Source organism: Dendrobates tinctorius, unplaced genomic scaffold (genome assembly GCF_039654945.1).
Source record: "Dendrobates tinctorius isolate UK_male_01 unplaced genomic scaffold, ASM3965494v1 ptg000035l, whole genome shotgun sequence".
In the NCBI taxonomy this organism is placed as follows: domain Eukaryota; kingdom Metazoa; phylum Chordata; class Amphibia; order Anura; family Dendrobatidae; genus Dendrobates; species Dendrobates tinctorius.
Genome location: NW_027361703.1, coordinates 59,905,739 through 59,977,827, shown reverse-complemented (window position 1 = coordinate 59,977,827; position 72,089 = coordinate 59,905,739).

Here is a 72,089-nt window from a genome sequence, read left to right as displayed (position 1 = left end):
CAAACATGGCGGACCTTTCCCTGATGTTTTGGGGTTGCTTTGCTGCCTCTGGCACTTGACTGCTTGACCGTGTGCATGGCATTATGAAGTCTGAAGACTACCAACAAATTTTGCAGCATAATGTAGGGCCCAGTGTGAGAAAGCTGGGTTTCCCTCAGAGGTCATGGGTCTTCCAGCAGGACAATGACCCAAAAGACACTTCAAAAAGCACTAGAAAATGGTTTGAGAGAAAGCACTGGAGACTTCTAAGGTGGCCAGCAATGAGTCCAGACCTGAATCCCATAGAACACCTGTGGAGAGATCTAAAAATGGCAGTTTGGAGAAGGCACCCTTCAAATATCAGGGACCTGGAGCAGTTTGCCAATGAAGAATGGTCTAAAATTCCAGCAGAGCATTGTAAGAAACTCATTGATGGTTACCGGAAGCAGTTGGTCGCAGTTATTTTGGCTAAAGGTTGTGCAACCAAATATTAGGCTGAGGGTGCCAATACTTTTGTCTGGCCCATTTTTGGAGTTTTGTGTGAAATGATCAATGTTTTGCTTTTTGCTTCATTCTCTTTTGTGTTTTTTCATTTAAGACAAATTAAATGAAGATAATAATACCAAAGAATTTGTGTTTGCAATCATTTTCAGGAAGAAACTGAGTATTATCTGACAAAATTGCAGGGGTGTCAATACTTTTGGCCACAACTGTATGTTGTATGTCTGTAGCATGTTTTACAGTGGTATGTAAAAGTCTGGGCACCCCTGGTCAAAATTACTGTTGTTGTGACCAGTTAAGCAAGTTGAAGATGGAATGATCTCTAAGGCTGGTTTCACATTCGCGCTTTTTAAGCGCACGCACGGCCGGGGGTAGCTCCGCCCCTGAGCCGGCTCTCTGCCCGGCGTGCCCGCCCCTTCCTTGTAGCGCCGCCTCCTAGCGCACAGCGGCGCCTGCGATCGGCGCACCCTATCTTTAGCATAGGGTGCGCAGATCGTGCGCAGGCTGTGCGCTAGTTGCGCTTTGACCTGCGCTGCGCACTTTTGACGGTGCGCCGTGCGTGCCAAAATCAAACTTTTCGGATTTTGGCGCGCACGGCGCACCGTCAAAAGTGCGCAGCGCAGGTCAAAGCGCAACTAGCGCACGGCCTGCGCACGATCTGCGCACCCTATGCTAAAGATAGGGTGCGCCGATCGCAGGCGCCGCTGTGCGCTAGGAGGCGGCGCTACAAGGAAGGGGCGGGCACGCCGGGCAGAGAGCCGGCTCGGGGGCGGAGCTACCCCCGGCCGTGCGTGCGCTTAAAAAGCGCGAATGTGAAACCAGCCTTAAAGGACTAAAGTTAAAGATGACACATTTTCTCTGTATTTTAGGCCAAAAAAATTATATATTGTCATTTTTTACATTTTAAAAATTACAATAAGGAAAATAGGCCAATGCAAAAGTTTGGGCACCTAGTAGCTACCTAGTAGCACTCCCTTTTAAAAATATCACAGCTTGTAAACGCTTTTAGTAGCCAGCCAAAAGTTTTTCAATTCTTGTTTGATGGATTTTCATCCATTCTTCCTTGGAAAATTCTTCCATTTCTGTGAGATTCCTGGGTCGTCTTGCATGCACTGCTATTTTGAGGACTAGCCACAGATTTTCAATGATGATTGAAAAACCTTTAGCTATCGCCTTTTGAGGTAGTCTATTGTGGATTTTGATGTGTGTGATCATTATCCATTTGTAGAATAGCCATCCTGTTTTCAAATTCAGCTTTTTTACACATGGTGTCATGTTTGCATCAAGAATTTGTTGAAATTTCATTGAATCCATTCTTCGCTCTACCCATAAAATGTTCCCTGTGCCATTGTCTGCAACACAACTCCAAAGCATGATTGATCCATCCCCATGCTTAATGGTTGGAGAGATGTTCTTTTCCTGAAATTCTATGCAATTTTTTCTCTGCAAATACCTTTGATCATTGCGACCAAAGAATTTTATTTTAGCTTCAACAATTCACAGGACTTGTTTCTAAAATGCATTGGGCTTGTTTAGATGTTCTTTTGCATACCTCTGATGCTGAATTTTATGGTGAGGGTGCAGGAGAGGTTTTCTTCTGATGACTCTTCCATGAAGGCCATATTTGATAAGGTGTCTCTGAACAGTAGAACAATTACCACAACTCCAGAATCTGCTAAATCTTTCTGAAGGTCTTTTGCAGTCAAGTGGGGTTCTAATATGCCTTTCTAGCAATCCTATGAGCAGCTCTCTCTGAAATTTTGCTTGGCCTTCCAGACCTTATCTTGACCTCCACTGTTTCTGTAAACTGCTATTTCTGAATTACATATTGAACTGAGGTAAGGACAACTTGAAAACGCTTTGACATCTTCTTATAGCCTTCTCCTGCTTTGTGGGCCTCCACCATTTTCATTTTCAGAGTGCTAGGCAGCTGCTTAAAAGAACCCATGGTGACTGTTTTTTCGCACAAAGTTAGAGGAGGCTATGTGTTTCTAAACCTGTGGAATCTGCATCAGCTGGCCTTTCCTAACATTGAGGGTGAACAAGCCATAACCCTTACAGGCTAATTAAGGTCTGAAACCCTGGTCAAAGTTATCTGAGCATGCAAATCTCCGAAGGTGCCCAAACTTTAGCATCAGACCATTTTTCTTTTTGTAATTTTTAAAATGTGAAAAAATGACTGTGTATTACTTTTTAGCCTAAAATACAAAACAAATGTGTCATCTTTAATTTTAGGCCTTTTAGAAATCATTTTATCCTCAACTTGCTTAATTGTTCACAATAACAGTAATTTTGACCAGGGGTGCCTAAACTTTTACATGCCACTGTATGTAGTATGTATGTACTATGTATGTATGTTGTATGAATGTAGTATGTATGTTGTATGAATGTATTATGTAGTATGCATGTTGTATGAATGTAGTATGTATTATGTAGTATATATGAAGTATGTATGTAGTATGTATTATGTAGTATGTATGTTGTATGAATGTAGTATATATGTAGTATGCATGTAGTATGTATGTTGTATGAATGTAGTATGTATGTAGTATGTATGTATGTTGTATGAATGTTGTATATATGTCATATGTAGTATGTATGTTTTTTTTTTTTTTTTACATTCAACACATTAGCCGGATGATGGGACTACTACTGTCCCATCATTGGCTAATGTGTCAATCACTGTCATTGTAGCAGGCATAGCCCGTTGGGACTTGTAGTCCCATCGGACGATGCCTGCACACACACACACACACACACAACCCCCGGCAGGACCGCACAGACCCCCGGCAGGACCGCACAGACCCCCGGCAGGACCGCACTGACCCCGCCCGCACACACAGACATGCACAGTCTCCGCCTGCGCACCGCCCACACTCTTCCCCCCTCCCGAACTGGATGTGCAAGGAAAGAAAGGGTTTATTTTTATTGCGATATTTGTGCCCCATTGACTTGCATGGGTTTCCGATATCGGAATCGGCGATACCCGATATTTTTGGGGTATCGATCCGATCCAATCTGATCCGATATTTCCCGATATCGGAAGGTATCGCTCAACACTAGTAGTGATCGTATCAAAACCAGGAAGCACCAAAAAAACAAAAAACCCTTTAAAATTTGGCTTTTAATAGAATCATTAAAACCACCCATAAATTGGACAAAACCCATATACAGAGGCGGTCAGAGGTCAGTCACTTATATCAGCAATTGATAGTAGAGACAAAAATCTATACATATGCAGGGGCAAAAAAATCTATAATGCCCTAATGGGCCATAACATGACCCTTCCTGACCGCGGAGGTTGGCACCCTAGTTGTAGACGATATGGCGCCCCCGCTCAATGTTGGCATCCCTAATTACACTCTAGACCACCCTACGTATACAAAAAAGGACACAAGAATAAAATACACACACACACCTACAATCCCAAACAAACAAAAGTGAAGAGACAATTAGTCTCAATTACAAGTGCTACAGTGCTGTAAACCTTATCTCGTAGTAAAAAATAGTTTTTTTTTCTCAAAGTTAGAAAAAATTGCAGCCTTAAAGGGGTTGTCCGGGCTTTTCACAATCTCAGTGCATATCTGGGCTGCAGAATGCTGACAGTAAGTAATTTACCTTCTGTGGCCAGTTTGCAGGGTTTGTTAGATATCATCTCTTGCTTGTAAGAAAAACATCCAGGGGGGTGTGTTCTGGCATTGAAATGAGAACTGGTCGTTTCCTCCTCAATAGTTTCACTTTCCATAGATCACTGTTCAGCATGTGTCTGGGGGAGGAGCAGCTGGGTGGTCCTGCTCTCTGCACTGAGGCTGCTAGAAGGGGAGGATTTGTTACTGTGTGAGGAGGGATAGGCTTCTTTATGTGGTCGGGGTGGGCCTGTTGCTATGGAGGGTGGGGTTGTTGCTATAGAGGGCATGTTTTTAGTAGAGTATGAGGAAACGACCAGTTCTCATTTCAATGCCAGAACACACACCCCTGGACATTTTTCTTACAAGCAAGAGATGATATCTAACAAACCCTGCAAACTGGCCACAGAAGGTAAATTACTTACTGTCATCATTCTGCAGCCCAGATATGCACTGAGATTGTGAAAAGCCCGGACAACCCCTTTAAGGCTGCAATTTTTTCTAACTTTGAGAAAAAAAAACTATTTTTTACTACGAGATAAGGTTTACAGCACTGTAGCACTTGTAATTGAGACTAATTGTCTCTTCACTTTTGTTTGTTTGGGATTGTAGGTGTGTGTGTGTATTTTATTCTTGTGTACTTTTTTGTATACGTAGGGTGGTCTAGAGTGTAATTAGGGACGCCGACATTGAGCGGGGGCGCCACAGAAGGTAAATTACTTATTGTCAGCATTCTGCAGCCCAGATATGCACTGAGATTATGTGAAAAGCCCGGACAACTCCTTTAAGGCTGTGGGCCCACGTAGCGTTTTAAAACGCTCACTAAAAACCGGACTCCTTCCCAGAAATTGCGCGATTTCACCGCGATTTTACCGCGATTATGATCGCGATTTTGCCGCGATTTTCGCGTGCGATATTCAACCACTTTCCAAGCGATTTGAAGCATCGCTTGGAAAGTGATTGACAGGTTGGTCACACTCGTCAAACATAGTGTTTGACAAGTGTGAGCAGGTTTTTACTATTGAGGCCGCCTATGCGGCCTCAATAGTAAAAGATAGAATGTTAAAATGCTAAAAAAAATAAAAAATCTGGGCATATTTACCGTCCGGCGTCCCGCGATGCCATCCCGGGCCTTAGCGTTCCCAGTAATGCCTTGCGAGACCTGTGATGACATAGTCTTGCGTTGCTATAGCGATCTCGCGAGACCGCTAGAGTCACGCGAGACTACATCATTACAGGGCCTTGCCGCAAGGCATTACTGGGAACGCTGAGGCCGGGATGGCATCGCGGGACGCCGGAAGGTAAATATACCCCTATTTTTTATTCTTTTTTTTACAGGGGTATGGTACCCAGGGCCTGGAGGACAGTCTCCTCTCCTCCACACCGTGGGTACCAACCGGACATGAGATGCTTAACTTCCTGCATGGTGGGCATAGCCACATGCGGGAAGTAAGCAATTCTCATGCATTCCTATGGGTGCGGAATCGCGGCAATTCTTTGCGATTCCGCACAAAAGAATGAGCATGCTGCGATTTTTTTCCGTGATGCGATTCCGCCGCGGAAAAAAGCGCAGCATTAGCACAGTATGTGCGGAATGCCATAGGAATGCATAGGGGGCGTTCTGTACACGATTTTTAAGCGTTTTCGTGCCGAAAATCGCGGCAAAAGCACTTAAAAATCGCTACGTGGGCACATAGCCTAATAGGACTTATCTCGTAGTCAAAAAGACAGCAGGCCGCAGTGGACAGAAATTTAGGCTTAATACCCTATTCAAAATTGGTAAAAAAAAGTCTACATAGGGGAAAAATATTAAATAATGCAGCTCCAATGGAACTTATCTCGTAGTAAATAACCTGCTGCAATAAATATTGCCATATCGTCTACAACTAGGGTGCCAACCTCCACGGTCAGGAAGGGTCATTTTTAGGGCCCATTAGGGCATTATAGATTTTTTTTGCCCCTGCATATGTATAGATTTTTGTCTCTACTATCAATTGCTGATATAAGTGACTGACCTCTCACCCCCTCTGTATATGGGTTTTGTCCAATTTATGGGTGGCTTTAATGATTCTATTAAAAGCCAAATTTTAAAGGTTTTTTTTGTTTGTGCTTTCTGGTTTTGATACTGATTTTTGAACCCTGAGAATTTTGATATTGAGGTTTTTTCAGGGTAGTGATCGTAGCCTCCAACCCGGGCATAGACACTTTGCCTGTTTCTCTCCACGCTGTAAATAGACATAATACAAAGGGAATCAAATTTTGTTGCAAACATCGGTAATAGACATTTGAGAATCCATCCGGACCAGGGGCCCCATATCATTTAGTATGGTTTATAGCAAATTGAACTTCTTCCTCAGTGAATGGGGCATTCAAAAGCGTTAATTTATCAGGGGAAATATGGGGCAGATTGATTGGAGATATTTGTCTATTTCTTGTTGATCAGGTTGCGGAGTAGATGTATCGTCTTTTAAATTATAAAGATGGGTACAGTATTTGGAAAATACTTCTACAATTTCAATCAGATTTCTAAAAAGCCGTCCCTCAGAATCCACTAAATATTCCACTCTAGATTTCACTTCCCTATGGCGAACTCTACGAGCTAGCAGGGCACCTGCCCTATCACCTGTGGCATATAATTTAGTTCTAAATTTCTTTAGATTATGGGCATATATAGACAGGAAAGTTTCACGTAGTTTAAATCTAATCTGGAAAATTTCTTTTGAAACAGCAAGAGAAGGATTAGACTTTTTTGTGGACTCTAAATAAATGGTGTAAGCGGGATATAAGGTCATTTCTGTTTTTTTTCCCTTTCATGTTTTAAAAAGGACGCCTGTTGTAGTAAAATTCCTCTAATCACTGCTTTGTGAGCGGCCCATAGAGTCTCATCAGTGATCTCTTTGGAGTTATTTGTCTGGACATAGTGCTTCAGTTCAGATTTAACCTTTGCAATTACCCATCATTCAGTAATAACGACTCATTCAATCGCCACCTGAAGGCTGAGCTAACCTGATGAGAGAGTGCTAGTTGTAGAGAAATAGGTGCGTGGTCAGACCATGTGATTAGGCCTATGTCCGCAGATATACACCTCCGGAGGACAGCACTGTCTATCAAGAAATGATCTATCCTACTGTATGTACAATGTCGGAAGGAATAGAATGTATAGTCCCTTTCACTCGCAAGGGAGTATCACCAGAAATCATGATAGTGATATTCATGTGCTAGCAATCTTAGCTCCCTCTGACTTCGCCTTTTTCCTTGTGAACAATCCAAATTTCTATCCATAGGGAGATTAAAATCCCCACATACTATTTTCCCCCTTGTTCCAATTCGGAAATTTATTTTGAAAACTTTCTTCAGAAAAGAATGTTGTCCCTCATTAGGAGCATAAACAGCCGTTATAGTGTGGGGTTCACCATTAAGGGTGCATACAAGAATCAGAAATCTACCTGCCGGGTCTGCATATCTCTGCATGCATTTAAAGGCCACTGTATGCTTCACCATAATACACCCCCCTGCCTTCTTATTAGAGTTATTGGTGAAAAATATATGTGGGAAATGAGGATGGTGAACCCTACAATTATCTTTCTCTAGCAAATGTGTCTCCTGCAGACAAACGATGTCAGCCCCAGAATTCCTTACTTCCCTCCACAACATGGATCGTTTACCAGGGGCGCTTAGCCCTTCAACATTTAACGATAAGAGCTGCACACTCATGATTGTAAACGTGGGTGAAATACTTTTGCATAAATGTATATATTAATTTTGCCTCAGATGGGGTATATACTGGCTGTCACATAATTATATCCTATAAGCATTCTGTATATTCCATCACACTTAAGCTACCAATGTAGACGTGCCTGAAAAAACAAAAAAACACATAAAAAGAGAAAAAAGGAAAAAATTGTAACAAATAACCATGAACCAGAGTCCTGGCGGACACCGGGTAATGACCGACATAGGTCCGATATGGCGCAGAATCAAAATCTGCAAAGGGCAAGGTGAAACAGTCACAGTCCAGGAGTCCAAACAGAGAAAGGACCCGTCAGCGAGCTCCATTCATCCCGACCACGACCCTTCCCTCATTTCAAGCCAGAGTTCAGTCAGGAACAATTCTTTTCTCCCCTGCAGACGGCTGTCTAGGTGGCAGTGCAATCTTCCAACTTGTCAGCTTATCTTCTGCTTGTTTAGGAGATGAACATGTCACCATGTGACCTCCATACATGATGATCAATTTGACAGGATTAAATCCCTATTTATACTTAATGTTGCCATCTCTGCGGGCCATGCATATATGAGCGTATTCCCGTCTTTTAGCCGAGGTTGCTGATGATAGATCTGGGAATACCTGCAGATTGTTTAGTTCAGTAGGTAATTCAGGAGGTTTCCTCATCTGCTGTATAAATGCATCCTTAGTAGAGAAGAAATGGATACGGCTAAGGTGTCTCTAGGCAGAGCATGATCTATGTGCCTGGGTTTTGGAATTCTATGAATCCTGTCAATCAGGAGATCCCTTGGAGACAGTGTGGGAAGTACAGCCTGTATAAACTTATGCATGAAGGGGGCTAGGTCTTTATCAGCTACCTCTTCTGGTATACCCCGTATACGAACGTTATTTCTCCTGGATCTGTCTTCCAGGTCATGCAATTTGTCAAGCACATGAACTAGTTCCCCCTTAAGTGCCTCATTTTCATCCACCAGGGCATTAATGGAAGTAGCATATTCCACCATTTTGTTTTCAACATGTGAAGTACGTTCTCCCAGGCAGCGTATGTCCCATCTTATTTCTTTTAACATGGAGTGCATGTCCTCTTTTAGGGAGGAACGGATGGAGACTAAGAATTCCCTCATATCCCCTTTAGTCATTGGGATAGAGCTGCTATGCTTGTCCCCCTCTGTGTTCATACCTCTTCCAGAGCCTTGTGAGGACATGGAGGACCCGGAGGGGGATGCAGCCGCCATGTTCACTGAAGCATGTGCAGTCTGTCCCTTAGGAAAGAAATCTGGCTGCCGCGGCGGGGAGCTTCTTTTCTGCATCCTACTGCATGTCATCATGGGCCCAGATATGTGAGGCAGCCGGCAGTTACCTTTTTGAAGGTCGGGTGCACCGTGGAGAGCTGATGTGTGCTGCTTTCGGTCGGTAGATGCTGGAGCTCTGGCTCTAAGCAGCCATCACAGTCTGCATGCAGGCCACGCCCCCAAAGACCGCATTTTCCATGCACTCAAACAATCAGTGAGTGGAAAGGTGCACCTCACAACAGATGCATGGTCCAGTAGGCATGTCCAGGGCCGTTACATGTCCATCACTGCGCACGAGGTTAATGTGGTGGATGCAGGCTCCACAGGGGACAGTGCGGTGTTGGAATAGTGCTGCCTAGCCCATGGTCTAGGAAACAGCTGGCTGTAGGCGTTCGATCCTCCTCCTCCAGAAACGAAAGCTCATCGACAGAGCGCAGTCGCACGAGCACTCCATCCGTGGCTGCCAGTATTGTACACCAGGTGCCCCACTATCGAATAGCTAGTGGTAAGCGGCAGCAGGCTGATTTAAAGGTGATATCTTTGGCCGACAACAGACACACCGCGGAGGTACTGGCCGACTACTTGCAGTGACAAACTGAGTCATGGCTGGGCAGTCTACATCTTGAGTCAGGCAAGGTAGCCAGTGATAACGGACGGAATTTTGTGGCAGCCATAGCACCTGCAAAACTCACACACATACCTTGCCTGGCTCACACTTTAAACCTGGTGGTGCAGTGCTTCCTTCATAATTATCCGGAGTTAATATCACTGCTCCATAAGGTGCGAAGACTGTGCTCGCACATCTATTGCTCAGCCATACACTCCAGTCGTATGCAGAAGCTGCAGTGATAGCTCCACCTCCCCAAGCACCGCCTAATCATAGACGTTGCAACAAGGTGGAACTCCACCCTGCACATGGTTGAGAGGCTGTGCGAACAGAGGCAGGCTGTAATGCATTTGTGGGAGGATACACGGGCAGTGAAATCCTTCACAGGGACGGCCACTACAAATTTGGTGAACTGACCGATGATGGTTAATACGTAGCTATGGCCTGTCCTGCCTCTACCTTCAGATGATCAATGGCTACCATTCGTAATGGACGTCGACTCACAATTGGATACAGTGGTGCTTTATGATCAGCTTTGACAGTTTTCCTAGTCACAGACGTGTGACATTCCTTCCACCATTTTACAATGTCTCCTCTGTAGGGATTCGCTCTGGTAGGTAATGGCAGGGCGGCAGTAACGAGGCAACACACAGGCATAAAGTCCAGTTTCAGTGGTTTATTTCACTTAGTAATCAGCAGGTTAACAGAACATAAGGAAAAAACCATACACATACTCCAGCTTGGAGAACCACTGGTCCCAGACTCACCCCTTGCACAGGATGGGCTTAACTAAGCGGCTGCCAGGTCCTGCGGCATCCGCCAGGTGCTATTCCCGGGTTCTTCCGAGTCTTGTTGCTATAGTCCTCCAGCATGGGGATCCTGTATACAAGTTTCAGGCTGAGTGCAGCCAAGTTCCTGTAGCTTCCAGAAACACACTCACCCTGTGGCAATTACCAACCTCCATTACATAGGGTCCAACCCCTCCCACCAGTGAGATAGACATCACATGGGCTGATCACGTGACCCTGACATCGCAGGTCCTGTCTTTAGGGAAAAACCCGGCCAAACAATAATCTGCTGGGAGAAACATATCTCCCATCCAGTAAAACACCCTTTACTGTACCACATACCTCACCCCTATGTTCAACCCTAAGGGGTGGACACATGACATACAGTGACCTCTGGACAGGGCATCTGCATTCTGATGTAGTCTGCCTGCACGATGTTCCACTGAAAACTTAAAATTTTGCAGGGACAGGAACAACTTGGTGACTCAAGCATTCCTCTCCTTAGCTTGACTCATCCATGTAAGAGGGGAATGATCTGTCACCAACCGAAATGTTCTCCCCAGCAAATAGTGTCAGGATCCTGTCAGCGCCGGCGAGCAGCCTCCGCTGAGCAGGGACTCACCCGCACTGTAAGGGGCCCAGGGTCAGGTACAGTCGGAAAGTACAGATACACAGGACCTGTGGACGCTGAAGTTTAGCAGTCACAGGACCTACGGGGGCGGGACTTAGCATCCTGCTTTCAGAGATGGCAGGACACTATACAAAAATACTCAAAGTCAGACAAAACAGAGGTCATACAGAGAGATATCAGTAAAGTACCAGGGATGAGACAGAACGGATAGTCAGGGCCAAGCAGAAGTCAAAACTAAACAGACATAGAAGGTACCAAGCAGAATCCAAAGCAGTATCCAGAGAACAGACCGAGTCGTACACAGAGAATCAAGCAACCAGAACACAGCACAAACACACTCAGGGGTCACCACACTATGCCAAGGGCGAAAGTATAACTGACGGGGGGATGGGAGCTTCCTGAGGCTATAAGAAGCTTTCCCAGAACCAATGAGAGGCCACCATAATATGTCCCAGGTGTGCAGGTAAGAGTCTGCACTGAGATCAAAACATTAACCCCAGAAGTGTCGGTCACCCAGCACTGGTATCATGACAGTACCCCCCTCTCAACGGGGGGCCTCTGGACCCCCAGGCTTGCCCGGGTACCTAGCATGGAAAGCCCGAACCAGGCAATTTGCATGAATCAACTGGGCCAGCACCCAGGACCTGTCCTCTGGCCCATACCCCTTCCAATGAACTAGGTACTGTACTGACCGCCATATCAACCTAGAATCTACGATGTGACCAATCTCATATTCCACATGTCCCTCAACTGAAACCGGAGGAGCAGCGGACTCGGATTCTCCCCGGACTGCTTCAAAAGACTTCAGTAGAGATCTATGGAAGACTTTAGGGATCTTGAAAGAGGGTGGAAGGCACAGCCTGTACGCTACTGGGTTGATTTTTTTCCACAATCTTGTACGGGCCAATGAATTTGGGGCCCAACTTGGCTGACGGAATCTTTAACTTAATGTTTCGCGTGGAGAGCCAAACTTTCTCTCCAACCTGAAACATGGGACCAGGTGTTCGTTTCCTGTCCGCGAAAAACTTATACGTGCCTTGAGACCTAGATATATGCTGCTGGACTTCTGCCCATGTATCTTTCAACCGCTGAACAGAGTCCTCAGCCCCGGGACACCCCGAATCCAGATGAGAAAACTCACCAAAATGAGGACTGAACCCATAGTTGATCAAGAAAGGGGACATACCAGTGGATTGACTCACCCGACTATTGAAGGCAAATTCAGCCAACGGCAGTATATCACACCAGTTATTCTGTCTAGCAGAAGTCAGACATCTGAAGATCTGTTCCAGATACTGATTAGTGCGTTACGTCTGACCATTACTCTCAGGATGGTATGCAGATGAAAAGGACAGAGATATCCCTAATTTTTTGCAGATAGCACGCCAAAACTTAGCCACAAACTGCGCACCACGATCAGACACCACATTCAGTGGTACCCCATGCAAGCGGACCACATGCTGCACAAGCAATCTGGATAATGTCTCAGCAGAAGGTAATGCGGACAGGGGTACAAAAAGAGCCTGCTTTGAAAATCTGTCCACCACTACCCATACCACCGTATTACTCCTGGAAGAGGGAAGATTGGTAATAAAATCCATGGACAGATGGGTCCATGGTCTTTTGGAAACTTCCAAGGGCATCAGCTCCCCCGCCGGCCGGCTATGGGAGCTTTTAGAACAAGTGCAGACCCCACAACCAGAAATGAATTTCTTTATATCAGAACCAAGGGTAGGCCACCAGAAGATCCTAGCCACCGCCAGTCGCGTGGCTGATATACCAGGGTGAGCACACAACTTGGATTCGTGGAACTCTTGCAAGAGTTTAAGGCGAAGTTGCTCTGGGACAAACAACTTGCCCCCTGGCTTGGCCGCAGGAGCGACTGGGCCCCCTCAATTTCCCATTCCAATTCAGACGAGATCCCTGCTAACACCACCCTAGGGTGCAGAATGGAGGACGGTGGCTCAGGGGCAGACATAGGGTGAAAACTACGAGATAAGGCGTCAGCCTTGACATTCTTTGACCCTGGACGGAATGTAATAGTAAACTGGAAACGAGAAAAAAAAGTGACCAATGGGCCTGTCTGGGCGTTAATCTTTTAGCAGACTCAATGTATGACAAATTTTTGTGATCAGTGATCACAGTAATCGGGTGACTGGCCCCCTCCAAAAAGTGCCTCCACTCCTCAAACGCCAACTTGACCGCAAGAAGCTCTCTATTGCCTACATCATAATTTCTTTCAGCAGCAGAGAACTTCCTGGAAAAGAAAGCACATGACCTGAGGTTGGTTAGAGTGGCAGGCCCTTGGGACAACACTGCCCCCACCCCCACCTCGGAGGCATCCACCTCCACCACAAATGGTTTGGAAGGATCTGGCTGTACCAACACAGGAGCAGACATAAAACATTTTTTCAGCGTCGCAAAGGCCTCTTTTGCGAGCGAGGACCAATTTCTCACATCCGTACCTTTGCATGTTAGATCCGTGAGAGGTTTGACCACCTGCGAAAACCCCCGGATAAATTTGCGGTAATAATTGGCGAACCCCAAGAAGCGCTGAAGACCCTTAAGATCTCGGGATTGCACCCAATCCGCAATGGCCTGCACCTTCTTGGGATCCATGCGAAAACCCTCACCGGATACAATTAATCCCAAAAAAGACAGTTCTTGCACACAAAATACACATTTCTCCAATTTGGCATACAGATGATTTTCTCTCAGTCTTTGGAGAACAGTTCGTACATGTTCCATATGAGAATGCATGTCAGAGGAGTATATCAAAATATCATCTACTGTAAGTAGATAACGACAAAACGACCAATGAGATCCGAGAATACCACGCTGATGAAATTCTGAAATATGGCGGGGGCATTGGTAAGAACAAACGGCATGACTACATTTTCAAACAGTCCCTCGGACGTGAGGAACGCAGTTTTCCATTCATCCCCCTCTCGGACCCTTATCAAATTATATGCCCCCCGAAAGATCCAGTTTAGAAAACCACTTTGCCCCTGATAGTTGGTTACACAATCGGGAATCAACGGAAGGGGGTACGTATTCCGTACAGTAATCTGATTAAGCTCCTGAAAATTGAGACAGGGACGTAACCCGCCATTTTTTTTCTTTACAAAAAAGAAACCTGCTGCCACAGGTGAGAATGAAGGACGTATGTGTCCCTTGCGCAGACTTTCAGCAATGTACTCCTTCATAACCAAGCGCTCAGGGCCGGATAAATTAAACAGACAGGCTTTAGGTAAGTTAGCCCCTCGGGACCAGCTCAATAGCGCAGTCAAAGGGTCTATGTGGCGGTAACGTCTCGGCCTCGCTTTCAAAGAATACATCTTTGAAGTCCTTCAGGCATTCCGGAATACCTTCCAGCTCGACAGATGATACAGACACAGATTAAACAGGTTCAACCAGCAGTGCGGATTTATCACATAGCTTAAAATCATTAAACCCCCATTGAACAATCTCCCCCGTTTTCCAGTTAATAACTGGGTTATGGCGTTGTAACCAGGGCATGTCCAACACCAACCCTGCAGGTAGATTGTCCAGAAAAAAACAACTTAGGTTTTCCACATGAGTAGCGCCCACTCTGAGCGAAAACAAGTCAGACATAAAGAAAATTCCCTCCTTAGTGAGGGGAGAGGAGTCAATGGCCATCACCTTGATCGGAACCTTGAGCCTAACTGTCCCTATCTTGCAGTGTGTGACCAATTGGAAGTCAATGAGATTAATCGATGATCCGCAGTCCACGAAGGCTGTAGAGGGAAAAGAACTACCGTCCACAAACAGTTCCACATTATGTAACACTTTAGAAAACGAGGAAAAGGGAACCTGAGGGTCTGAGTAGTCTTCCCGTTGACTACCCAGACCTAATCGTTTCCCGCCGTCCGGTCGAAGATGGGCAATCAGGAAACTCCCTTTTCCAATGTCCCGTTTTACCTCAGTAAAAGCATAACTGCTTGTCCTTCCGGCGTTTCCTCTCCGTATCCTTCAGGGAGAGGGCGCCTACATCCATGAGCTCAGGGGCAGTCTCTTTTTCACTGGGGAACAATGGAGTCTCCACCTGCATCACCCCTCTGGCCCGCAGCCTGCGTTCCATCCGGACGGCCTGGGTCATGGCGTCCTCGAGAGAGTTAGGTGGGGGATGTAACACCAAGGCATCCTGCAGCCACTCGGACAAGCCTCTGCGAAAGAGTCCTTGAAGTGCGGCATCGTTCCAAGAGACCTCTGTGGCCCAGCGGCGGAATTCAGTACAAAACCACTCAGCCGAGTGTTTCCCCTGACAGACGCTCATCACCATGTCCTCTGCCAATCGCACTCGGTCAGGCTCATCATAAATGTGCCCGAGGGCCTCAAAGAATGCATTCACAGACAATCTCTCAGGGGCAGTGGGAGGAAGGGAGAAAGCCCAAACTTGTGGGGACCCTCTTAATACCGACATAATGACCCCTACCTTCTGGTTTTCATCCCCGGAGGAACGTGGTCTCAAACTAAAAAAAAGGTTTGCACCCCTGCATGAAGACCCTGAATTCCTTTTTGTTCCCAGAAAAAAAGTCAGGCAGTTTAACAGGTGGTTCTGGGGACACCAGAACAACATCCCTTGCCCCAGCGTCCCGGAGACCCAGCAGATAAAGCCCCTCGCACTGTCTCAGAAACCTGCTGCTGAGAACGAGCCAGAGCTTGCTGCTCCAGAGATAAACCCTGAAACATCTGACTCAGACTTTTAATCTGGTTAGCCAGAGACTGTATGGGATCCATAACTCTCTACACAAAAACCCCCAAAAAACTTAATGGTCAGTTATAATGTCAGGATCCTGTCAGTGCCGGCAAGCAGCCTCCGCTGAGCAGGGACTCACCCGCACTGTAAGGGGCCCGGGGTCAGGTACAGCCAGAAAGTACAGATACACAGGACCTGTGGACGCTGAAGTTAAGCAAGCAGTCACAGGACCTACGGTCATGTGACTGCAAGGGAGCCGGGCTTAGTATCCTGCTTTCAGAGATGGCAGGACACTATACAGAAATAGTCAGGCAAAACGGAGGTCATACAGAGAGATATCAGTAAAGTACCAGGGATGAGACAGAACGGATAGTCAGGGCCAAGCAGAAGTCAAAACCAAACAGACATAGAAGGTACCAAGCAGAATCCAAAGCAGTATCCAGAGAACAGACCGAGTCGTACACAGAGAATCAAGCAACCAGAACACAGCACAAACACACTCAGGGGTCACCACACTATGCCAAGGGCGAAAGTATAACTGATGGGGGGATGGGAGCTTCCTGAGGCTATAAGAAGCTTTCCCAGAACCAATGAGAGGCCACCATAATATGTCCCAGGTGTGCAGGTAAGAGTCTGTACTGAGATCAAAACATTAACCCCAGAAGTGTCAGTCACCCAGCACTGGTATCATGACAAATAGTAGCGCAATGACTCCAGTGCCCACTTGATGGCCAGGCACTCTCTCTCCACAATACTGTATCAGGCTTCAGCTGGGGTAAGCTTCCGGTGTCATGTCGGACGCTGTTCACACCACAGCATCCGGCAGGCAGAGGTAGTTCCACCTCCAGCCACTATAGCCTCAGTGGCGCCGGCCTGATCTTCAGGCTCTCGGGGGTTAATCCTGCTGGAGACCAGGTTGGATGGTTCGTCATGCCCACGGTCTTTAAATAGTCATGCTGGCCTATGGGCGTCGCCGATTATAGCTTGTGTTTCATACCAAGTGGTTCCGGTCTGGAGTGGAGGTGTTGCAGAGAGAGAGATTCATATCTGGTGTCGTATGATCCGTCGTTATCCTTTCTCCTTCACATATTTGTGTTTAGTTGTGCCCTGTTCACATTACTGTATATTCCTGTGTGTGTGCGGCGCAGTGCAGTTTAAGTTCTCCCTGTCTGTCATTATTTGTGTGGGAGCTTTGGTGGTGACTTCTCACTGGGTGGAGGGTGGAGGGTTGAGTGCAGGGCTGAGCAGGAGATAAGGAAAGGTCGGAGGCTCAGGCATTTGCACCTTCAGCAAAAACCCTGGGTTGAGGGTCAGACAGGGTTTCCCCTAGTAAAGGGACACCACAGGGGCCCCGGGTATTTCAGCCTTAGTTGAACTAAGCCCCCGTGACATTATAATCGGCCCACATTTTTTCAGGAGTCCATGGATCCATTAGATTCCATAACCCGCCAGTTGGCGGCGCTGTCCATACAGGTCTCCGAGTTGAAAGGGGCAGTTCAGCAGCAGGGCCTGGTAGTAGCAAAGGTGCAAACGGCATCTGCAGGTATCGGTGCAGAGCCGAAGTTTCCGCTGCCAGAACGATTTTCAGGCGATCGCAGCAAATTTGTCGTATTTCGGGAGGCCTGCAAATTATACTTCCGCATGCGGCCAATCTCCTCAGGTAATGAGGCCCAGCGAGTAGGGCTGGTGTTGTCATTACTGAGTGGTGACCCCCAAGCATGGGCATTTTCCTTACCACCTGACTCTGCTACATTTCATTCGGTCGATAATGTTTTTTCTGCCCTCGGGCTCATTTACGATGATCCTGACCGACTGGCTCTAGCGGAATCTAAAATCCGCGCCCTCCGCCAGGGGGAGCGCTTGGCAGAAGACTATTGTTCGGAATTTCGCCGCTGGGCTGTAGACACACAGTGGAATGACCCAGCACTGCGGAGCCAGTTTATTCATGGGGTATCAGGGAGGGTGAAACAAGCCCTCCTGATGTATGAGACTCCGGCATCATTGGAGTCTGCCATGAGTTTGGTGATACGTATTGATCGCCGTTTTCGTCAGGGGGCACAGGAGACGCTACCTCTGGGGGAAAACAGAGGTGCAGGTGTGGTTGAAGTAGATGAGTCCCCTGAACCTATGCAGATTGCTGGCGTGGCACAGGTTCAGCCTCGCGCTCCGGGAGTCCGGAAGTCCGGAGCATGTTTCTACTGTGGTAAAGGAGGTCATTATGTTAACGTTTGCCCGGTACTACCTAAGAGGGTCACACCGGCGGAAAACTGTTAAGCTCAGAGGGTATGGAGGAGACCCAACTGAGCGTATGCATATCCTCCATGATGGTATCTCAATGTATGCTCCCTGCCAAGGTTATTGTCGCCGGCAGAGAGCTACCTATATCAGTGTTTGTGGTTAGCGGTTCCGCCACCAATCTCATAGATGAGAAGTTTGCACACACCGCCGGGTTTAAGATTGAAAAACTTCCTCACCCCATACAGGTGGTGACCATTAATGCTGTTCCCCTCCCTCAAGGGGAGATTACGGAGGTTGTGGCAGAGGTGAAACTCCACATTGGGGTCCTACATTCTGAGTCGGTTACATGTAGGGTCCTCCGTAATCTCCCAGCTCAAATGGTCCTGGGTTTTCCATGGCTGTCCAGGCACAACCCGGTAATTGATTGGAAAACTCAGGACATAGTACAATGGAGTGGTTTCTGCCAAGACAATTGCTTGGCCACATGTGTGTCCGCCGTGACGCCCAGCCTGCCGGAGGCTTTGCAGGATTTCGCGGATGTTTTCTCTGAGAAGGGTTGCTCAGAACTGCCTCCACATAGAGCCTATGACTGTGCTATTAGGTTAAAACCTGGGGCCAAATTACCTAAGGCCAGGATGTTTAATATTTCTGGTCCTGAGAGACAAGCTCTGAAAGACTACATCGCGGAGAGTCTGAGCAAAGGTCACATCCGGCCTTCGTCCTCGCCTGTAGCCGCGGGGTTTTTCTTCATTAAGAAGAAAGATGGGGGGTTACGCCCGTGTCTGGATTTCCGAGAGTTAAACCAGATTACTATCCGTGATCCCTACCCAATGCCGTTGATCCCGGATTTGTTCAACCAGGTAGCGGGGGCAAAATGGTTTTCCAAGCTGGACCTCAGGGGGGCGTATAACCTCATAAGGGTCCGTCAGGGGGATGAGTGGAAGACGGCGTTTAACACTCCTGAGGGTCACTTTGAGAGTCTGGTTATGCCGTTTGGGTTGACCACCGCGCCTGCCGTTTTCCAACATTTTATTAATGATGTATTTGCTCATGTCCTGGGGAGATTTGTGATTGTATACCTGGATGATATCCTCATTTATTCTAGCGATCGGGACACTCATTTGGAGCATGTCAGGCAGGTGTTACAGTTGCTCCGGGAGAACCAGCTCTATGCTAAGCTGGAAAAATGTTTATTTTTTGTCCAGGAGTTGCCCTTTTTGGGATATATTGTGTCCGCAGCTGGTTTTAAAATGGACACCGCTAAGGTGCAAGCGGTGTTGCAATGGGAGAGGCCGGAGAGTCTGAAAGCACTCCAGCGGTTCCTTGGGTTTGCGAATTATTATAGGAAATTTATAAAACACTTTTCGACTGTCGCCAAACCGCTCACAGACATGACAAAAAAGGGTGCCGATCTGGCGAACTGGCCTGAGGTGGCTATACGTGCATTTGAGCGTCTGAAGAATAGTTTTGCTTCAGCCCCCATTCTGGTGCAACCAGACGTGTCTAAACCTTTTGTGGTAGAGGTTGATGCGTCGGAGGTGGGAGTGGGGGCAGTACTGTCTCAAGGCTCGTCCTTGAGCGAGATGCATCCATGCGCCTACTTCTCCAAGAAGTTGTCGCCGGCCGAACGGAATTATGATATCGGCAACAGGGAGTTGTTGGCCATCAAACTGGCTTTTGAGGAATGGCGACACTTCTTGGAGGGGGCGGCTCACCAGGTCACAGTTATCACCGACCATAAGAATCTGCTCTACCTGGAGTCGGCCAAGCGTCTGTCTCCTAGGCAGGCTCGCTGGGCATTGTTTTTTACTCGTTTCAATTTTCTTGTGACGTACCGTCCCGGGGCTAAAAACACCAAGGCGGATGCTTTGTCTAGGTGTTTTCCGGGGGGAGAACCTCGGGAAGAGCCGGTACCCATCCTCCAGAAAGGGGTAGTGGTCTCGGCTCTCACGACTGAGGTAGAGGCGGAGATTGCCGAGGCCCAAGAGGAGGTACCACCAGGACTTCCCGCCAACAAATCATTTGTACCCCTGCATCTTCGGCCTAAGGTGTTGAAGGAACACCACGATTCGGTACTGGCTGGTCACCCAGGGGTGAAGGGCACCTTAGAGCTGGTATCGCGTCGTTTCTGGTGGCCCAAAATCCGGCAGGACGTGGTCTCGTACGTGGCAGCTTGCATCACGTGCGCTAGGGCTAAGTCACCCCGAACCCGTCCTGCTGGCACGCTACAGCCTCTGGGGGTACCCAATAGGCCATGGACAGAAATCTCCATGGATTTTATCACTGACTTGCCAGCCTCGGCAGGGAACACGGTCATCCTGGTGGTGGTTGACCGTTTTTCAAAGATGGCGCATTTTGTGGCGCTGTCCTCTTTGCCCAATGCTAAGACGTTGGCTCAGGTATTTGTGAAGGAGGTGGTCAGACTCCACGGAGTACCGTCTGACATAGTATCTGATAGGGGTACGCAATTTGTGGCGAGGTTTTGGAAAGCTTTTTGCTCAAGGTTGGGGATCAAGTTGTCACATTCATCGGCGTTTCATCCACAGTCTAATGGACAAACTGAGCGCATGAACCAAAATCTAGAACAGTATTTACGATGCTTTGTGTCCGACAACCAGGAGGAGTGGTCTACTTTCCTTCCTCTGGCCGAATTCGCATTAAATAATCACCGCCAAGAGTCATCAGGAGAGTCTCCATTCTTTTGTGTGTACGGTCAACATCCTCAGTTTTGTACCTTACGTCAGGGTGACTCCGGGGGTGTCCCGGAGGAGGATCAGCTAGGAGCCCAATTGTCATCAGTCTGGAGGCGGGTGAAACAGCGTTTGTTGAGCATGAGTGCCAGGTACAAACGGGTGGCTGACAGTAGACGCGTGCCAGGTCCAGACCTGTGTGTGGGTGAATGGGTGTGGTTAGCTACGAAGAACATAAAACTCAAAATCCCTTCTTTAAAACTGGGTCCAAGGTTTATTGGGCCTTTTAGGATTTCTGCCATCATTAACCCAGTAGCTTATCGGTTGGAACTTCCCGCGGTGTACAAGATACACAACGTGTTTCACAGGGCTTTATTGAAAAAGGTGGTAGGCTTGGTGGACACGACGCCGATGCCACCTCCAGTCATGGTGGATGGCGAGTTAGAGTTCGAGGTCGCCAAGGTAGTGGACTCTCGAGTAGTACGCCGTACTCTTCAGTATTTGGTGCACTGGCGGGGGTATGGTCCAGAGGAGAGGTCTTGGGTTCCAGCCTCAGACATACATGCGGATCGGCTGGTCAGTTCTTTTCACCATCGTCATCCGGACAAGCCGGGTCCTATGAGTATTGAGGGCCCTGGGGTCCCTCGTAAAAGACGGGGTACTGTCATGTCGGACGCTGTTCACACCACAGCATCCGGCAGGCAGAGGTAGTTCCACCTTCAGCCACTATAGCCTCAGTGGCGCCGGCCTGATCTTCAGGCTCTCGGGGGTTAATCCTGCTGGAGACCAGGTTGGATGGTTCGTCATGCCCACGGTCTTTAAATAGTCATGCTGGCCTATGGGCGTCGCCAATTATAGCTTGTGTTTCATACCAAGTGGTTCCGGTCTGGAGTGGAGGTGTTGCAGAGAGAGAGATTCATATCTGGTGTCGTATGATCCGTCGTTATCCTTTCTCCTTCACATATTTGTGTTTAGTTGTGCCCTGTTCACATTACTGTATATTCCTGTGTGTGTGCGGCGCAGTGCAGTTTAAGTTCTCCCTGTCTGTCATTATTTGTGTGGGAGCTTTGGTGGTGACTTCTCACTGGGTGGAGGGTGGAGGGTTGAGTGCAGGGCTGAGCAGGAGATAAGGAAAGGTCGGAGGCTCAGGCATTTGCACCTTCAGCAAAAACCCTGGGTTGAGGGTCAGACAGGGTTTCCCCTAGTAAAGGGACACCACAGGGGCCCCGGGTATTTCAGCCTTAGTTGAACTAAGCCCCCGTGACATTCGGCTTAGGAAACTAACGGGATGCTCTTCCCCGTTAACTTCCTGAGACAGCACGGCACCGAGCCCTATCTCAGAGGCATCAGTCTGCACAACAAACTCTTTTTTGAAATTTGGAGTGATCAGGACTGGTGTACCACACAGTGCCCATTTTAACTTTGTGAAGGCCTCTTCTAACTGATCATTCCAGTCGACCATCACAGATTTTTTCCCTTTTAAGCAATCTGTTAAAGGCGCGGACAGGGTAGCAAAGTTGGGAATGAGCCGCCTATAATATCCCACCAAACCTAAAAAGGCTTTTACCTGTTTTGTGAGGGGACGGGGCCAGTTCTGGATTGCCTCTACTTTGTTTACTTGGGGCTCGAGATCTCCTCTCCCAATGACATAACCCAAGTACCGAGCTTCTTCCAACCCTATGGAACACTTCTTTGGGTTGGTAGTTAGCCCTGCTTGTCGCAGAGAGTCTATCACTGCCTGTACTTTTGCTAAGTGGCTTTCCCAGTCGGTGCTGTACACAATGATATTGTCTAGATAGGCTGAGGCATAGCGGCGAAGGGGACGGAGCACAATATCCATTAACCGCTGTAACGTTGCTGGTGTGCCATGCAACCCAAAGGGTAACACCTTATACTGGAACAGCCCCCCAGGTGTTACAAAAGCCATTTTTTCCTTTGTCGCCTCTGTTAGGGGTACCTGCCAATAACCTTTTGTGAGGTCCAGAGTTGTAAAATACCGTGCTTGCCCAAAGCGCTCTATCAACTCATCAACCCGGGGCATGGGGTAAGCGTCAAATTTTCAAATGTCATTGAGTTTTCTAAAATCATTACAGAATCTTAGAGACCCATCAGGCTTGGGTATTAGGACTATTGGGCTGGCCCACTCACTTTGAGACTCTTCTATGACCCCTAACTGTAGCATAGCTTTTACCTCTTCCGAGATGGCTTGTCGCCGGGCCTCAGGCACCCGATAAGGCTTTAGTCGGACCTTGGCCTGTGGCTCTGTGACAATGTCATGTTGGATTAGGGAGGTGCGTCCAGGGAGCTCCGAAAAAACATCTGTATTTTGGCTAATGAACTCCCGCACCTCCTGAACCTGTCTAGGAGACAAAGTATCTGCAATTTTGACCACGGGTTGGGCTTCTCCTGCCTCACCCCGAGGTAACGGAGCCTTTTCCATCTGAAACGCTGGCAGCGGACTATCCCCACCAAGGTGCTCTCTATCTTTAAGCAAATTAATATGGTAAACCTGTTCTGGCTTTCTCCGTCCTGGCTGGTGTACCTTGTAGTCTACTGGCCCCACCTTCTCCATGATCTTGTAGGGTCCCTGCCACCTTGCGAGAAATTTGCTATCTACGGTAGGCACAAGCACCAACACCCGATCCCCAGGGCTAAAGGTTCTTACCCGAGCCTCCCCGTTATAGACCCGACTCTGTGACCGTTGTGCTGCCTCCATATGTTCCCGGACCAAGGGTAGGACTGTCTTCATCCTCTCTTGCATTTTTGCAACATGTTCTATCACACTTTTGTGGGGGGTAGGTTGGTTCTCCCAGGTCTCTTTGGCTATATCGAGTAAGCCCCGTGGATGTCTGCCGTACAATAGTTTAAAGGGTGAGAACCCCGTAGATGCCTGAGGCACCTCCCGTACTGCAAACAACAAATATGGCAATAAGAGGTCCCAGTCCTTCACATCTTTGGAAACTGCCTTTTTTAACATGCTCTTCAGCATCTTATTGAACCTTTCTACCAGACCATCTGTTTGGGGATGATAGACCGATGTGCGCAACTGTTTAACATTTAACAACCGGCAGAGTTCCTTCATAATTTTTGACATAAAGGGGGTTCCCTGGTCTGTTAAAATCTCTTGTGGAATTCCCACCTGTGAAAACATACCCATGAGTTCCTTTGCTATAAGCTTAGCTGATGTGTGGCGCAGAGGAATGGCCTCAGGATATCGAGTAGCATAATCTAGAACTACAAGAATGTGTTGGTGTCCCCTTGCCGATTTATTGAGAGGCCCCACCAGGTCCATGGCCACTCTCTCGAAGGGCACCTCTATAATTGGCAAAGGCACCAAAGGGCTCCGAAAGTGAGGCTGGGAACTGGTTACCTGGCACACTGGACAGGAGCTACAGTACCGTTTAACTTCTTTATGGACCCCTGGCCAGTAAAATCACTGCAGACTTCGGTTGAGGGTTTTCTTTTGGCCCAAATGCCCCCCAAGTACATGCGCATGCGCTAAATCCATTACCAGCCTCCGATACGTCTGAAGTACCAGTAATTGTTCTACCATTTCCCCCCCGTATTTTCTCCACGTGGTACAACAAATCTTGGTTCAGCTCAAAGCGTGGCAACACCGTATCTGCCCCAGGTTGTTGGGGTTCCCCATTGACAAACAGTACATTTTCTCTGGCCCAGGCTAAAGTAAGGTCTCGGAGTTGCGCTGTACCAAAATTGTCACCTGATACATTCAAGTCTGACAACTCAGGTCCCGGCGGCAAGTCTTCCACCTCTCCAGCCAATACTTCCCTGGGAGAATTCTCCCCCTCCTCCACTGAAGGGACGGTTATTCCTACAGCCAGCACTTGTTCCTCCGGGCCACCAGGTTCATGCCCCACTTCTGGGGAATGTAACCTGGTTGCCTCTGGTGCCGGCAGTTGCTCAGTGGGTGGGACAACAAACGGCCCCAGCACAGAAACAATGGAAAGTCTCTTCCAATTATCACTTCATAATGTAAATTAGTCACAACCCCCACCTCGTGGCACCGCCTCCCCGCTGGCGTGCTGATTACCACTAGGGCGGTGGGATAGTCTTTTCAGTCTCCATGTATACACAACACCCCAATTTTCCGACCCGTATACTCGCTGGTGTGTACCCAGCTGGCTCGTACCAGGGTTACAAGACTCCCTGAGTCCAATAGGGCCACAGCCGGGGTTCCCTCCACCTCAACCCGACATAAATAATAATAATCTTTATTTTTATTTTTAAAAATGTTTTAAAAATATTTTTAAAAATTTTTATTTTTATAAATGTTCCATATTGGGACCTTTCGGGGTACCCATCGCACACATCGGTTCGGCATAGTGGGACTGGCGGTACCCAAAATTTGTGTCCATGGGCTCAGTCAGGTGGGGGCAGTCAGCTCTCCTATGGCCAGGTTCCTGGCACTGCCAGCAGATTATGGGGCTCCTTACTTCCCCAGATAAGTCCTGAGCGGCCTTTCTGGGCTCCGCTCGCCGAACCAGGGGTGGGGACTTAGGGAACCTTCCTGTTACCTTCCGGGGGGTCCCTCCCTGTAGCTCTTTGGTAGCCCCATACCTTTCTATGAGGTCTAGGTCTATCATCTGCATGGCATTAGTAGGGGATGCCTGTACGACCCATGTCTGGAGGGAGTGGGGCAAAGCCCTCCAAAATTTATCAGTCACTATGTGGTCCAGCATGGCCATGGGGGACAACACCTCAGACTGCCACCACTTTTGTAACAGGTGCAACAGGTCGTAATACTGGGACTGGACCAGCTTGGAGGGGGTAAACTCCCACTGGTGTACCCGCTGGGCCCGCACTAACACATTTACCCCAAGACATGCCAGTATCTCACCCTTGACAACCATGTAGTCCGCCCTTTGCTCTGTGGGTAGGTCTTGATACGCCTTCAAAGGTTCTGGGGTCAGAAACGGAGCGAGGACATCCGCCCAATGGTCCCGGGGTAGCTTCTCTCTCTCAGCGACTCCTTCAAACATCTCCAGGTACGCCTCCACATCATCCGATTTCTCCATCTTGGGAATCGCTATACGAACCGCTTTCCAGACCTCATGGATTCCCCGGTCAGCTCCTTTTGTCTGCGCCGTCGTGATATGCTGTATCAACAGCTGATTGGTTTCCTGCTGCTGCATAGCCTGCTGCCGCATGGCCTCCTGTTGCTGCTGCCGCATGGCCTCCTGTTGCTGCTGCATAGCCTGCTGTTGCTGTGTAGCCTGCTGCTGCTGTCGCATGGCCTCTATGAGCGTTTTTACCGTGGCCTCCATTTCTGGAAATTTCCCCTCCTGGGTCTCTGCCACTCGTTTCACCCAGGACATAGGCTGGGGTACAAATCAAAAAATAAAAAAAAACAGCCTGGCCTCACTGCTTCTGCCCGCATTCAGTCCACCAATTGTAGGGATTCGCTCTGGTAGGTTATGGCAGGGCGGCAGTAACGAGGCAACACACAGGCATAAAGTCCAGTTTCAGTGGTTTATTTCACTAAGTAATCAGCAGGTTAACGGAACATAAGGAAAAAACCATACACATACTCCAGCTTGGAGAACCACTGGTCCCAGACTCACCCCTTGCACAGGACGGGCTTAACTAAGTGGCTGCCAGGTCCTGTGGCATCCGCCAGGTGCCATTCCCGGGGTTCTTCCGAGTCTTGCTGCTACAGTATAGTCCTGCAGCATGGGGATCCTGTATACAAGTTTCAGGCTGAGTGCAGCCAAGTTCCTGTAGCTTCCAGAAACAGTCACCCTGTGGCAATTACCAACCTCCATTACATAGGGCCCAACCCCTCCCACCAGTGAGATAGACATCACATGGGCTGATCACGTGACCCTGACATCATCGCAGGTTCTGTCTTTAGGTAAAAACCCGGCCAAACATTAATCTGCTGGGAGAAACATATCTCCCATCCAGTAAAACACCCTTTACTGTACCATACCTCTCATGCCAATCCAATAGAATCACCAACGGCCTGTGGCTTCTGTCTTTTGCACTCCAAAGTGACCAGACAGAATATGATAGGCAGTGAGGAACATGTCAACATCTCTCCCTGTGATCCCAATTTGATGGAGACCAGTTACGGTGATGGGACCATGCTACTGCGATACAGCAAACCTTTCTTCCCAAAGAACCGTTTTCACTGTCTCCACAGACAAACTAATTGCGGGTCAGCATCGCCTCTGCAAAATCTCCCGGGAGGTTTTCCCTTGATCAGTAATTCCCAAATTTCAGCAATCACTCAACTTTACGTCTGTGCTTGTAACCATCTAGTTTCCTGTAGCGGAGAGTCTGGACTGGCTTACTGATACTGAAATATATACAAACATTTAAAAGTACCCCAACACTGTATACTGGTGTACGCTTCGAATACATTTCCCTTTTTCTTTTTTTTTATATTCTGGTGTAATCCATACTGAGCCTGTGAGTGTCTGTGTCTGACTCCGGAAATATAGACGGAGATTTACAATTAGCCCTAGACTGGATACACCTGGAATCTGCTGATACCGTACCTTTTTTCAACATTTTGGATTACGGTTAAATCCATACTGACTGAGTGAGCGTCTGAGGGTGACTCCTGAAATACTGTATATACGGATTGTGTATAATAGCCCTCACCGCCGACCGCCATTTTTCTTCTGACCATCACTACAGTAGGGAGAGGTTGGTGACACTGTTTAACATTAGGGAGACACTTAGGCCTGTAAAAAGAAGTTATTATGTGGTTGTGCAGAATGCAATTGTTGTGTACAGTTACTGTGGTGTGACAGGGGGAGGATTTTCTTTTGTGCATCTGCGCTAGTTACTAGGCTGCCTGCCAGTGACAGGGAGGATTTTCTTGTGTGCAGCAGCATTGATTATTAGCCTGCCTTATAGCACTATTGCTGTGTGTACACTGCTGTGCAGACTGCTTTTTACACAGCACTCCTACTTTTATTCTTTTTTTCGGCACAGTGAACGAATGTTCATTATTTCACACACCGTATAGAACTGTACATTCCTCACATAGTACCGTGTCCCGGCTTGTATCACGGAGAAATACCTGCTGTCTATCGGTATGTGACTCAAGAAATTTATAGGGAGAATTACATTTTCACTTAGACTATATACACCTGCTATCTGCTGATACAGTACCTTAGTTCAAATTTTTTTCTTACGGTATAATCCATACTGGGTGAGCGTGTGTGGTTCACTCCTTCAATATATACGGAGATAAAAATTTTACCCTATACTATATACACCTCCTATCTTGTGATACAGTACCTTTGTTAGACATTTTGTTTTACGGTGAAATCCATACTGAGTGAGCGTCTGAGGGTGACTACGGAAATATATAAGGCGATTTAGAATGTTTAAACTATGCTATATATCCCTGGTATCTGGTGATACTGTACCCTTTCTCAACTTTCTACATTCTTGTCAAATCCATACTGGGCCTGAGAGCGTCTGTGTCTGCCTCCTGAAATACATACGTAGATTTTTTCTATTTTCACTATACTATATATACCTGGTATCTGTTGATACAGTACCCTTTGTGCCAGAAAGTCCTCCTCCACCCATCACTCTAAGTGCATCATTGACACCTTGAACATTGGCCCACGTGTGTGATTATTTCCTGCGGATCTTATTTTTATATTATCATGTGATCCATACTGAGCCTGTGAGAGCCTGTGTGTTCCTCCTGAAATATATATGCAGATTTAAAAATTAGCCCAACACTGTGTATACAGCTCTACGCTTGTGATACATTACCCATTTACTGCTTTTTATATTCTGGTCTAAAGCATACTGAGCCAGTGAGAGTCTGTTTCTAACTCTGGAAATATATAGTGAGATTTAGAATGTTTAAACTATGCTATATATACCTGGTATCTGGTGATACTGTACCCTTTCTCAACTTTCTACATTCTTGTTGAATCAATACTGGGCCTGAGAGCGTCTGTGTCTGCCTCCTGAAATATATACAGGGATTTTGAATGTTGCAACTATGCTATATATACCTGGTATCTGGTAATACTGTACCCTTTCTAAACTTTGTACATTCTTGTCTAATCCATACTGGGCCTGAGAGCATCTGTGCCTGCCTTCTGAAGTACATACGTAGATTTTTTCTATTTTCACTATACTATATATACCTGGTATCTGTTGCTACAGTACCCTTTGTGCCAGAAAGTCCTCCTCCACCCACCACTCTAAGTGCATCATTGACACCTGCAACATTGGCCCACATGTGTGATTATTTCTTGCGGATCTTCTTTTTAGATTAATGTGTGATCCGTAATGAGCGTGTGAGAGTCTGTGTGTTACTCCTGAAATATATATGTAGATTTAAAAATTACCCCAACATTGTATACAACTCTACGCTTGAGATAAATTACCCATTTACTGCTTTTTATATTCTGGTCTAATCCATACTGAGGCAGTGAGAGTCTGTTTCTGACTCTGGAAATATATACGGATATTGCTGCTATCAGGTGATACTGTACCCTTTCTCAACTTTCTATATTCCTGTCGAACCCATACTGGGCCTGAGAGCATCTGTGTCTGCCTCCTGAAATATATACGGAGATTTAGAATGTTTAAACTAGACTATATATACCTGGTATCTGGTGTTACTGTACCCTTTTTCGACTTTTTATAGTATTGTCCAAATCATACTGAGCTTGTGAGCATCTGTGTCTGACTCATGAAATATATACGGAGATTTACAATGACCCCTACACTGTATAAAGCTGTACGCTTCTGATACAGTACCAAATATCTGCTGGTATTTTGGGTACATTTTCACAAAAATTAGGAAGTATGGTTTAAGAGGCCGCGGATGGTGTGCTATGAGGGGCCCTGTGCCAGTGACGTTACCCATGAGTGGCCCCCCCTGCTTGCTCATGGCCACAGCATTTGCAATACTTACCTCTCCCTGCTCCACTGCCGTGACATCTTCCGTGTTTCCTGACAGTGACATTCAGGCCAGAGAGCGCGATGACATCCCGTCTGTATGCCCTCTGCCTAAACAGTCCAAGTGCAGAGAGCTGGAAGATGTTGACACTGAGGAGTCCAGAGTAGAGCAGTGCCCAGCAAGGAGAGGTATTTAACTTTTTTAAAGGTTGGGAGAAATTTTTGGGGAGCACTATACACTGGAGAATGAGATATGGGGCCCATCATACACTGGAGCATCATCCATTTGGCCCATCATATACTGGAGCAATCCAAATGGGGGACATCAGACACTGGAGCAGCATTTATGGGGCCCATTATACACTGGAGCATTAGAAATGGGGCCCATTATATATGGAGCATTATTTGGGCCCATAATTCACTGGAGCATCATCCATGGGGCCCATCATATACTGGAACATTCTAAGAGGGGCACATTATATATGAAGCATTATTTGGGCCCATCATACCCTGGAGCATCATCCATGAGGCCCATCATATACTGGAGCATTCCAAATAGGGGACATCATACACTGGAGCAACATTTACGGGGCACATTATACACTGGAGCATTAGAAATGGGGCCCATTATATATGGAGCATTATTTGGGCCCATAAGACAGTGGAGCATCATCCATGGGGACCAACATATACTGTAGCACTATGTGGAGCTCGTCATATACTGTATGGAACATTATATGGGACCAATTATTCTGTATGGAGAAATATATGGGGCTCATTATTCTGTATGGCATACTATGTGGTGGCCATAATACTGCATGGAGTAATATACTGTTCATTTTTTGAGCTATTGGAGAATTTAAAATAGATAACAGTCATGTCATGTAAGAAGTGAAGTATTTTACATTGTACTATACCAATATTTCTCTGCCGTATCGGAGTATCATGAATTGTGTTTTATGTTAAAGGGGCCCACTGACACTCTTTGGCCCGGGCCACACGAAAACCTGGAGCCAGCCCTACCCCCCACAACTTTAGCCAAATAACCCCCAGTTTTCAATGCGTAACTATTATTATAAAGTAAATTAAAGTTGACAAGCTTAAGTAATAAGAATTGATGTTGTTGGCATTGAAATGGGCACTGTAGGTGTGTTTACTGTTCTCCACTCCCTGACGACTTTGCTTCCCCATTGACTTACATTGGGTTTCGTGCTTCAGTTGGATCCCGACTTTTCCCTATAGTCGGCCGATTTTGTTCGACTCGACTTTTGAGAAAGTCGGGTTTCATGAAACCCGACTCGACCCTAAAAAAGGCAAAGTCGCTCATCTCTAGTCCCATCATATACTGGAGCATGATATAGGGCCCATCATATACTGGAGCATAATATGGGGAACATTATGTATTGAGCATCATATGAGGCCCATTATACTGAAGCATAATATGAGGTCCATTATATACTGAAACATCATATGGGGCCCATTATATACTGGAACATTATATGGAGCATTATATGGGGCCCATCATATAATGGAGCATCATATGGAGCATAATATAGGGCCCATTATATATGGAGCATCACAGTTGTGGCCAAAAGTATTGACACCCCTGCAATTTTGTCAGATAATACTCAGTTTCTTCATGAAAATGATTGCAAACACAAATTCTTTGGTATTATCTTAATTTAATTTGTCTTAAATGAAAAAACACAAAAAGAATTGTCCTAAAGCCAAATTGGATATAATTCCACACCAAACATAAAAAGAGGGTGGACAAAAGTATTGCCACTGTTCAAAAAATCATGTGATGCGTCTCTAATTTGTGTAATTAACAGCACATGTAACTTACCTGTGGTACCTAACAGGTGTTGGCAATAACTAAATCACACTTGCAGCCAGTTGACATGGATTAAATTTGACTCAACCTCTGTCCTGTGTCCTTGTGTGTACCACATTGAGCATGGAGAAAAGAAAGAAGACCAAAGAACTGTCTGAGGACTTGAGAAACCAAATTGTGAGGAAGCATGAGCAATCTCAAGGCTACAAGTCCATCTCCAAAGACCAGAATGTTCCTGCGTCTACCATGCGCAGTGTCATCAAGAAGTTTAAAGCCCATGGCACTGTGGCTAACCTCCCTAGATGTGGACGGAAAAGAAAAATTGACAAGAGATTTCAATGCAAGATTGTGCAGATGTTGGATAAAGAACCTTGCCTAACATCCAAACAAGTTCAAGCTGCCCTGCAGTCCGAGGGTACAACAGTGTCAACCCGTACTATCCGTCGGCGTCTGAATGAAAAGGGACTGTATGGTAGGAGACCCAGGAAGACCCCACTTCTTACCCTGAGACATTAAAAAGCCAGGCTGGAGTTTGCCAAAACTTACCTGAAAGGGCCTAAAACATTTTGGAAGAATGTTCTCTGGTCAGATGAGACAAAAGTAGAGCTTTTTGGGCAAAGGCATCAACATAGAGCTTACAGGAGAAAAAAAGAGGCATTCAAAGAAAAGAACACGGTCCCTACAGTCAAATGTGGCGGAGGTTCCCTGATGTTTTGGGGTTGCTTTGCTGCCTCTGGCACTGGACTGCTTGACCGTGTGCATGGCGTTATGAAGTCTGAAGACTACCAACAAATTTTGCAGCATAATGTAGGGCCCAGTGTGAGAAAGCTGGGTCTCTCTCAGAGGTCATGGGTCTTCCAGCAGGACAATGACCCAAAACACACTTCAAAAAGCACTAGAAAATGGTTTGAGAGAAACACTGGAGACTTCTAAGGTGGCCAGCAATGAGTCCAGACCTGAATCCCATAGAACACCTGTGGAGAGATCATAAAATGGCAGTTTGGAGAAGGCACCCTTCAAATATCAGGGACCTGGAGCAGTTTGCCAAAGAAAAATGGTCTAAAATTCCAGCAGAGCATTGTAAGAAACTCATTGATGGTTACCAGAAGCGGTTGGTCGCAGTTATTTTGGCTAAAGGTTGTGCAACCAAGTATTAGGCTGAGGGTGCCAATACTTTTGTCTGGCCCATTTTTGGAGTTTTGTGTGAAATGATCAATGTTTTGCTTTTTGCTTCATTCTCTTTTGTGTTTTTTCATTTAAGACAAATTAAATGAAGATAATAATTCCAAAGAATTTGTGATTGCAATCATTTTCAGGAAGAAACTGAGTATTATCTGACAGAATAGCAGGGGTGTCAATACTTTTGGCCACAACTGTATATGGAGCCCATTCTGTTTGGATCAATATATAGGGCCCATCATATAAAGTACAGAGCATTATATGGAACTTATTCTGTATGGAGCACTATATGGGACCCATTCTGTATGGATCAAGGTATGGGGCTCATTATACTGTATGGAGTATTATATGGGGCTCATTACACTGTTTGGAGCATTATATGGGGCTCATTATAGTGTTTGGGGCATTGTATGTGTCTGCTTGGAGCAATATATTGGGATCATTATTCTGTATGGAGCAATATATGGGGCTAATTATTCTGTATTGAGCAATGTATGGGGCTCATTGTACTGTATGGAGCACTATGTGGTACCCACAATGCTGTATGGAGCAATATATGGGGCTCAATATACTGTTTGGAGCACTATGTGGTACTCATATTACTGTATGGAGCATTATATGGGGCTTATTATTTTGTATGCAGCAATATGTGGGGCTCATTATTCTGTATGTAGCAATATATAGGGCTCATTATACTGTATGGCGCACTATGTGGTACCCATTATACTGCTTGGAGCAATATATTGGGATCATTATTCTGTATGGCGCAATATATGGGGCTCATTATTCTGTGTGGAGCATTATCTGGGGCTTATTATTCTGTATGGAGCAATATATGGGCCTCATTACACTCTATGGATGACTATGTGGTTCCCATAATACTGTATGGAGCATTATATGGGGCTCCTTATTCTGTATGGAGCATTATATGGGGCTCATTATTTTGTATGGAACATTATATGGGGCTCATTATTCTGTATGGAGCATTATATGGGGCTCATTATACTGTATTGAGCATTATATGGGGCTCATTATACTGTATTGAGCATTATATGGGGCTCATTATTCTGCATGGAGAAATATATGGGGTTCATTATTCTGTATGGAGGGCTATACTGTCCGGTCTCTGACCTATTGTACAATAGTTATCAGTCATGTAATGTAAGAAGTAAAATCTTTGGTATTGTACTATACCTATATTACTCTGCTGTATCTGTGTATTATGAATTGTGGTGTGTTAAAGGGGCCACTGAGACTCTTTCACCTGGGGCCCACAAAAACCTGAAGCCGGCCCTTTATGACTACCCACTTTTCCTGTCTTATTGTCGAGGAGGCGACATTGGGCTTTGGGAGGGTCAATATTGGTTTAGTATTTTTAATATTACTATGGCCAAATAAAAAGAAAATATTGGAAAAACTGTTTAAATGGATTATCCCAAGTAATCCGCTCGCCTCTGGATAGGAGATAACTTTTCAATTGCTGGAGATCCGACTGCTGGGACCCCATGATCCTGAAAATCAAAGCTCTGTAGAGCACCATGTAAATACAGCTGTGGTCGATCATATGCACTGTGGCGGCATACACATGTGGCTCTTCAAATAACTCCTTTTAAGAGAGTGAGGGGCACGAAAAAGTATAGCAAAAATTCACTGATCGGGGTGAGGAGTGTTATAGTTTGTGGGCTGATGGGGTTTGTGTGGCAGGGTTGCTTTTTTGTCCCAGTCTGGCCCTGCTAACGCCTCACATTCAGCCATGCTGTCCATTCCTAAACTGGTCCCAAGTAATTTTATGTATAGCAAAAAAAAGTTAGATTGTTTACAATTCTGTGATTTAGAAGTGTAAGGTCAGGTGCACATAAAGAGAAAAGCTATTTTTACTAAATCCATGAGTTTTTTACCTCAGTATTTGTAAGCCAAAACCAGGAGTGTGAAAAATACAGAAGTGGTGACGTGTTTCTATTATTTTCTTGTGACTGTTCTACTCCTGCTTTTGATTTACAAATACTGAGGTAAAAAAACAGACAAATTGCACATAACCTATCACCTTGTGTTGTTCACGCTTGGTGGAACAATGCTGAACTTTGGGATCCTGAAAAGTGCAGCAAAAAATGCAGCAAAAACACCCAAAGAAAAGCAGCAAAAATGCAAAACTTGGGTTTTGGATGCAGTTTGATTTACTGCCAAGAGATCAGGGTTTTGCTGCAGAAATAAAATCAGAAAAAAGCAACATGTGAACATAGCCTTTGGGCATAGTTTTTGGTGAGTCTTATAGTTTTCTTTCAAAACATATTAAAAATGCATTTAATCTGCACATGACTGTAGCAATAAAGTCTGGTCAAGGCCAAATACCATACCAAGAAGTATCAAAAACAAAACAGCTTTATTTAAACCATGAAATATTAAAAATAGACACAAACTGCAATAAAATGAGATAAAAACATACACAAAAAGCAATGAAAAAAACACAAGTAATCTACCGCAATTTATTTAATAGGTGCAGAAAAGCTTCAGAAAATGTACAACTTCAAAAACTGGCCAAATACTAATTTTGGGAACATAGCACTGCACAATACTTCCCTAGAGAATGTTTCATCCCTTAACTTGAGATGCTATCCTTTTTACAAGTAAAAATTATGTGGTGGAGCAGACCTGCTGAATATGTTCTAGTGGGCCTTACCACTATATTGGACTCTCATATTTTTTTTGTGTTTCTTGGTTTAAAAATTATCAGAATCCAAAGAAAAATATCTAGTCTGCCTAGGCCACACATTTATTCTACACTAGATTATGGCCCGATGCTATCGCATCGGGAGGATGCGATAGCATCACACCTCTTTCCATGTTAACCCTCAACACACACACTCCTCTCACCTTTCACCATCTCCACTCACTCTTTCACTCCACATACGACCCTTTCTCTCACTCTTCTCATACTCACGCCGTCATCGCCACTGCTCCACGATCCCCGACATCTTCTTCCAACGGCGCCATCCTGGATCCAGACATTGTCCACGCCAGCGACATGTTCTTGCAGCGACGCCATCTTGAGTATCGTGAAATCCCGCAATAATCAAGATGGCGTCGCCGGAAGAACATCTCCCGAGTTTTCGCCGACGCCATTTTGGATCCCGACGTCGTCCTCGCCGGCGACATGTTCTTGCGGCGACGCCATCTTGAGTATCGCGGGATTTCGCCGATTCAAAGTAGCGTCGCCGCAGGAACATGTCGCCGGCGTGGATGCGGTCGGGATCCAAAATGGCGTCGGCGAAATCTCGCGAGATTTCGCTGACGCCATTTTGGATCCCGACGTCCTCCACGCTGGCGACATGTTCTTGCGGCGACGCCATCTTGACTATCGCGGGATTTCGCCGATCCAAAATGGCATCGCCGCAAGAACATGTCGCCGGCGTGGAGGACGTCTGGATCCAGGATGGCGCCGGCGGAAGAAGATGTCGGGGATTGTGGATCAGCGGCGATGACGGCGTGAGTATGAGAGATGGAGTGAGAGAAAGGGTCGTATGTGGAGTGAAAGAGTGAGTGGACGTGAGTGGAGATGGTGAAAGGTGAGAGGAGTGTGTGTGTGTTGAGGGGGAGTGGTGTGTTGAGGGTTAACATGGAAAGAGGTGTGCGGTGACGTCACCGGTTACAACTGGACGGAAGTTGTTACAACCGGAAGTTGCTTAGGGCATTTATTATTATAGATTATAGCAAAGTACAGTATGTGTTAAATAAAAGCAGTGTTACCAAAAGTATTTGAAAGTACACCAAAAATGAACATTACAAAGTATACTATGAAAATGTATACAGATGTATGGGCTATGTTTGCATATACAGTATCTGACATCATCATTTTTTCCCATTTCATCGAGTATCAAGTATTTACAGCTGGGAGAAATTTACTTCTTTTAGGCTGGTTTCACATTTGCGTTTTTTAGCGCTGGAAAAAAACGCTAACCTGCGCATGCGTTTTTTCCCCTATATTTAACATGGGTGCGCATACCTGCGCGCTGCCATGCGCATGTATGCGATTTTCATGCGCTGCGTTTTTTTGGGGTATGCGTTGGTATTTTCCAGACGCAGCATGTTGCATTTTTTGGCCCTGCAAAAAAGCGCATGCGCACATATGCGCACGTTTTGCGCTAAAAATGGCCATTATAGCCTATGGGTGCGCATATGTGCGCATTGGCATGCTTATGTATGCGTTTTTTTGCACAAGCGTTTTTTTTTTTAACCATGGAATTTAGGGGTTTGGGTTAGAGTTAGGGTTAGTTAAAGGGGTTTAGGGTTAGGGTTAGGGTCAGGGTCAGGGTTAGGGTTGGGGTTAGGGTCAGGGTTAGGGTTAAGTATGGTTTGGTTAAGGGTTAGGGTCAGGGTTAGGGTTAGGGTTAGGGTTAGGGTCAGGGTCAGGGTTAGGGTTAGTAAAGTCTTGGTTTGGGTTAGTGTGAGGGGCCACCTAATGTTGGAAAAAACCGCAAACGCGGTAAAAACGCACTAAAAACGCTTACAAACGCATAAAAACGCTGCTTTTTTTCATGCATGCTCATAAAAATGCTTGAAAAAAACGCAGCAGTTGTATGCTTTTGTATGCGTTTTTTTAATGCGTTTTTTTGCGGGAAAAACGCGCTGCAAAAAAAAGCAAGTGTGAAACTAGCCTTATGCACATTTTTTAAAAATACATCAATGTATGCACATCTATCAAAAAAAGTCTTTATAGGTATGTTGTCTAAAAGTAAAACACAGATAAATTGTACAGTATATAAAATGCTGTTTTTGTGTTAACAATAGCTCTAATCCATATGCTATTAGCTAAGCTATAAGAAGGCATCCCTGACATGTTGCATATACAGGTGCATCTCAAAAAATTAGAATATCATCAAAAAGTTAATTTATTTAAGTTCTTCAGTACTAAAAGTGAAACTCATATATTATACAGAGTCATTACAAAGAGAATAACTTTGCTGGGAATCTAATTTCCTGGAGAAATTAGTGCGATTTGGTGACTACGAATTTTGTGAAATCTGTTCAAATCTACTATGGAGTCATTTTTCTTGTATCCTGTTAAAGTATACGTTCCTCTACCATAGATGGATTGGACTGTCTTTTTTCATACTAAAGACCCCCTTACTCATTAAAGTACAGTCAGCTGAATTTGAATATTTTGGAAATATTGTATGCTATCTATTCTGGCATAATAGAACACATACCATATTGGTACATGGATATCTCCCCATCCTCAGACTGTGCACCAGCAGTGATAACCACCATCCTTGAGCTTGTTTAGAGGTTCTAGCGTAGGATCCCAACCATTTCTTACCATTGAACAGAGACTCCTTTTCAATCAAGCTTTCAGCTTTAGGAGGGGTGTTCATGAAGCTGGTAGAGAGGAAGACAACATTTATTTAGCTAGCTTGATCAGCTACATTATCTCTATAGATCAATAAGGCGACAGTTGTTGCAGCTAATTCGCCATTTCATCCCATAATCATCATTCATTCTTCTGAATCAGAAAATCAACTACCTATCTTCACTGCAGAAGGATTTTCAAATTGATTTTAAATTGCAGAGTATAAAAATGACTTTTCCATGTAATAGCAATCCGCACGACTACCCAATTCTTATTCAATCAATGGATCAGACCATAAGGGCTGATCCAACCATTGTGGCTGGTATTACTGGGCTATATGATAAGTTCTTATCTTTTTTTTATTTTTCTGTAATCAAAAAAATTACTGAAATCTTGTCTTTTGATTATTTTCAGAGACCGATCAAGGTGACTGATATATTTAGCTGGCAAGTATCATTTTGGCCACTGTCAGCTGTTCACTTTTTTCAGCCCATGAAAGTAAGGCTGGGTTCCCACTGCGCTATGATAGTCCGTTTAACGGACTGTGTTACACCGCGGCCTGCAGCGTCTGAGGCTCCGTCACAGCTAGCGCTGATGATTCATCAGCGCTAGCGGTCATAGCATGTCACCGCTAGCGCTGATGAATCATCAGCGTTAGCGGTATAGCATAACACATATCGCGTTATGCTCTAGTGTTAATGCAGCCCGTCAACGCTATGCATTGATAGGGCTGGTTAACGCTATGTGAACCCGGCCTAACAATAAGGTATACAGTACGCTGCCTCTTCGGTGAAGTTTGGCTGCCTTGGAATAGAGTGTCATTCTTTTCAATATTATACGAAGATCAAATGTTCTTCATTGATTGGGCTGTTCCATATACAGTATGTGTTAGAATAGCGTAACTGAGACTAAGGCAATTTATAAATAAGTCACTCTTACATGTATGTGGTTGTATTAATAATAATATAGTAACAGGGGCCAGTAATTGGCTGTATGTTTAAATGAAACCGTTTATTCCTACAGCACATTGTCAGGCTTCATCTGAGTCCCAGCTAATAATGTTTGGTAACCTCGTTCAGGGTAATATAGTAATTGAGCAGCCATATGACAGCTTTTATGGGGAAGATATTAAGATTTTTTTTCTTCTCAATGTTCCACTGTGTTCTAAGCTTCAGACAAAATGAATTAGACAGGAAAACAGTTGACAATAGTAGTGAACTAAGTGGTTTCCGCAGTAACTATATTCATGCGAAGGATATCAGAGCGTTTCTTCCTCTGTCCAACTGAATGAATTGTGTAGGTGTCTATTCTAGGTCACGCAATGCAATCACAATAAACAGGAAATAATTCAGGGCAGATGTTGCTTACAATGTAGTAAAAATACGGTAATTAGCTCTCACTCACATTAGCCAGCAGTTCTTTTTGTTGGATTCCAACTGTTTTTTCTTGTGACGTTTTATCTACTAATCATCTTTGCGGCTCAGCTAAAGCTTACAGCGGCATGAATTTTAAATCAATTCACCTCACCTTATGTATTTCACTGCAGCAAATTAAATAACAGACATAGCATAGAGTAGCATAATACAATAATTGCATGCATTATTTGGCATTGCCATCAGTATTTTATTGCAAAATAATATGATCACACAAATATTATAACATGAGTTAATGATTTCTATTAATTTTTATGGAACAAAGAAAATTCATGTTAATTGTCTCTGCAGATTTCTATCTATCTACTGTATCTATCTATCTGTATATTTTTAACATTTTCATTAAACTAGACTTTAATTTACTTTTCTACAGTTCTACAGATCAGATTATACAAGGCAAAGTAGTTATTGGCTTACCTGGTGAGGTGGATTCTCTAAATTAGGGGTGCACAACATTTTTTGGTACAATGGCCATAATGTTATTTTGAACAAATCAGAAATTTAAAGGGGCATTTACATGAATACATCTGAGAAGGATTTTTAGAGTTTCTGCTAAAAATAAGTCAATGTGAACACATCTAAATTTACACTGAGTTTTTGGAGAAGAAACTCAATCAAATCCTCCTCATAATCTCAAAACTAAGTTTTGAGGATTTTTTATTTTTAAAATGAAGCACGTTATGGAATGCTATATGGTCAGAACCACTGTTAGTGCATGAAAGAAGCGCTAGAACCACCGTCAGTACAGGAATACATCACTAACCTTAGTAGAGTAATCAATTTCAGTTTCAGGTTAGCCCTAAATACACTTAAATCTTGTAAACCTGCAATACCCAGAATGTCCTTAACAATGGTAAGGAGACACTGGAAGTTGTTGTTACCCGCCATCATCAAACTGTGGAACATACAGGAGCCACAGCACTGATGAGACACAGGAAGGAATACAAATGATTTATATACAGGTTCTTTATAGGTGACATCTCCTCTGATCTTTTCCTTCACTTTTGTTTCCATGTAGAACATACACCATGATGAGATCTTATGCCCAGTGCTCATCTCTGCAGACTTCCCTTTTCTCAGTTTTCAGCAGCATTTCCCAACATGATACCCTTAAAAATAAAAGTATCATTATATTGCCCCATAAATATAAGTATAACCCATGCTGTGCCCCTGAACAAATAAATGAATAAAATGTTTCAGCTCACCCCTTAGCGTCCTCCGGATAGCAGGAACCACACCGTCGCAAGGAGCCGCCTGGCCTGGCGGATACAAGTCCAAGCACGCAGTAATCTCCAGCGATCTCAGGCAGGAAGGTAGTTATAAAAATATTCCTTTATTTCTTTTCGTTAAAAGAACATGTTACAGGTAGTGGATACCCCAGTGGATGGTAAAAAATCCATTGCATTTCAACTCAAAAGAGTCTTAATCATGAATCCATGATTAAGACTCTTTTGAGTTGAAAGGCGTTGGATTTTTTACCATCCAAAGGGGTATCCACTACCTGTAACATGTCCTTTTAATGAAAAGAAATAAAGGAATATTTTTTATAACTACCTTCCTGCCTGAGATCGCTGGAGATTACTGTGTGTTTGAACAAATAAATGCACCTTATTGTGCTTCCTGCACAAAATATCCTCCCCACACTGCCCCTCTCTGTACTGTCCTTCCCACACTGCCCCCTCTGTAATACCCTCACACTGCCCCTCTCCGTAACATCACCCTTAACGCAACTCTCTGAAATATTCCCATACACTGCCCCTCTCCATAAAGTCCCACACACACAGCTCCTCTCCATAATATTCCCCACACACACTGCTCCTCTCAGTCAAATTCCCTCCACATATAGTTCCTTTCCATCATATTCCTCGCCATACCTCTCCTCTGTCATATACCCCCACACAGCTGCTATCATCATATCCCCAACACAGCTCCTTTCATAATATTCCACCCACACTGATCCTCTCCATCATATTCCCCTCCACACAGCTTCCCTACATCATATTCCCTCCCATACAATAGCTTATTTCCATCATATACCCCTAACACAGCTCCTCTCTATCATATACCCCTAACACAGCTCCTCTCTATCATATTCCCCCACACAGCTCCTCTTCATTATATTCCCCCACACAGCTCCTCTCTGCCATATTCCTCCCCACACACAGCTCCTCTGCCATATTCCACTCCACAAAGCTCCTTTCCATAATATTCCCCCCACACACAGCTCATTTCTGTCGTATTCCCCCAACACAGGTCCTCTCCATAATATTCTCTACACATACAGCTTCTCTCCATCATATTGCCCCGACTCAGCTCCTATCTATAACACTCCCCCCACACCACTCCTCTCCATCATATTCCCCCCAACACAGCTCCTCTCCATCATATTCTCCTGTTGGAATATGTTTGGTGCAACAACTCCATTTCTGTCTATGAGTGTTTAGTTGCTAGATTTTTATGCTGTTTATAAAGTTAGATTAAAAAACTCCCAGAGGCTCAGACAGGGAGAGCATGTGACTGTATTTCCTGTTTTCCTGTGTCTGTGTATGAGAGAAGCAGCCTGCTGTAGATGCTGCACAGATAGAGACACACAAATGATTTATTCTTGATCTATTAAGCTTATCATACTGTATATTGTTCCTGAATAAAGAAGCTCTGTTGTCACACGCTTGAAGAGTATCCTGAATAATCTGCTGCCAACAGGTTATGGGCCCAGAGTGACACAGAACCCCAGAGTAACACAGCAACAGAAGCCCAGAGCAAAAGCAGCAAAGAGAAACAGAGAAGATGTCCACTAGCAGCAATCCTATCAAGTTCTCAGTGCCAAGTCTCACTAACAAGAACTAACAGTTCTGGAAATTCAAGGTGAAGTGCTGCTCATAAGAGAACTATACTCAGAAACAAGTGCCTCATGCATTGCCAGATGATTGGCTAGAGAAGGATCAGAAAGCATAAAGCATGATCTCCCTCAGTGTAGATGATAATCATATATGCAAGTGTGCAACTGCAAAGGAGATGTGGGATGAGTTATAGAAAGAGCATGAAAGATCAAATCTCAGCAATAAGCTTTATCTCATGAGAAAGCTGTATCAGTCTAAGCTAAGTGATGGGCAGAATATGCAGGAATATATAAGAAACACCCTAGAGATTGTGGAGTGTCTCAGCGGTATTGGAGCAGAAATTAAAGATTTTCATGTTACTGCACTTCTATTAAGTGGTCTTCCAAAGAGTTATGACACACTTGTGACTGCACTAGATGCAAGGCCAGATGATGAGCTGACACTTGAGTATGTTAAAGGCAAACTTGTGGATGAATTCAAGATAAAAATGCAGCATGTAAGCAGCAGTAATGAATCCAGAGCAGAAACAGCATTAAAGACACATGATTTTCCTAAATATAAGAGCAATCTAAGAGAAACTCACAAAAGTTTTGTCTGTATGAGCCTAACGTGGCTCAGCAAATATAAACTGGCAAAAACTCAGGGCGCAAGAGTCAGTCCTGTGCCCGGTCCCTCTAATGTGGCACTTGGCTGTACTCACAGACATGGAGCGTACAGCACCTTGCTCTCTGGTAGTCACCAACACACTGCACCTCTCTTTGTAGTCACTGGGCACACACTGCACCTCTCTCTGTAGTCACTGGGCATACACTGCACGTTCCTCTCCCTCGAAGGGCCCATCTGAATTCAATGGAGTAGCTATCTCTGGAGTTTGAAGCCTATGCACTTTCCTTGGACTATCGGGAGGCGAACTATCCACTTCAGAGAACGAGGCAAGGGATTGTTCCTTATCACCTTCAGGAACCGTGGGAGTGAGCGTTTCAGGGACACTTGACACTTTCTCTCCTCCTTCGGTTTGATCCTCACAGATGTGACCATTGGATCCAATTTGGCGTTCTACTCTGCTTTCCCTCCCCATACAGAGTACCGTGTGTCCAGCAGCAGCAGCCGTGCAGAGGAGTGTTCCATCCTGGGAGCATCAGCAGCGTGCAGGCCAGCGTCTGCTGTCTCCCACTGCCAACAGCGGGGACCAGAGAGTGAGAGGAACGTGCAGTGAGTGCCCGGTGACTACAGAGAGAGGTGCAGTGTATGCCTGGTGACTACAGAGAGCCGGCGACTACCAGAGAGCAAGGCGCTGTACACACCATGTCCATGAGTACAGCGCATGTGCCACATTAGGGGGACCGAGTACAGTACTGACACTTGTGCCCTGAGTTTTTGCCAGTTTATAATTGCTGAGCCATGTTGGGCTCGTGCAGTACTGTGGCCCGTACCCTTTTCAGTCACTGCAGCGTATGGACTAGGCTCAGTGGAGGGTACCGCAGACCGACCTCTGCGGCCAGAAGAAGGGGCATTGATGCTCACATTATCCAAATTGGAAAAGACACTACTCCAACCGTTGCCGGCGCCATTGACTTCCCAGCAGGAGTCACAGTTTGAGGAACGTCTGCCACAAGTGTTTCACAAGAACCGCCACACCCTGTTCCTTTATTCTGGAACTTTGCATATCCTTTTTGCAATAATACTGTTTATTCCCCTGTATAACTCACTACCTCCCTGCATGGAGTGTTCCCTGTTCATTAAAAATCGTTAACCCTTGCTCTGCCTCCTGTCCATCACTGCATCCGCAACCTGCTTTCACATACTTGGTATCTCTGTGATCATACTGATCTGGATAATCATAGTGCTAGGTGCATTTTGCTGTAAGATGAACACTTTGAATAAAAAAGACCCAAAATAATTGCTGGATTGTGCTTTTTTTTGCTATTTCACTACACTTGAAATTTCTATCCAGCTTTCCAGTACATCACATGCTTGCAGAGGTACATAGAGAAAACCAAAAAGCAAAACACAAAACAAATATCCTGGAATAAAAAAGTAAAAAAATATATTGCAAAAATTGCATGAAGGTAAGTAATTAGTAGTTATTACTACCTTCATGCAATTTTTGCAATATATTTTTTTACTTTTTTATTCCAGGATATTTGTTTTGTGTTTTGCTTTTTGGTTTTCTCTGTGTAAAGGTCATGTGTTCATATGCAATCACATTTTGCATGCACATTAATTTACTTTTTCTGCTCAGACCCAGTTTCTCATTTGTTTCATTGTGCATTCTGTGCATATAAGGGTGTGACCGCCCTGTTTCTGAGTTGGAAAATCCATCCTGTCTGGCCTATACTATTACTGGTGGTTCAGTCCCTCTGTCCTTGTTCACATTCACGTCACTTGACAAGTGGAAAGGTTTTAAATACAAGAGTTAGGACTGTCCCACAAGGGTTGCCGTGACGTGGCGGGATGGCTTCTACATTATTTTGATCAAAATTATGTTAACTAAATACCCTTATTATTACTATTATTACTACCTTCATGCAATTTTTGCAATATATTTTTTTACTTTTTTATTCCAGGATATTTGTTTTGTGTTTTGCTTTTTGGTTTTCTCTGTGTAAAGGTCATGTGTTCATATGCAATCACATTTTGCATGCACATTAATTTACTTTTTCTGCTCAGACCCAGTTTCTCATTTGTTTCATTGTGCATTCTGTGCATATAAGGGTGTGACCGCCCTGTTTCTGAGTTGGAAAATCCATCCTGTCTGGCCTATACTATTACTGGTGGTTCAGTCCCTCTGTCCTTGTTCACATTCACGTCACTTGACAAGTGGAAAGGTTTTAAATACAAGAGTTAGGACTGTCCCACAAGGGTTGCCGTGACGTGGCGGGATGGCTTCTACATTATTTTGATCAAAATTATGTTAACTAAATACCCTTATTATTACTATTATTACTACCTTCATGCAATTTTTGCAATATATTTTTTTACTTTTTTATTCCAGGATATTTGTTTTGTGTTTTGCTTTTTGGTTTTCTCTGTGTAAAGGTCATGTGTTCATATGCAATCACATTTTGCATGCACATTAATTTACTTTTTCTGCTCAGACCCAGTTTCTCATTTGTTTCATTGTGCATTCTGTGCATATAAGGGTGTGACCGCCCTGTTTCTGAGTTGGAAAATCCATCCTGTCTGGCCTATACTATTACTGGTGGTTCAGTCCCTCTGTCCTTGTTCACATTCACGTCACTTGACAAGTGGAAAGGTTTTAAATACAAGAGTTAGGACTGTCCCACAAGGGTTGCCGTGACGTGGCGGGATGGCTTCTACATTATTTTGATCAAAATTATGTTAACTAAATACCCTTATTATTACTATTATTACTACCTTCATGCAATTTTTGCAATATATTTTTTTACTTTTTTATTCCAGGATATTTGTTTTGTGTTTTGCTTTTTGGTTTTCTCTGTGTAAAGGTCATGTGTTCATATGCAATCACATTTTGCATGCACATTAATTTACTTTTTCTGCTCAGACCCAGTTTCTCAGAGGTACATAGAGGTATAGCAAAATATGTTGGGAAACTAGCATGCAGAGATGCAGTACACACTTTAAATAAAACCTGTCATCAGGTTTGTGCCATGTGAGATAAGACCACTACTTTTCAGCTCTAATATACAACATTCTAACATGCTGTATGTGAAGAATATTGGTGTTATAATTTCATGCCAATCGTTTTTTATCCTGTGTGGCATGGGATTATAAGACCCCCTTCAGTATGCAGCTTGCTCATAAGGGGAGACAAGTCTCAAAGGCTATGAGTGACAGATCTCACATCTTTGGAGCAGCTCAGCTCAGAAAAAAAGGCTTGATTGCCATGTGGATATCATGAGGTCTAAACAGTTTTGTTGAGTCAGCTATGATTTTATAAGGAGAATAAGGACTTATCATAAGTCCTGGTCACATACTGGTTACATTTTCATGATCTCTGGACTGGACCAAATGCCTTCTAGGGTTTTGATCCATTCAACTAGAAGCCAGGTAGCTAAGGCATTCTTGGTCTTAGCACGTAGCAGGGGCCCAGACGGATCTGATGGTGCCAGAACCGCCACCCTAGCACTGTCCATAAAGGAGTTATGACCCTTCATAGGTTTTGGAAGATTTAGCTGCAAACCTCCAGGGGAGGAAGGCAATTAAATACATAATTTAATCTTGGGCTGCTCTGTCATCTCGATCCACACGTCCATTTCTCAGTTTAATTTTCCATGCTACCAGGGCTGGTTTCTGGCCTGATATAATTCCCGTTAAGGCTGCTTTCACATATCAATTTTTTGCCATCAGTCACCATCCGTCGAATACTGATGCCGCTGGATCCGTTTTTTCTCATAGACTTGTATTAGTGACAGATTGCGACGGATGGCCGCACGTTTCATCCATTGGAAATTCTTTGTCTGTCGGCCGGAGACAACGGACATAGGAAAATTTTTTTCATCTACGTCGAAAAATCAGACTGCGACGGATCCATTGCTGTCTGATTTTTGCTAGAATGGAAGCCTATGGGCAACGGATCCGTAGCTGTCAGACAAATGATGAAATCTGGCGATGTATTACGTATTTTTTACTGCGCATGCGCCGACATTGTGTGCCTGTATGGCGTGTGCAGGCTATGTGTGTGCGTGTGTGGCGGGCCTGTGCGGGGGTATGCGGGGCTGTGCGGAGGTCTGTGCGCGGGTATGTGGGGCTGTGCGGGGGTCTGTACGGGGCTGTGCGGGGGTATGCGGGTCTGTGTGGGGGTATGCGGGGCTGAGCGGGGGTCTGTGTAGGGGTATGCGGGGCTGTGCGGGGGGCATGCGGGCTGTGCGGGGGTCTGTGCGGGGCTGAGTGGGAGTATGTGGGTCTGTGTGGGGGTATGCAGCTGGGGGCTGATATTCATAGCCTGGGAAGGGGCTTTGGGTATTACCCCTTTCCCAGGCTACAAATATTGGCCCCCGGCCATCGGCTTTCCCCCTCTGGTGCAGAAAATTGCCTGGGAGCCCACGCCATTTTTTTTTTTTCGTTTTTTTAAATAAAAAATATTGTTCATTAATAAACATCGGCCTTGCTATTATTTATCTATCTATCTATCTATATCTATCCATAGATATATTAAAAGATAGATATATCTATGGATATATCCATAGATATACAGTAGCTGACGATCTGGCCAATTACTTCAAAGAAAAAATTGATCATATCCGACAGGAAATTATCTCCCAATCACCTCATACCATGCACTGTCCTCCCTCCCCCACTGCATCTAGCTCACTCTCTGATTTTGAACCAGTCACAGAAGAAGAAGTAAGCAGGCTCCTTGCATCTTCTCGCCCAACCATTTGCACCAGTGACCCATTTTCGTCACATCTCCTCCAGCCCCTTTTCACTGCTGTCACCACTCACCTAACTAAAATATTTAACCTCTCTCTCTCTTCTGGTATCTTTCCCTCCTCATTTAAGCATGTCATCAAACATCCATTACTTAAAAAAAACCATCCCTCGACCAAAACTGTGCCGCTAACTGTAGACCTGTCTCTAATCTTCCCTTCATCTCTAAACTCCTGGAACACCTGGTTCACTCCCGTCTGATCCGCTATCTCTCTGATAACTCACTTCCCGACTCTCTCCAATCCGCTTTCCGCTCTTTGCACTCTACCAAAACTGCCCTCACTAAAGTCTCTAATGATCTACTAACAGCTATATCTAATGGTCACTATTCCATGCTAATTCTCTTGGATCTCTCTGCAGCATACGACACTGTGGATCATCAGCTCCTCCTCACCATGCTCCGCTCCATCGGCATCAAGGACACCGTTCTCTCCTGGTTTTCCTCCTATCTCTCTGACCGCTCCTTTACTGTATCTTTTCCTGGTTCCTCCTCCTCTCATCTTCCCCTTGCTGTTGAGGTTCCTCAAGGATCTGTCCTAGGCCCCCTCCTCTTCTCTTTTTATTCTGCCCCTATTGGTCAAACAATCAGTAGATTTGGCTTCCAGTACCATCTCTATGCTGATGGCACCCAATTATACTCTTCTTCTCCTGATATCACGCCTGCCTTTTTAGAAAACACCATCGATTGTCTAAACGCTGTATCTAACATCATGTCCTCACTATATCTGAAACTGAACCTGTCAAAGACTGAACTCCTTGTGTTTCCTCCCTCTACTAATGTACCTCTACCCATTGCCATTTCTTTATGTGGTTCCTCTATTACTCCCCAGCAACATGCCCGCTGTCTTGGGGTCATACTTGACTCCAAACTTTCATTCGCCACCCGACATCCGATCACTGGCTCGCTCTTGTTATCTGCACCTCAAAAACATTTCTAGAATTCGACCTTTTCTTACTTTTGATTCCACAAAAACTCTTACTGTTTCTTTTATTCATTCTCGTCTCGACTATTGTAACTCTCTACTAATCGGTCTCCCTCTTACCAAACTCTTCCTCCTCCAATCTGTCTTTAATGCTGCAGCCAGGATCATATTCCTCGCCAATTGTTACACCAATGCCTCTACCTTGTGCCAGTCATTACACTGGCTACCCATCCACTCCAGAATCCAGTACAAACTTATTACCCTCACCCACAATGCTCTCCATGGCTCAGCACCACCCTACATCTCCTCCCTCGTCTCAGTCTACCACCTTACCCATGCCCTCCGTTCTGCTGATGACCTGAGGTTAGCATCCTCAATAATCAGAACCTCCTACTCCCGTCTCCAAGACAATATACTTGTTGCGCCAATTCTTTGGAATGCACTTCCCAGGTCAATACGATTCCCCAATCCCTACAATTTTAAGCGTGTCCTGAAAACGCATTTATTCAGACTGGCCTACCGCCTCAACTCATTAACCTAACTATCCCTGTGTGGCACAGTCAAAAGTTTTACCATAATCAGGTTCCCCGCATCATGTTCCCACATGCTTTATGCATCTATTAGCCCCCTGTGTCTGTACTGTTACACACTTAACATGGCTGGTTCAAACAATCAGGGCAATTGTTACCACCCACCTTTCGTGTCTACCTTTTTTCCTCACAGATTGTAAGCTTGCGAGCAGGGCCCTCATTCCTCTTGGTATATGTTATGATCTATGTGATTATTGTTATGCTGTAATGTCTATCGTCTGTACATGTCCCCTCTGAAATGTAAAGTGCTGCGGAATATGTCGGCGCTATAGAAATAAAATTTATTATTATTATTATTATATATCCCTGGATATATTTATGGATATATCCATAGATATATCTATGTATATAGATATATCTTTGGATATATCCATAGATATCTCCATAGATATATCTATGGATATATCCATAGATATCCATATATCTATCCATAGATATATTTATAGATATATTTATGGATATATTCATAGATATCCATATACTGTATCCATATATCTATGGATAGCTAATGGATATATCCATAGATATATCTATGGATATATCCATATATCTATGGATATATCCATAGATATCCATATATCTATGGATATATCCATAGATATCCATATATCCATATATCTATTGATAGATATATCTATAGATATATCTATGGATATATCCATAGATATCCATATATCTATGGATATAACTATGTATTCTATCTATCTATCTCTAGATCTGTCTATATATCTATCTGTCTGTGGGCGTTTTTAAAAATGGATCCGTTAAAAGCGGAAGAAACGGATGAAAAAACGGATGCGATGGATCCATTTTTTTTTAACGGATCCGGCTAGCGGATCTGGTGAAAAAACAGATCCATCGCATCAGTTTTTCACAACCTGTGACAGATCTGTCGATCCGACGGATTGTGACTGACGCCAAAAAGCTGATATGTGAAAGCAGCATAACGGACCAGGCTTATATTGAATACGGAAATGGTGACAGTTCTACCAGGCTGATAAGGGTTCTGTTTCACTGGGGCTGGTGAAAGGTGCCTCTCAGCCTGTCAGTGTTGTGAGCGAGTGTGGTGCCACGTCAGTGACTGTAAGATTCTGTGTGATCTCTCTGGTGTCATCCTTTACACTGTATATATGCCCCAGATCGTGCCTGCAACAAAAGAAAAACACCTTTTATTATACTCACCTGCGGTCCTTCTGTGCTTCATGTGGATGACGCACCCTACATCATCCACACAGTATTCCCCGGCATCGCTCTCCTGCGCTGTCGTACTTCTCTGCCCTAACCAGGGCAGAGCAAAGAACTGCAGTGCACATGCACCAGAAAAGGTCAAAGAGCCTTGGCGCATGCGCACTGCAGTACTTTACTCTGCCCTAGTCACACTCTGTGTGACTGCAGACTTATGGATCCTCCTAGAGCACTCATTGTTTGCTGCAGAGATTCGCCGTTTTCAGACCCAGGACTAGACGGTATGTATGATTTATACGTACTCCTGGCCAGTGTGTGTGGCCTTGCTTCCATACACTTGTATGGAGCAATGCTGAGCCCTCTAGATAGGAGAGTTAGGGGGTTAGGGAAGGGTTTGCACATATTTACATCAAAGCAGATTATCGAAGACTTTTAACTTTTTTTACTGCATTTTATATTTCAGACATTTTTTAGATTAGCATTATTAGAGCTGAAAGGGTTTTCAAACTGAAATTTTAAGGAAGTTTCACAGGATAAAACATTTGTGACCTCTTCCAAAAATGACAAGCATACATAATGGAATTTGAGGGGGGGGGGGGGGGGGCAACTCATAAAACCTTTACTGATTAACAGTACCTAAGGATCGTCATCAATATGGTAGCTTGAAAAAATGTCTGTAAACTAGCACTTATTTATTTTACTCATTTATATAGCGCCATTAATTCCACAGCGCTTTACAGACATTATTGGCACTGCCCCCATTGGGGCTCACAATCTAGAATCCCTATCAGTATGTCTTTTGGAATGTGGCAGGAAACCAGAGTACACAGAGGAAACCCACGCAAACACGGGAAGAACTTGCAGATGTTGTCTTTGGTGGGATTTGAACTACTGAGCCACAGTGCTGCACTTATACTGACAATAATGGGTTGTAAATGGTAGCAGATATATTTGTTTGCACTTGTTGATATACTCAAAGAACAAAGAAACCACAAAGTTATGTGACAGATATCTTCTGGTTAATATGGATACTTTCACCCACTCAGACCATCTGTCAAAGTCAAGATCACAGGTCTCAATGTGCAACCAGTCTATGCATATACTGTGACTTCCCTACGGGGAATAAGTAATCTTTATGGTATGTCAAATGATTTGGAATTAGTACTGTCTGACAGAAGAAACAACGATGACCTCAATTCTGATATTCTTCACATCAGCTATGATTGCATCTTAGTTAATGTATTATTGGTGGCCAGCGAGTGCTCTTAAGCACAAATGTTCTTGAAAATGATGGAAAGTTTAATAAGTTGTCTGGACTGAGCTCAGACTGAAGAGAAGGTGATATAGCATCTTAAATAGTCTAATGAATAAAGATCTGGGATACGTGCTGAATATTTCTTTGATTAAAATAAACTACTTGGATTTATTAAGAAAACACTCTCTTATTATCTCTTTCTTTGATAAGGGTTTTATAAGTTGCCAAGTTTTTTCCTTTTTTTACAAAATCATGTAAAACATTAAATCTTAATTAATCCTTGTAATTTTTTCATGAAAGTAATGCTATGCATGTTGTACTTAGACAATTTTAATATGCAATGCCTTTTTAATTCCATTTTCTTTTATCCTCTCTTGTTAACCCTGTTTATGTTCTTCCATTTTTGCGCTATATTTATCACGTAGGTAACATGAAAGATTAAGGATTATTAATGAAAGAAAAATTTCTTCATTAGTTGTGTCTTGTACATAGATCTACAGTTTATTTTAATTATGAATTTTATTTGTCATATTTGCAAATAAATATTTTTTACCTTCCATTCTAGTAGCACAGTTTAATGGAGTTAAAAGTAGATTTGTATGTTCACATAAGGAGATGAGCAAAAGGGCATACACGTAAACAAAGAAGTAATATATGATTTTCCCTCATTCCTATCATCAAGCTTTACGAAGCGCCTGTGTTGTCAGTCTATTTCCCATAGAGATTATTCATTTTATGGCAGAGTGTACTTTGCAGGCTTAATGACTCATCCAGTACTCATTTTAAGTATGTTTTGCCCTCCTGCTGTGTCACTTCCTGCTTGGTGCGTTACCGCGGTGACAGGGAGTGGTTTCCTCTCCTTCCAGTCATGCGTGGTGGGTGCCGGGCTCGCTCTGACACAGAGACATGGTGCCGCTCTCTGCGCAGACGCTGTACTCTTCAATGGCGTTGCGGACTGGAGGCATTGCCATAGCGATGGGATGTGATGATGCATGTCCTCTGTCCCATCGTCCGTGGCACGTGCTGGCTCGCTCCATCATGGGGCGGTGCATCACGCCGGGCTGTGTGCCGATTCGCAGATGGGTCCAATGCTTTCTGTACAAATACCCCCTACTTTCTTTTTAATAGACCACGCCTCCTGACAAAGCCAAAGGCGGTGAAACATGCGTCGAGGCTCCGGTGCGTCTCACCAGCACCCCTGCATGTGTGGGGAGGAGGACTCCCATAGGGTGACAGGGCCGGAACTAAGGGGACCGCCATCAGGGTTCCTGAAGAAACGACATCGGGGGGCAACAAAGGGAGAGAGACGACTGAAGGTTGCCGGGCGACTGAGGGCGGGGCAAGGATAAAAGGAGCAGGGGGCGCGCTCAGGAGGCAGTTAGCAGCGGGGCTGACAGGAGAGAGGATTCCGTGCGAGATAAAGGGGGACGGTGTAACGGGCGTTGTGGAGTTGAGAGACAAGCAGGGATCTGAGGGGTAAGCGGCTTACTCACCGACAACTTTCTTGGGCTCGATCGATACCGGGAGCCGCCCGCCGTCCACGTTCAGTCACAGCCGTGCCCGCTGTCCCTTGCTCTGTTGCGGCTGGTCCGCAACCCCCAGCCGCTGCTGTCACGATACACCCACACGCTACAGCGGCCTGGACGCTGCCTCCTTGCCTTTGCCCCCGGCTGCAGCACTCCCATCACCAACCTCAAGGAACGCCATCTCACCATAGGCGGCACTAGAGGCCTACGTCCCGCGTATAGAGGAACCCTAGTGAGAGGCCAGCCAACCGTCAGCCTAGAAACTGCGACATAGCTGCGCTCTGGGAACAGGAGCAAGCACAGAGCCTTCAGGGCCTGTTGCGCCCCAGCGGCACAGATTCTTCAGGGCCTGTTGTGCCCCAACAGCACAGATCTTTCAGGGCCTGTTGCGCCCCAGCGGCACAGATTCTTCATGGCCTGCCGAGCCCCGACCATCACTGGATATCGAGGCGCCCGGGCAGACGCATCTGCGACCCCCTAAGCGGCCCGCCTGTGATCCTGAAAGACGCCTGGAAGGATAAGCTGGCTATAGGAAATAAGGACCCATAGTTTTGGCGGCACGTGGCCTATGACACCCGGATTAGCCGTAGTTTCGATAAGAAAAGTGTTGTTAATGTTATTGAGTCCCTGCGTGGACAGATTGTTGTTAATCCTTTTGTTTGCTCAACATATCCCCAGTGGCTGCAATTTATAAACGTTGATTTCATAAACCACACTCAGTCTCGTGTCTCGTCACTGCATCCTGAGAACCTGCTGTACCCTACACATGTGGCACTCACTATGTCTCAAGATAATATTTAGATTATATTTAACCCATTTACTGGTTCATCTATTAGTAGGCTACATTTTATGCACAGCCTCTGTCAGACCAAATGGTCTGACAATCTATGTATCTGTAATGAACATCTGCCGCTTATTTTTCATGCAGACATGCTGTGAGACGCGTCTTTCTCTGTCTGGTGCATTATCCATCATCTAGCACACCAGTTTCTTTAGCTGCTATTTATATTTCACTTGAATACCTTTGTTTGTTTATCTATTATATGTGTAATAAAAATTATATTTTTTCATCACAAATTCCCTTAATTTTTCATTTGGATCTTTAAACTATTAATTATCTATAGCATGGTCTGTTGACTTTATTAGGACTTTTTTTACATATTGAAAGAAAAATTCAGCACTCCCAAATTTGTGATGCAAAAAAAATATATAGAATTTTATTGACAAAGTTATACACTGTAGACAAAACTGTTGAAGACAATGTATGTTTCTTCTTTTTATTTTTTCCTATTATCCTATAGCTGTTATTTGTATTCACTTTATATATTTAGTATATATTACAGCCATATAGCCTTATATTGATATCAGTCGTCTATAGCTAGTATTGGCTATGATTTATACACCTCCTCAAGATATAGGTTGTGTTATCATCCCTGTCTTGGTACATTTTGATTACTCAGAGCGGACTTATGTATTTTATCTGCATTATCGTTTCTTTCTCCTACCACTGTTATGGACTTATGTTCTTTTATGTATATACTAATGCATCATATTGATATGAAATTTTTTATATTTATTTATTAGAGTTCTGATGAAGGCCTACGAATTGGCCGAAACGTCAACAGTTTTGTTTACAGTGGATAACTTGTCAATAAAATTCTATAAATGATTTTAGGCATCACAAGTTTGGGAATGTCGAATTTTTCTTTAAATATTTTGGAGTGGTATCCTATTTGTGCACCCCATTCCTAATTGGAGTGCTGCACAATCTTTTCTATAAGACTTTTTTTTTTTTTACACAGAGATCCTCTTTTTCCTTTTCTTTTTTTGGTTAAATGGCCTCCACATAGCCTTCCAAACAGTATAAGGGCCTCACATAGACCTTCAAATAGTATAATGGCTCTCACATAACCGTGTAAAGTATATAATGGCTCCCACACAACCCTTTTAACAGTATAATGGCCATCAAATAGCCCTCCTAATACATAGCACTGCAAATTGTATAATGGCACCCATACAACCCTACAAATAGTATAATGGCCCCACATAGCCCTGCAAACAGTATGCTGCCCTTGCATAGCCCTCCAAATAGTATAATTGGCCCCCACATAGTCCTCTAATTAGTATAATGGCACCCACATAGTCCTTCAAACTGTATAAGGTCTCGCACATAACCCTACAAGTAGTATAATGGCCCCCCACACAGCCATGAAAACTGTGTACTGGCCCCCACACAGCCCTCCAAATAGTACAATGAACCCCACATAGTCCTGCAAACAGTATACTGGCCCCTACATAGACCTCTAAATAGTATAATGGTCTCCATACCACCCTGAAAACTATATAATGGCCCCCACATAGCCCTCCTTCTTGTAAAAGGCCCCCACATAGCCCTGCGCGTAGAATAATGGCTCCCCACACAGCCCTGAAAACTGCATACTGGCCCGCACATAGCCCTGAAAGGAGTATAATGGCCCCTATGTGCCTCTGCAAACAGTATAATGGCCCCACAAAGCTCTGCAAACTGTATACTGGCACCCACATAGCCCTCCAAATAGAATCATAGAATCATAGAATCGTAGAGTTGGAAGGGACCTCCTGGGCCATCTGGTCCAATCCCCTGCTCAAAGCAGGATTCGTATAATGGCTTCAAATTGCAATGCTCGGGTGCTCAACCCGAGAAACGAGTAAAATGGAAGTTAATGGGAAAATCAAGCATTTTTCTGATGCCCCTCACCCGGAGGTCTGGAGGGGGTCTAAAAATTGTTGAAAATGATGGAAACAGCACTGAAATGACATGGGAACATCATGGGGAAGACCCCTGGAAGCATCTCTGAATATCAGGTTGCTGCAGGGAACAATGTTGTCACTGTATTATGCCACTGTTACAAATTGGCAATAAAACATACAAAACAGAAGTTAAAATGGATTTTAACCCCTTAACGACCAGAGGTATTTTTGGTTTTGTATTTTCATTTTTTGCTCCCCTTCTTCCCAGAGCCATAACTTTTTTTATTTTTTTTTTGTAAAAATGGCCCTGTGAGGGCTTGTTTTTTGCAGGAAGAGATGTACTTTTGAGCAACACCATTGGTATTACCAAGTCATATACTTGAAAATAGGAAAAAAAAATTCCAGGTGCGGGGAAATTGCAAAAAAAGTGCAATCCCACACTTGTTTTTTATTTTGCTTTTTTACTAGGTTCACTAAATGCTAAAACTATACCAAAAAAGAAAAGGAAAGAAGCGCAACAGTAATGCACACACAGCCCAATATTGAATGAAAAAAGGCTATATTAATATAATGCCAGACAGACAAGGATAATTAAAAACACTTATAAAAACATGCAGCCAATAACGTAAAGAAAGTGCATAGCAAGGATATATGACAATAAAAATATTAAGAGTATAATACTCAAATAGAACCACAACCCAGTAGGTAATTATGTAAATAGCATGCTGAGAGGGATGCTCATGAATCCAATCTCATAAGGGACAGTAGCTAGCATATATTGTATGCATATAGATAATAAATATCCTATAACACAGGAATTTATAAGCATATTATACCAAATTCAAACACATGGATGTGCTAACAAAAGAATACATGAATTTTTGGCCCAAAAGTCCAATATGTGGCAATCCTTTTGGGCCAAAAATTCATGTATTCTTTTATTAGCACATCCATGTGTTTGAATCCCCTAAAAACAATTGTTGATACCATTATAAAAATGCACTGAAACCGAAATTTTCATTGAGGCCATATGACATCTATAGCAACACACGTGACTCTAGTTCTGATGTTTCATTGGTGCAACTAAAGCTTAAAGGTCTGGACTCCCTCTTCCCCGACACGCCATCTGAAGAAGTGTGGATGAAACGCGCGTTGGGGCTGAGGGACACGTCATGGACTCCACACACTTAGTAAGTACAATTTTAAGAGTATCTATTGGACCACTTTATATATAATTTTAGTGCTATGGGCTGTTTGTCGGTCAGATGTGACACCCATATAAGATATATATCATAAGTAATGGGTTGTTTTGTTGATTTGGATGTATGATTTGGGTAGACAACACTTTCTGATTTTAGCACATAGCACTTTATCTGCTTATTTTGCACAGATTGGTCTGGATACTGTATATTTTGTAGTGCTATTAAAGGAGTTGGGTAGCCTCAACTGTCCCTCATATTCTGAGGTCACTATAGACTGTTTTATTTTATGTTGTGAATTTTTATTGTGAATTGAAATAAATTGTCTATTTTTTCAATTTTTTAGTTTGTGCTTTTTCTTTTCACTCTCTTTAGAATGGTGCAACAGACGGGTTTCTTATTACGTATGTTGTTTACTTAGTAAACTATATAAAGCAACAAGAACAGTATGTAGGACACATGGACAGAAAAGCATATCTGTAAGTGTAAACTAAGGATAAACTAATTTAATTAAATTAAAGTTGTATATTTAACCGTTTCCCAACATGTATGTCAGATATTGGGTGTTAGTTGAGCCCACATCAATCCTGACAGGTGGCGGATGTGTTATATAGTAATCTCTCAGCAGCAACAAGAGGTAGCTCCAATTGATGCTGTTTAATCACTTAAGTGCCACTGTTTGACCTACTAGAGGCCTCAGTCACTGCCATCTTTGTACTTACAATTTCACTATATACTGCAATACTGAAGTATTGCACAATGTAATTCAAGTGGTCAAACGATCATAAGTTCTTGTCCCCTATAGGACTAAAAATAAACTTAAAAATAATTTAAAAAAAAAACTTTTTAAAAGATTAAAAAAAATTGAAGTTTGAAAAAAGTAATTCTCTTTCCCTAATACAAAAGTAGAAATTTTGAAAGTAATAAAAAAAGAAACAAATCTAGTATGACTGCAAAAGTACAATCTATCAAAATATAAAATTATTTTATGCATATGTTAAACACCATAAAAAAAAACAAACCTCAAGAACTCCAGACTGTATACAAGTTTGGTATCATCATAATCATATTGCCATGAAGAATCATTGCAAAAGCAAAACCCCAAAACAATACCGGTATTTTGTTTTATTCGCCATTTCACTATTTTTTTTTAGTACACTATATGGTAAAGTGAATGGTGTCATTAAAAATGACATCTCATGCTCCCAAAAACAAGTGCCTCATATGGCTATGTAGACGGAAAAATAAGAAAGTAATGGCTCTTTGAAAGAAGAGTAGGGAAAAACGGAAGTACCGAAGCTAAAATCGGCTGTGGTAGGAAGGGGTTACTACTACACTATATTCGCCTTATCAGTAAGTATTAAAGGACTAGTTCTATGGTGTATCATAGTACAAACATACCAACTGTGTTGGATCTTTAAACTTTATCACATAAATGAACCATACACTTAGATAACAGTTTGTTATTATAAATAGCTTCTAGCTATCTGTGAAATTAAGGACACAGAATTGCACATTGCTCGGTTGATTAAATTCTGGCTCAGTTTATTAAAATCTGCTTTTGTTAATGTCATGTCAGCTATCAAGACAAGAATGCTTCCATGAATTCTTCTGGGGCAGAGGGAGTTTATTAATGCTTGATGCTATAATCTAAAAAGAAAGCTGATGTACAGGCTTTAGCAAGCAATATCACAAAAAATTAAAAACATAGAAGATTGATGGCCGAAAACAATCTCATCGTCTATCTAACCTTCCTGTATAGTAACGTCTTTTTATTTTTATCTTAAAACACATATCTGTTTACCCGGGCATGTGTAAATTAGATTTCTGTTGGTTTTCCAACCACATTCGCTGAAAGTTTCAAACATCCGCTAGCCGATAGGCTTCTTAGTTGGTAGAGTGTAAAAAACAATGTACATGTACCGCAATATCATACTTAGATTTATGGGGGTTTTACACTTAGTGATATCGCTAACAATATCGCTAGAGCATCACCGATTTGGTGACGCAGCAGCGATATCGCTATGTGTGATACTTACCTCCGACCGGCTCCCCCACTGGCTATCGCTGATCGCGCAAGATCGTGCAGCTCCATTTCTCGTCATCTGCTTCCTGCTGGGCTTCCTGCTGGCGTCGACGAGCGACGCGAGGACGCGGGCGGGAGGACGTCAGGATCGCTGCATGTGAAAGGTAAGTAACGACCGCTAGATCGCTGCTGCATCGCTGTGAGATCTTCAGGTGTGAAAGCTCACTAGCGATCATTTAGCGATGCACCAGCGATCCTGACCCCTGACCGGGTCGTATCGCTGGTCGGGATCGCTGGTGCATCGCTAAATGTAAAGGCCTTTACGCTGTATAATCAAGCCAAACAATGTTCAGGACATGCTGCAGATATGTATCTGACCAATATCTTGGTTTTTACTCTGGCAGTATTTTATAATGACATATTTTTTAAGCTGTAACAAATATAAATGTAATTTTATTTAAAAAAAGATGATAAAAAAGAATATGCAATTTTCTCCTTTATTTCCTTGAGATGATGACTACTTTGTCTGTATTTTCACATTTTCCTCAAATAAATTTACATTCCTATACTACAGGTTTTAAACAAACAATACATCATCATTGAGGAGAAATTCGGCCCTGTCCATTTCCTGAAAGGAGCTGACAAACATGGTTTTGCTTCCAGCAGTCGGTTATTTATCTTTATTAATCCAATTTATCGTTTCTCCTGAGTCAGCTTTAACTAGAGCTGGAATCCTTTTGGTGATTTACAAAAAGGTCAAAACCCAATTAACTAAGTTATCCTATTGCTTGTTTATGCAACTGCACATGAAACCGGATTGTCATCATAATGTATTGTGTTATGGATATGTAGACATAAGCATGATCCTTACAGGGGTTTTCCCAAAAATAAAGTTAATTTTAAAGTTAATTTTAGATCTTGGAATAATAATAATTTCCATAATCAGATGTGCTTAAAAAATATTTTCCTGTTCTGAGATAATCTTATAAATGTGCCCCTGCTGTGTACTGTGTAATGGCCGTGTCTGACCATACAGGAACATGGTCTGTTCATACCACAGCTCCTGGGCAGGGAAGGAAGGAAAAGAGTATACAGACAGGACAGCACAGGGGTCAAAGATGATTCTTTTTGTGAGGTAAAACATTTCCCTGCCTGTTTTAAAAAATGTTTTACCTCAAAAAATTAATTATTTGTGATCCTGTGCTGTCCTGTCTGTATACTCTCTTTTGCCTCCTCCCCCGCCCAGGGGCTGAGGTAAGATCAGACCATGTCGCTGCACAGTCAGACACAGCCATGCTTGCTATTGGTCCCAACCTATTTGGTAAATACCTGTACTTTCCGAAAGTGGCTCCACCGCTTGGTACAGGTATTTCACTCCTTCTATTTAATGAACGTCCATTAGATAGTGGTTTGTAATGTTATGCCATCTGCTTGGTCTGACCTAGTTATCCATTATATTGCACTAAGCATTTTAGTATGTATGGTCAGCAATAGGCATTTATTTACATGTCATTTTCTGAGTTGCATTACCATGATACGTTTGCTGTGTTGCATTATTTACTTACCTGCCAACCTGTGGTGCCACTTTATAACCTTTTGACTCTCACCACAGATCAGCTATCTGTCTTTGTTTTTTAACATTTTGCTAATCAATAAAGTTATTATATTTGATCCAGTTCCTTGTACGCCTTTTTTTCTTATTTGCTCCTATCTTCCTTATGGCGTTGAACATTTATATTATATAAGTCTGTCATTATGGCAATTATAGTGAAGTACTATTTTGAGTATTATGCAGAACATTTAGTACCCTTCTATAGACTTCCTTTTGATTAAACTTTAATAGGGTTGTCCGGTTTAGTGCTGAAAGTCTGTAGTCACTCTATGTGACTGTGGCCCTGAGCCTGCTGAATCCTTACAGCATGCACGTTGCATGCTGTTATTATTTTCCGAGATTGGTCACATGAATGCAACTGCATTTTTTAGTTTGTGCTTTTTCTGTTCACTCTCTTGGGAATGGTGTAACAGACGGGTTTCTTGTATGCATTGTAAGCACATATTATTGCTTGGATCATTGGTTGATATAAACATACAGTTGTGGCCAAAAGTATTGACACCCCTGCAATTCTGTCAGATAATACTCAGTTTCTTCCTGAAAATTATTGCAAACACAAATTCTTTGGTATTATTATCTTCATTTAATTTATCTTAAATGAAAAAACACAAAAAGAATTGTCCTAAAGCCCAATTGGATATAAATCCACACCAAACATAAAAAAGAGGGTGGACAAAAGTATTGGCACTGTTCGAAAAATCATGTGATGCTTCTCTAATTTGTGTAATTAACAGCACCTGTAACTTACCTGTGGCACCTAACAGGTGTTGGCAATAACTAAATCACACTTGCAGCCAGTTGACATGGATTAAAGTTGACTCAACCTCTGTCCTGTGTCCTTGTGTGTACCACATTGAGCATGGAGAAAAGAAAGAAGACCAAAGAACAGTCTGAGGACTTGAGAAACCAAATTGTGAGGAAGCATGAGCAATCTCAAGGCTACAAGTCCATCTCCAAAGACCTGAATGTTCCTGTGTCTACTGTGCGCTGTGTCATCAAGAAGTCTAAAGCCCATGGCACTGTGGCTAACCTCCCTAGATGTGGACGGAAAAGAAAAATTGACAAGAGATTTCAACACAAGATTGTGCGGATGTTGGATAAAGAACCTCGACTAGCATCCAAACAAGTTCAAGCTGCCCTGCAGTCCGAAGGAACAACAGTGTCAACCCGTACTATCCGTCGGCGTCTGAATGAAAAGGAACTGTATGGTAGGAGACCCAGGAAGACCCCACTTCTTACCCTGAGACATAAAAAAGCCAGGCTAGAGTTTGCCAAAACTTGCCTGAAAAAGCCTAAAATGTTTTGGAAGAATGTTCTCTGGTCAGATGAGACAAAAGTAGAGCTTTTTGGGCAAAGGCATCAACATAGAGTTTACAGGAGAAAAAAAGAGGCATTCAAAGAAAAGAACATGGTCCCTACAGTCAAACATGGCGGAGGTTCCCTGATGTTTTGGGGTTGCTTTGCTGCCTCTGGCACTGGAATGCTTGACTGTGTGCATGGCATTATGAAGTCTGAAGACTACCAACAAATTTTGCAGCATAATGTAGGGCCCAGTGTGAGAAAGCTGGGTCTCCCTCAGAGGTCATGGGTCTTCCAGCAGGACAATGACCCAAAACACACTTCAAAAAGCACTAGAAAATGGTTTGAGAGAAAGCACTGGAGATTTCTAAGGTGGCCAGCAATGAGTCCAGACCTGAATCCCATAGAACACCTGTGGAGAGATCTAAAAATGGCAGTTTGGAGAAGGCACCCTTCAAATATCAGGGACCTGGAGCAGTTTGCCAAAGAAGAATGGTCTAAAATTCCAGCAGAGCATTGTAAGAAACTCATTGATGGTTACCGGAAGCGGTTGGTCGCAGTTATTTTGGCTAAAGGTTGTGCAACCAAGTATTAGGCTGAGGGTGCCAATACTTTTGTCTGGCCCATTTTTGGAGTTTTGTGTGAAATGATCAATGTTTTGCTTTTTGCTTCATTCTCTTTTGTGTTTTTTCATTTAAGACAAATTAAATGAAGATAATAATACCAAAGAATTTGTGTTTGCAATCATTTTCAGGAAGAAACTGAGTATTGTCTGACAGAATTGCAGGGGTGTCAATACTTTTGGCCACAACTGTATGTAATAAGTGTAATGTACGATTTCATCTTGCTAATTGTGCCATTGGTAAGTGATATAAATGTATTAGCTCTTATCAATCTAGTAGTTACATACCCTGCATATGTTATTTTTGCAACTAAAACATCCTATTAAAATTAACCGTGTGTTAGTATGCTTATAATTTTTTAAAAGGACTCTGTCACAACATTTGACCTATCTAAGCTATTAATATGGGCATACAGATAATAGATTGCTGAAAACAGTCCTCCCTGTGTGTCTCATATCAGATGTGTTGTTGCTTAGAAATCATCTTTTATCATTTTATATACAGTAAGTGACCTCTTCCACTCTCTATGGAGGATGGTACCTAGAGATATCTCTGCCCCCAGAGCTTATTTTAAATAGGAGTTACCAATGTGCTGTATAATGAATATCAGTTTTACCAGTGTAATGAGTAACGGTTATTAGTGTTATCAGTGCTATGTGTAATGGTTATCAGTGTTATCAGTGTGAGGTGACATGGCTGCCAGTGTTACCAGTGCGATGTGAAATTGGCCGCTCTCTGCTCTCCTGATTTCACTGCAGAGCTGTGTGTGATTATGCCTGACACATCTGCAGGTTCCTCTCAGCTTCAGCTTCCATCTCACAGGCAGCCAGGGTTATAACATTGCTATAATACAGCAGAGCTGACAGAGAAGCGAAAACTATGTTTACAAGAAGACAAATTTAATTTCTCCTGTTCTGTGTTGATTACTTGTCTCACTGGTAACTCCCCTTCATGTAAAATATTCTTGGGAGGCAAAGTTATTTTCCTGGCATAATCCTCCTCAGAGCCTGGAAGAGGTCATTTATATAAAGTAATAAAAGATGATTTCTCAGCAACAAGGCATCGGATGTGAAACACACAGGGATTACTTTTTTTTTAGCATTCTATAGCCTGTATGCTCATATTAATAGTGTAGATATGGTGACAGATTCCCTTTAAAGGAGATGTGCTCTCAATTTTTCAGATTTTCTAACAAATCTCCCCAAGTACCGTATTTTTCAAATTATAAGATGCACTTTTTTTTTCCCCAAATATGGGTGGGAAAATGGAGGTGCGTCTTATAATCCGAATGTAACTTAGCGGCTGTGGTGAAGCAGTTTTGCTGATGCAGGAAGCTTCTGGCAGTGGCAGGATGGGGGCGACGCTGAAGGTCCCAGGCTGATAGGAGGTGTTGTTTGGCGGTACAGGGGATCTGCCAAAATTTTGTGAAAGCCTGGAGCCATGACATTTTCCATGCTTTTCAATTTGGTGGACTTCAGGAAAATGGCCTCTGGAGGCGGCGCATGCACAGATTGAGATCTCAGCACTAAGATCTCAATTGTGTCTGCACCGCCTTCAGTAGTTTATAAATTGTTCTATAACAAATGCTCACTGTATGTTTTGAAACAATAAGGTTGCAAAGGTCTTGTGACAGCTCAATAGTTTTACCCATCATGAGATGTTTCTTGTGTGGCAACTGGGTATTGAAATACCCCTTTGTAGGCCATCAGTTGAACCAGCTTATTTTTCACAAAGTGACAGGATTGCTTCCTAATTACTGATAGATTTAATCTTTTGCTCATGACTTTCCATGGCTTTTTGCACCTCTCTTTCTTCATGTATTCAACACTTTTTCCTTATGTCATTTGTCATTATTACACATAACTTAATTTATGGACCTCTATGGTTTGGTTTCTTCGTCTGTGTGGATTGGATGGGTTGTTAACAAAATCTGGTGAGAATTTCATGTCCATAGCACTGATAAGAACTGAATGAGTTAAATGAATTCTGCTGAACTTTATCTTTTCTTCGAGGAGATGTCTCAGACATCTCCCTTGTGAACCAAGGTCAAATACTCCTGTTTTTTAGCCTATATGACTTTCTTTGTAGAAAACAAGTTGTGAAATCATTTTATACTGCGCACGTCTGTAAATGTCTAAATTCTTTGCTATAAAAGATGGAAGCCTAACTGATAAGCCAGAGGCGTATTGGCAGGCATCCCGAGTTGTATTATACAGCTTATGTCTGTGTTATTCTTCTCGACGGAGCAATCAATTAGAGACATATGGTGTCCTACACCCAAGAACATCGGTCCTTCAGATGAAAGAGATATCTGAGGGATCCCGACAGTTTCCTGGCGCCCGAAACAGGGACCTGATATAGGCACCTCTCCAAGACTACCCGATCTACAGACCACTCCAGTTACTGATGAAATTGTGAACAGCAGACCTAAACACCTGGCCAGGTAAGAGATCAATTCTTCTCTTCTCTGCTCTTCATAATCTATCATTATAACTAAGGTCCGTATCAAGGGGAATCTAGTAGAGGAGGGGGCCGTAAAATCAGGTCCATATAAGAACTCTGAGGAAATCGGGTGTGACACGCATATGTAATTTCTGCTCGAATGAGAGGTTACTGTAGGTTCTGTCTGTGCACAGCTATTTTTAGAAAAAGAGCTGATGCAAATCGAAATGGGAGAGGTCTGACATTACGGAATATAAGGCTGGGTGAACAGTTCATTCTGCAAAGCCCCGACGGACAAGTTCTCCACAATAGAAGATTCCGTGTTAGGAATCAGGGAGGTTGTTGAATGGCTACTTTGATTTGAAAGGTTGTGGAAAGTAGAAAAATAAGCTGCACAGTAGGTATTCGTTCAAAGAGTGGTGATATTGCCTAACTGGGTTATGTGACAGCGTCCTTTCGGGGAGGTCACCGCCTAAGCTTAAATCAACACCCTTTACGAATAAACCTTGTGACAGATAAGAGTGTGATAGAATGAGCACAGGACCACGAAATGAGCCTGTGACAGGATATGACTGAAGAACCCCGATAGATGGATACTTTGTTTACAATCCTGTGTTGTGGGAGTGTTACTGTTCGGATGCTACATAGCATATAAGTACACGAAACACGTAGTACAAGGAGGAACAGACACCCCGTTTAACCTGTTGGCACCTTAGGAAGAAGGTAACGAGGTATAGTAGAGCCTAGTCTTGAGCTTACCCAATACACCACCTAAGGAAGGGAGGATTAACAGGAAAGAAACAAGAAAAACAGGATAAGAATAAAAGATAAAATGGGGAACAGTCAGGGAAAGACACCCGAAGAAGGAGACCGGTTATGTGATATAATTGAGGATAGATATGGAAGTAGTGCAGCAAAGAACCTGGAAAAAGTATTAATCAAATCCAAAGTGCAAGATAGTCAGGCTGTGTGAATCCTTGTATATATGTCTATGAGAACCTCTGAATAAGATGAGAGATGAGTAATTGAGTATAAAAAAAAAAAAAAAAATCAGTGAATGAGCGCATATGAATGAATCATCACACATCATTTTTGTGTCAAGAGATTTGTGACCTTTCTAGTTGTGGTGGAATCCCGGACAGATGCGTTATAGATATTTCAAATCTACATCTGAGACTGAATGAATTGAGTAATGATATAGTTCGTGTTATATGTGGCATTACATTGTAAAGTTTCCTGAATGCATTTGGCCAGAAAAAGGACAAGGCATGGTTAATCTCATTATACAGTTATCTGCCCTTACAGTGAAATCCCGTGATTTTGAGTTTCTTTGTAGAAATTGATTTTGATAAGTCTAAAGAACTACAGAATTCTGTGAAGGACGACGCTGCATTCTGACGGGAGGGAGGAAGGATGGCGCTGCGCAGTTTTTCTTCTCCCTTCGCTCTTATCTCTGCTGAGTGTGAGCTGTGCTCAAAATTCTCTGTAATTCTATCCGTAAGGTACGCGCTGAAAGATTTGTGCATTTTAAAGCAACAGTACTTAATTGAAGATTGGAAGTTAAAAGTAAGATATGGTGCCTAATTTAGAAGGGAATTGTAAGTGATTGTTTGGTCATTGTAAGTGATTGCTTGGTCATTAATGTGTTTGAACCTGCTTCTAGTTGTGTGATTGATTTGTATAGCAAATTGTGTCAAATTACAAAAGACAGAGAAGGAGGGAAGCAGTAAAACAAGTGGGACAAATATTGAAAAAGGCAAAAATACCAGAGTGTGAATGTTTGGATGTACAAAAAGGCACAGACAAGGGAAGAAAATAGCAAGTGAATAAATGATGCTTGAGAATGTGCAGCAGTATGGAAGGTGTATTATGAATGTTTGATTGACAAAGTGTAACCAGAGACCCAGACAAAACAGATGGACTTGTAAACACTGTGGTCAGACTCAGACAAACCCAGACTGAATAGCTACTTGTGTGACCTGTGCTACTGACCTAAGTGAATTGCACTAAATCCTATCCAGACAAGATCATAAGAAGCTGACATAATAGTGTGGATAGTGGGTAGTGGGGACATTGGCCCTTGAGGAGTAAGCTGACAGTAGACATCAGACGACCAACCCCATCAGGACCTAGAAGTGTGACTAGAATAAGAAAGATACAGGTGTATTATCCCTGGAGCCCCTCTGACCAGCTAGCTTTGCTGAAGCAGCTGCCTGACCCTGAAGACCAACCATTCCCGTTTTACAGACACATAAAGGAAGTACAGCAGACATATAAGTGTACCTGGGCAGACCTAGAGAGGTTGGTGAGTTTATGACTTTCTTTGTAGAAAACAAGTTGTGAAATCATTTTATACTGAGCATGTCTGTAAATGTCTAAATTCTTTGCTATAAAAGATGGAAGCCTAACTGATAAGCCAGAGGCGTCTTGGCAGGCATCCCGAGTTGTATTATACAGCTTATGTCTGTGTTATTCTTCTCGACGGAGCAATCAATTAGAGACATATGGTGTCCTACACCCAAGAACATCGGTCCTTCAGATGAAAGAGATATCTGAGGGATCCCGACAGCACCTCTAGAAATATATTTACTTAGAAATTTGGTGATGTGTTCAATACTTATTTCTCTCTCTGTATGTCTATTTTTTAAATCATATTGAATTAGATATATTAAAAATTAAAGGGAAAGCTTGTTTTTCTATACTTTGTTTTGATTCTTGCATCAATGTATGTTTCATTTGGCTAGATTAATAGGGCACTTTGGATATCCACATTAAAACAATCTATATGTTTTCAACAGTCTATAATAGATTGTAAGAGCATGTTCTTTAAGATCTACTTAAATGAATTGTCAAATCACAGCATGGTAACTCAGTGGTTAGTAATGCTGCAGCACTTGGGTCCTGGATTCAAATTCTAAGACGATATCTGGAGCTTGCACATTCTCTCATGTTTACATAGGTTTCTTCTGATGACATACTGATAAGAAATTTAGATTGTGAGCCCCAATGTTGTCAGTGAAAAATAATAAAGTGCTACAGAATATGTAAACTCCATGTAAGCAAGCATAGTGATTAAAAAAATATATCTTACTGACTGCAACACATGATGGGTCCCCATTCTTGATATATCCTTTGGATATGTCATAGATGTATAAGATGGGAATACTTATAACTTGTTTATATGCCTTGAGACCACATGTAAAAGCTGTGTTTTATGAATGAGGAAATAAATAAATGTTGACAGTACCAGACACCATATCAGTTTCAATGCATATATAAAAATTATATCAGCCCTTTGTATCTCAACTGCAAATTTCAAATTGGAATAATTGTCGTTTTAAAATATCATATGGCAAAATATGGTATCGGTCCCCAAAATGATGACAAAATTGTCTATGTAGTGGTTTTTCATTTTCACCTGCTAGAAATCCAACCCGTCTGAAATTATTTTAGATGTTAGACTTTTGAGATTGTGACACATTTTTCGGGATGAGATTGTTTTGCACTAACAGTTTTCAGTAATTATTACCTTTTAATGGCTAACTGAAAAGATGACAAATGGTATGCTTTGAAACAACCCCATCTCAAAAGTGTGAAATTTTTCATCAACTTTTCAGATAGCCATTTAACTAACATATATCAAAAGTAGAGATGTACAGACACCTGGATGTTTGGGTCCAGCTGGTTCGAATGAATAGTTACAAAAAGTTCGGATTGGGGTGCCAGAACATTACCTGGATCTGAACCCGGACCCCATTCACTTGAATGGGGGACCCGAACATCCAGTGTTTGCCACGCAGTTATGTGCATGACAGTGAGGCAAGCACCGCTTCTGATCAGCGGTAAAATCATCCCCGCCGGCCAGGCAGCAGCGGTTCCCATGCTGTCAAAAGACACCTTGAACGCTCAGCTGTGATCACTGGTGAATGAGCTGCTGTGAGTGCATCATCAGTGAATAGCTGTGACATCACTGAGGCTGCATTCCCAGCCGGGCTGAACTACGGTGACCTCGGTGAGATCCCTGCTAGCACTGTGAGAAAAACTCTCACACTGCTAGCTGGGATATAACCAAGGTCACCGCAGTTCAGCCTGGCTGGAAATCGAGCCTCAGTGACCAGACATAACCTCGATGACATCAGCGCTAGTCACTGAGGCCACTCTCGCAGCCGCTCAGTCATCAGTGGTTCTCAGTCTGGACGGTCGCATCTTGCACCGTTCAGGTTGAAAACTGTTTATCCCCTAGACATGGGTTATGGTGTGGGACAGAACGACGGACAGATATGGTATATTGCTGTTTTTTATTTTAGTATTATTACACTAAATCAAGGGCTTAAGTGGAATTAGGTGAGGTCGTAAGTATGGTTTAGTTAAGATTATTAAAGGAGTCTGTGTCATTCTTTCAATTAAAGGACTTTTTTCTGGGTGTCTGTGTTTTTTTACAGTGAGACTATGGGGTTAGTCATGGGGGTTTCTTATTGATGCCTCTCCATTACTAACTTCGGGGCTTGATGTCAACTGACAATACAAAGGTGACATCAACGTGACATCAACCCCCCCCAACCATCACCCCTCTTGCCACCGCTACAGGGCAAGTGGGAAGAGCCAGGCAAAATGCCAGAATTGGCGCATCTAATAGATGTGCCTTTTCTGGGCAGCTGTGGGCTGCTATTTTTAGGCTGAGGGGGGGCAATATCCATGGCCCCTTACCGCCCTGAGAATTCCAGCCCCCAGTTTCATGCTTTAGCAAAGGCTGTTTGTCAAAAATGGAGGGACCCCATGCCGCTTTTTAAATTATTTATTTAAATAAGGAAACTGTGTGGGGACCCCTCTATTCTTGATAACTAGCCTTGCTGAAGCTGACAGCTGAGGGCTGCAGCCCCTAGCTGTGAGTTTGCCTGGCTGTGTCATGATCCAGGACGGGATTTCACTTTGACCCGTCCTGGTTAGACTATGGGTTAATTGTGCTGCCTCTCTCTGGCAGAAGGAGGCTATTTAGTGCTCACTGGACCTGGGTCCGGTGTCAGTTATACTCCTGCCCTCGGCTGAGTTAAGTGACCTCTTGTATACGTGTGCCTTGTGCCTGATAACTTGTTGCCTGCTTGGTTGTGATCTGGTTCTGTCCCTGTTACGAGTTCTGCCTGACCCTCTTGTACTGCGCTCTCTGACTCTCTGCTTGTGACCCGACTTCTCTCTGCTTGTCCCCTTGGTACCACGTCCCCCTCTTGTGTATGACCTCTGGCTTTGTCTGACTACCCGTCTGTTTGTCCCTCCTGTACCTCGTTTGCCCGTACTGTCGTGACCTCCGTTTTGCCTGACTCTGAGTTGTTGTATGGTGTCCTGTCATATCTGAAAGCAGGACGCTAAGCCCCGCCCCCTTGCAGTCACATGACCATAGGTCCTGTGCCAGCTTGCTCATTTTCAGTATCCGCAGGTCTCGTGCCTCTTTACTTTCCAGCGCTGACTGGACCCTGACACTATTAGCTTGAAGCACGCCTGCTCACCTCTGCTGCCCTGCTCCCCAGGTAACTTTTAGCACTGCTTCTGTACTCAGGACACATGCACTGGCTCTATGAGCAAGTGTAGTGCGGTGTCTCTGACAGGCTGGTTATCAAAATTACAGGGAACCCATGCCGTTTTTTAAAATTATTTATTTACAGAGCAGGAGCGGCTAATGAATACTCCCATCCGCCACTCCTGCTCTCACTGTAATTAGCAGCAGGTGTTGGATGATGGGATCAGTAGTCCCATCAGCTGACACCAGTGACCAGAGGATATAAAGAAAGATAAAAGGGGAGACAAGGGGCGCAGAGTCTAAGTGTAGGTGTATGTTTACATCCGCTGCAATAGATTATGGTTTTTGCACTCACCTTTGGATGTCTTGTATATACGCTCAAATGATCCGTGTAGTGTATCAGCTCTTTGTGATCCTCCGGTCTGCAGCACGATTGTGGGAATTATGCCAGCCTTGGTGCAAGGATTGTTAAAGATGAGATATTTTGCTCAATATCTAATTTATTAGGACACTTTGCTAAGAACAAACAATGCTTTTCAGCCTGCAACGGCCTTCATCAGGTGTAATATGCACTTATAAAAATTTTTTTTCTGGTATACTAACCTAATTGGGGTGTGGTGTTGATCCTATTTGATGAAAACACACCTATTTGAAGTATTAGCAGTCTCCAGTCTATAAAGACATTCTTCGTACATATTAAACCTGATGAAGGCCGACCTCCGGAAGCGCAGAAAAGGGAAATCTTCTATTTACTATTAGTGACAGGAGATAAACTTTATACCTCTGATCACAGTGTGGGAACCGCAGCTTTCTGACCAGTGGAGATGATTTCACCGCTGATCAGAAGCAGTGTTTGCCACGCTGTCATGCACATAACAGTGCAACAAACACCCGGTGTTCGGGCAGCTGAACCCAAACAGTAACACAAACATCCTGTTGAAGTTCATGTTCGGTGTCCGTGCCCGTGTAAGCAGATTGCCTGATGCAGTGACAAATGGGAGGCAGAGCAAGGGTTAACAAATGTAATTAACGATAAAGGTACTGCTCGCAAATAGATAAACTGTTAAACTGGAAAAGAATAAAGGTGAATATCAAAAGTAGCAACAGTTCACTCAGTAAACTTATCATGTCTATGGTTTCCTCAGCTACAAATGTTAAGATGAGGGTACTAGTCCTTGTAGTTGTAGACAAAATGACCTCAAGGGGTGTCCAAGGTTAGCGATCCATCTTCTGGCAGCAATGGTCAGTCTCCAGTACCTTCCAATAAGCCCATAGTCCATAAGCTGATGCAGCCAACGCAACAATAGCTGCAGCAATCCAGGTGTTAAATGAGGGTTGTAATATGCACTTATAAAAATTTTTTTTCTGGTATACTAACCTAATTGGGGTGTGGTGTTGATCCTATTTGATGAAAACACACCTATT